We start from the raw sequence: 69,022 nt of genomic DNA, 5'->3' as shown, positions 1-69,022 counted from the left end.
CAACACAAATGGAACCCAATAAATAACCCTCTCTAACCTCAAGTCTAGGCGATTACTGTCTGATTCCAAGGAGGTCATTTACCCTCTTGCTACGTGGCTTAAAATGTGGTCATCATTTTTTCTTTCCTCAAATCTCACGTGACCATGCTTTTTGTTTTTACCTTTCCAGATGTTTTGTTATAACTAATGTTTTCAGTGAATGTTTATTCTACACTTCTGTCATTAAAGATATCATCAAAATAATCTTGAATCACTGTTTAAACTTAATCTGATATTCAAACACGGTAGCTCATACAGTAATATACCAAACACATGTGGGCTAGAAGTTGTGTCACAAAGAAAAACTTTTTTTTTCTTAATTCACTTTGACAGTCTCCACCGGTGAATGCCAAAATGTTACATAATATTCAGTCTGCTAAAGTTGTGTGAGCCACTGAGATGATACTGTAATGAACAGTGGGTTCAATCAGACAACTTCTTGTAATAGCATTGTGGCAGTCAAGCACACAAATACCAAACTAGTTCACACTTAACAACACATTGGGGGGGGGGCATTGTTTCTCCTGTCAGCCATTGTTTTTCCCCACACACATAAATGATTAAATGAACATACTTCAATGACATGAAGCACAATAACACACGATAAACCCCCCCCCCCCCCCTCCCTGCTCCCTCATGTGTCCTTATGTGGATTATGCGGTCGACACGCACTGACATTTTGCACCTTAATCCCATGTACAATGCACTTACTTTTGTCTTTTTTATTGTGTCTTTCTAGCACCTTAACTAACGTCCATAAGTATATCATGCACAGTATACATCTGCTGCTATGCTATATGATGGGAATTATGCACGAAAGCGAATGTCACCCACTTTTTTACTTCTGTAAACCTGTGATGTGACAATAAAGCTGATTCTGATTCTGATTCATTCCTCATGGCAAATAACATGAGGAATAACATATAACAGAACAATAGCATGCCCATGCATGCTGGGAAGTCTCTCCTTAGTCACGAAGCACCTAATAAATCATGGATGGATTATGGACTGGGTCAGTGGGGCCAGTACCCAGGGGCCCTTCCTTGACTTGCCATGAGGCAGATCGACAATTTGATAATCTAAAATGTATGTACCTCAAATATGTGGACCCTCAGCCTACAGTACGACCCCTAAGCCTATCCTATATTACATTTCGCGCATCTGGGTGGGTAGCTCGATAGCTACACCAACATTGGTGACCTATCGAAGCCTGTTCCTCGACAGTTACACCAACATTGGTGACCAGACGGACACACACACACCATAGATATAGAAACCTAGATACCTCATTGGCCTCTGCAGTTCATTGGAGTGACCTGTATCGCGGCCGCCATTTTGGAGAAGGCAAGCTTCCTGACTACTGGCCAATCACAGCGCGTCTTTTCCGGGACTTGTCAGAATCTAGTTGTATAAAAATATCTGTAATACCGTTATATTTTTACATAACTAGATTCGGCCAAGTCCCGGAAAAGACACGCCTTTTCCAAAATGGCGCCCGAGATACAGACGCCTCAGAGCTGGAGGAGGTGTCTATACTGTATGTTTATGACACACACACACACACAACAGAGGGGGGAGGGACAATTTGTTGCTATGTTATGCCAGAACACCTCTCCAATTTCCACCACATTTTGCCCTAAAAGTCTATCATGCCAAACCACTTTGGCGTAATAATTCGATTTTTCAACAAGATGTTGCATCATTAGTTTCATGGTAAAACATGAGCAATAGTCTAAAAGTCGGGTCTGCGCAAATCATAAGGTTGATTGATAGAGAGAGAGAGATATGGGACAGAGAGAGAGGGACAGAGAGAGAGAGAGAGACTGAGAGAAAGAGAAGCAGCTACAGAGAGGCGAAGAGGATTTGAACTGTCTGATTTGCAGACAGTGATGATAATAAATTACTGTGCGTTTTTTAATCGGTCAGGATGTCCGGAAGGAATTTTTTTTATTTTTCGGTCTTAGCCATAAAAAAAACGTCCAAAACCGGACTAACGCAACCTCTGCTCCATATGTCCATAAAAGGGACAAGGACTAACAGACACACATATCTCCATATATGGCCATATCTGTCACATCAGCAGTGGCACGTAGGTGTCGAACTGTAGAGGTTGAATTTCTAGTAGGCCTACAGTACAAGACCCCTCAGCCTATCTCCATTAATACAAATGCCTAGTGGTTGGACTTCCGGGTTATCTGCAAAGAGGCAGAGTTTGGCTGTTACCATTTCCGTCTTATTCTTTGTGTGATTCTTTGTCTCTGCTATGTTATGTTCTAGCAGAACACGTGTCCAATTTCTTACACATTTAGCCTAAAAATCGAGCATGCCTGTATTCTTTGGATTGTATAATTTTAATAATACTATATATAGCCTATAATGTAGGCTATAGGTCCAGGCTACTAGATGTGAAGGCCGCGTAGTGGCCCGAACCTCTAGTTCAGTACAAGACCCCTCAGTCTATACAGTACAAGACCCCATAGTCTACTCTATACAGTACAAGACCCCTCAGTCTATACAGTACAAGACCCCATAGTCTACTCTATACAGTACAAGACCCCTCAGATACAGTACTGAGTACCTTTTGGTAACCGGATTTCCCAGGTGCCGACTCTCCAGTTTTCACTCTTTTCATTATTAGGGCCCGAGCACTGCACCAGTGCGAAGCCCTATTGAAATTGCAAAGATTGTTAGGCACCGAGCACTGTGCCAGTGCAAAGCCCTATTGAAATTGCAAAGATTATACTTCTTCGCACAAATGAATCGTGTTTTTGAGGGCCTAAACGTACTCAAACAGTTGGGCAAAAATGTTTTTGGGCGGTGTAGCCGCCCCTATAAGTGGGGTTGGGACACCTCATTAGTACACCCTTCGCTGTACTGTGATTGGCTCATACATTAGTACACACCTACATTAGTACACCCTTCGCTGTACTGTGATTGGCTCATACATTAGTACACCCCTACATTAGTACACCCCTAGCTGTACTGTGATTGGCTGACTCTATTGGCTGACTCTATTCAGCACTGTGATTGGCTAGCGAGACACATGATGAAATTAATAACCTATAAATAGGACTATGCACTTAAAAAAAAAAACTTTTTTTTTAAGTGAGCTTCCATCACTGTGATGACCACTGTGATGACCACACCGCCCACTTCACACTGGGTGTGATTTTTTTGTTATGGTCTCAAAAAGGGACGTGGCCTAATGGCCAAATTGCGCCCCCTACAAAACTTCTAAGTTGAAGCCCCACAATACGGTTTCACCTACATGCATGAAAATCTACGGGGTCAAGTTTTCCCCTTTTTTCCATGTAACTTTTGAGCTGATTGCCATACAGTTACTATTTTTGCTATAACTTTTGAACGGTTTGTCATACAGACTTCTACTTGTGAGTCGTGTCACTTGATTCGGTTGAGAGTCCTTGTCCTTCATTGGAGTTACTTAGTCCCGCAACCTATTCTGATTGGTTGATATTTTTTGCAGTGGTGTGTTCTGCCGTGTTACGCTATGTACGTAGTATGACGTGCAGAACTTTTTGGAAAAAAGCGTATGCCCTCTACTAACCAGTTCATCCATTGACCACGCGCGGGTGTATGATCATGACCACGCACATGTCGTGCAGGGAATGATTATCGTATGCCCTCCGAAAAAATCTAGAACACACCACTGACCTTTTGCCTCATACATTAGTACACACCTACATTAGTACACCCTTCGCTGTACTGTGATTGGCTCATACATTAGTACACCCCTACATTAGTACACCCTAGCTGTACTGTGATTGGCTGACTCTATTGGCTGACTCTATTCAGCACTGTGATTGGCTAGCGAGACACATGATGAAATTAATAACCTATAAATAGGACTATGCACTTAAAAAAAAAAAACTTTTTTTTTAAGTGAGCTTCCATCACTGTGATGACCACTGTGATGACCACACCGCCCACTTCACACTGGGTGTGATTTTTTTGTTATGGTCTCAAAAAGGGACGTGGCCTAATGGCCAAATTGCGCCCCCTACAAAACTTCTAAGTTGAAGCCCCACAATACGGTTTCACCTACATGCATGAAAATCTACGGGGTCAAGTTTTCCCCTTTTTTCCATGTAACTTTTGAGCTGATTGCCATACAGTTACTATTTTTGCTATAACTTTTGAACGGTTTGTCATACAGACTTCTACTTGTGAGTCGTGTCACTTGATTCGGTTGAGAGTCCTTGTCCTTCATTGGAGTTACTTAGTCCCGCAACCTATTCTGATTGGTTGATATTTTTTGCAGTGGTGTGTTCTGCCGTGTTACGCTATGTACGTAGTATGACGTGCAGAACTTTTTGGAAAAAAGCGTATGCCCTCTACTAACCAGTTCATCCATTGACCACGCGCGGGTGTATGATCATGACCACGCACATGTCGTGCAGGGAATGATTATCGTATGCCCTCCGAAAAAATCTAGAACACACCACTGACCTTTTGCCATAACTTTTGAACAGTGTCGTACAGAGTCATGAGTCGTCTCACTGGACTCGGTTGAAATATTATTATTGTTATTGTCTCCGCCAGGCCGAAAGGCATGGCGAGAGAGTATGTTTTACCCCCTGTCCGTCCTTCCGTCCGTCCGTGTATGTGTCCTGTCTGTGTGTTACCAGCTAATCTCCGGCACCGTTGCCAATTCAGAACCTCTGCCCTAAAAAAAAAATTATAGCGACACCAGGAGGCCGATTTGTGCAAAACCCATTTTTTTATATTACTCCAACAGATTTTATCCAAACTGGTACACAGTATCTCTATAGTCATGTGATCAACCCCGGATCTGTCCGATTTCCCATATTCCATCCTGATTGGCTAAGGTTGGCTTCCAAAGTTTGCAGGATTGGTCCGTTTTCAACAAAATGGCTCAAATCATGAACGCAGCTTGCAATTTCCGTGAAATTTCACACGCACATACCCACTAGGCAGAGGAAGAAATACCTCCCATTTCACATTGGCCTGTTAAAGCGCCAACAGCAGGTCTAATCTTAGCAAAACACATTTTTGGAACAAAATGCCTCAAATCATGAATGCAGTGTCCGATTGCTGTGAAAGGCCTAAGAAGAAATGGCACCCTTTTCACATTGGCCTATTATAGCGCCACCAGGAGGCCACAAAAATGTACCTGACCTGGCGGAGACCTGTGCTCCGAGGAGTACTTTTTCTAGTTTAGCTCTGCTCCCTGTTCTGATTGGTCGATATTTTCCCCTAAACGTGGACAGAGGTGCGAGGGCCCAGTCATCGTTGCTTGCTGCTTTAATTTAAATGTGTTTTACATTGGACAACATAGTGTAGCATGGCATGTTTTAAATGTTTTTTTACATTGGATGATATAGTGTAGCATGGAGACAGCGAGGTAGTAGGAGCTGCTGTATGCCCCCATATTTCGGACACATCTTTAAGTGTCTACCACCTGTGATACAGCAATCCATTGATGAAAGCGAAAATGGTCAACTGCAATTAGTACACCTTGCTGTCTTCATCCAAAGCTGCTACCGTATGCCTATATAACTCAGCGCTATCCAGCTTCCATACAGCCCTGGACCTGGTTGAGGACCACATCGTTGTCCTGCTCTCGGTGCAGCTTTTGTGGGTCGAGGGGTTCGGGAGCAGCAAGACTGTTGTGACTGTCAGTCACTATAGTGATACTCTGTTACTGCTAGTCTGCTAACCCCTTGACATCTGCTGCATGAGCAATGAGGTCCTTGAAGTAGACCACACAACGGTTCCTATGGACACTGGCCAGGGCCTTCTCCCATAGCCGCTCGAACGTGACGGGTAAGATTCCTTACATGTTACAGCATTTAGCCATCTGTAGTCCAAGCAAACCGTCCAGTTGTTGTCCTTTCTGCACACAAGGATGATGGGGCAGTCAAGGATGGTTTGATTAATCCTGCTGCTGCCATCTCCTGCACTTTCTGCTCTGCAGCTGCCCTTTTGGCTAATGGCAATCGGTGTGGGCAAAGAAGAATGGGGTGAGAAACTGAGAATCTTCAATGTCAATCTCATGCTGGACTAGCTTGGTACAGTACAGTCCTTGTTGTGGGCAACGAAGATGACAAGAGACTCCTCAGATAAGTATAGTTGTTAATACAGCTGTGACAGGAAGACTAATGTTGATCTTATGGGAAGATCATGTCCTTTGCTGCAACACTTCAACATCTACAGTACTGATCTCAGCTTCATCTATGTATTCATTCAGCTGTGGAGTACTGGACACACTCTGGTGGAAGAGCTCTCTCTCTCGCACGCACGCACGCACATACTGTACACACACATACATACATATATTATATATGATAATTATGCATGTAGAGATTTTTTGAAATAAAATAAATCCAGAGGTCCGGGCCTCGGTGGCCATATAGCTGGCTATGGCCATTGAAACAATGAAACATCAACATTAAACAAGGCTTATGTTTATAATTGTGCCTTTTGTATCCCTGGTGATTTTACTGTATAAATAAACTCTGTCAAGGCATCATCATCATCCTCAGGTATTCGAGGTAGAACTGTGTTGGTTTGAAGATACGTTACAAGTTTCTGCAGGACACAGTAGATTTGAGTATAACATTCTCCAGGATGCCTATGCATGCATGGGGCTGATCTTTATCTCTGCCAGGCAGAAGGCCAGGGCCAGAGATTATGGGCCCTATCTTACACCAGGCACTTAGTTGCATTAGGCACAGCACAATTATCAAGTTCACAACCGACAAAGTTGACATTTTCACCCACGTTCTATAATTACCTAATGTACTTGGCTCACCTGTGTTCTGATGGGCGTTGTTGGTCTTAAAATGAGGTGTGGTCTGGTACAATGCGCTGCTGTCTTAGGGACAGTGAGAAAAGTAAAATAGAGATTGCACCTTATCAATAGATAGATAGATAGACCTTTATTGATTCCGCAGGGGAAATTCAGTCGCCAGAGACTGCACAGCAGTTAAGTTACAGTTACAGGGTAAAATAAGTAATGCAAGATGGACGCAGGGTAGAAAAAACATGACACAATAAGAAACACCATCAATAATGAACAAGTATACAACAGTGCACCCTCTAAAATAAATAAAATAAGAATACACACAGCAACCATGTCTGACAGTGTCCTGACTCCTTACAGAATTGTACTGTCTTTCATTTTGGGGTTATTAGTCTATTGACCAATCAGAGCCTTATTGTAGATCTTCATGGCTACCAGCACAAAAGACAGACCAAGTCTATTGTAGTTCCTCTTAGGGTAGATGAATCTATCATTACCCGTCCTGTTCAGGTGCCCCACAATCTCCATGTGGGTGGGATGGGTTGGCAAGGAAGCTTCCAGTCCTCACCTAACCACCTCCTCCACCCCCTCCAGTGAGGCCCCAACAACGGAGCCAGCCGTCCTCGCCAGCCTGTTCAGATTGTTAGTGTCCACAGCGCTGTTGTGACCCCCCCCCCAGCAGGCAATTGCAAAGAAGAGAGCACTAGCTATAACGGACTGGTATAACATCTACAGCATCCTATTGCACACCCCAATGAACCTGAGCCTTCTCAGGAAGAACATGCACCTGCTCCGCCCAGGCCTTACCCAAGCTGGTCTTAAATCCAGCGCAGTCACAGCACAGGTATTTCCTTACTATTTAGAGAACACATTAAGTGGGATGCGCCTGCAGGCATGATGTTTGCAATGCACGCACACTGCTTGAATTCAACACATCACTTACGTTCAACATGGTAGATGATATTTCTGAAAGACAAACATTAAGGTTGAAAGGCATGCCTCCTTCAGAGCATAGCGATATACACGTATTATAGAAGAGGAGTGTGTGTCAAATAGCCAAACTACTCAAAATAATTAATACCAATGTAATTCACGCAAGGTGAATTGCAAGGTGTTTATGCATCAACTGTTTTGAAAATAACCACATCAAAAATTCAGATGATATTTGAAAGATGTTTCTATGATATTTCAATGCTGATGTGTGCACCATAATTCATGAGGACAGAACCGCATGCTGAGACAAGGCTTTTGCATGGATCACAGTCTCATTACTGAAACGATTCCATTTGTCTGTTCATAAATCACACTATCCGTCTATTCAAGCCATTATTTCTTGATAATGTCATCGTGGGATTTCCCCCCCATATTACAGCATGGCTGTATGGCCACTGGCAGCTGCAGCTCTGTGTTTCCCAGATTCCATGGAACAGTCAAAGCTCATGGGAATCAACAAAATGTTACAATGTCCAGAACATCTTGTGTGTTAGAGACAGGTGGATAGCATGCAGAGATTGTGTGAAATTTTAGATTACATACTGTATAGATATTTAAGAGTGCATATACAGTAAATTATACAGTATATCTCAAATTGGTTATAATACTAAGATTTAAGAGAAGGGTGTACACAGTTTACAAACAGTTTAGATATATTTACAACATTACTACTCTAGGCATTTAGCAGACAGAGAGACACTGTTATCCAGACTTCAAGAGCAATTTACAAGAGAGAGTAAAAAAGGCATGAATCCTAGTCAACAAACAACAAGGTAAATGGTCATATACTGTATGTAGTAAGTAGAGTGCAAAGAAAACAATACGGTGCTTCAAAGAAACTAGCATACCAGCCAACATCAACCTAGCATCTGTCTAAACGACATGTTATCTAAATAACATTCTTACAGTAGCATTTGTGGTCAAGGAAAAATAAATCTAAAAAGCAAAAAATATGTCGACATAATAAACACATCGACATATGTTTTGTTGTTTAGATAAATGATATTGTGCGTACAATAATACCTCTGTCCCCATGTGCACACAGTACCTCATGCCATGTACCTACTGAAAATAATAATTCACATACTTTACACCCGTTAACCTATGCTGTTGTCACAATAAATCTGATTCCCACTGAGTGAATGATTGTGAATTCCTGTCTGCCACCTGGCATACAGGGATCCACTGAGGTAGGTCATGATGAAAGGGCATTTGAGGCAAGGCAAGGGTTCAAGTCCATATTATTCTTGCTCATGCAGTCAATCACACTCAAGCTTAGCTGGTTTCAATCGCTGGGCCAATCCAAATACACTGTGAGTTGCATTACTTTTTATGAGCCCTGTCTTGGAAGAAAGTTTCCATGACACAGACAGAGAGGGGTTTTCTTCATGCAAATAGACAGTCCTTGCATGAATATGACACAGATATTCTATGGATGGCCCTAAAGTGACCTTTAGAGTGAAACACTGTAGATTAGAATGGAAAAATGTCTGTCTGGGTACGCAAGACTGGATGCCGGTCTGTAGTGGTATTATATGGTCAGTATATTGATTAATAATCTACTGCCTCATATTCTTACAATAAATGCTCAAAATCTCTGTACGTATGTCTGTGCATCCGTCTGTAGTTTACGTATCTTGAGAACCATCTGACCGACTGACTTCAAACTTGGCAAGTGTGTCGCTGACGACCGGAGGGACTTGAGAAATGTCAGTACAGTACTTCCTAGAAGAATTTGGTCATTTTAGTGTTAGTCAAGAGAGTCAAGTGTGTTCCTTCCTCCAAGTGAGATTCCACTTTTCTCTGGAGTTGTGTTGAACTCTCATATAACATTTAATTCACTGCATAGAGATATATTGGACTATTGAGACATAACACACTAGTTTTATTGCATATGTAGTGCTATTGGCTAATGTGACACATGACCAAATGCACAATCCAAATAGATGAAACGCACACCTTGCAGTGAGGAGGTGCCGGCCAACAAAAACAAGCATAAAGATATATAAAAGTAGCTCCACACTTGTAGCTCCAAAGCAATGGTCTATTAAGACATTAAAAAAACTTTCAGAAAACTTTTCAGCATCTATGCTGCCTTCATTAGGGCTGAACTATACAAAAATGCTTAGCCGCGGGAAGTAGGCCTACTTTTGACTAGAAGGGGCGGTCAAAAGTAGATTTCTTTTTCTTTTACTCCCCAACCCACAGTCCCATTTTTAGCAGCTGCAAAGCTGCTGCTCTACAAACAGGCTGAGACATAGTCCGACACCTAAGTGACACCTAAGTGTCATTGGCTGTCCTGGCTGTCCTTCACTCCTTTAAGCCAATGGCGACACAAATGGGGAGCCGGCCCGCCCCCCGCAGTAACCGTGCTCCGCTGCGCTCCCCCCATTCACAGACAGTGCAAGTTTTACTGCAGCCTCAGGCAGGAGGGTTAGCCTAAATGCTAGCGTGCTTCATTAGACCTAGTTTGGCTATTAAGTTATTATATTTGGCCATGTTCACACTGACTTCAATCTTAGCTATTGTTGGGAAGACCCGTGTGGTGTCAAAAAATGTTGCCACCACTTATATAAAAAACATTAGAGCGTTTAGCGTCGCAGATTCTGTGTCTCACACACACACACACACACACACACACACACACACACACACACACACACACACACACACACACACACACACACACACACACACACACACACACACACACACACACACACACACACACACACACACACACACACACACACACACACACACACTACAGAATGCAGCTGCTAATAATATGACTGTCAAGTCATATTTATTTTCTTGTTTATTTATATGAATAACGTGACAGAGTTTTTTATTTTCTTTATTTTATCATTCGTTCATTCTAACGTCCTCAACCTCCAGCACCCCTAGTTCCCGCGGGTATGCAAAAGTGCAACAATGTTTTGTAGTTCAACCCTGATGAACCCAGATAGATAGATAGATAGATAGATAGATAGATTTACACCTGACAAAATAACATTCTGAGCGAGGGAAATACTTTAACAATAAGCAGTGGACTATGTGAATTAAAATGATTTGTATGCTGTCCTTGGTTTATTCATACCCATCCTCAGGCGGAAAGAATCCAAACATCTGGTGAGTTCATAAGGTGACACAACAAGAGACATATTCTGGCAAAACAAAAGTAAATTTTATGTGATTTAAAAGCAGCACAATAACATTACCTTCTCTGAGTGTTTGGATAAGGAGGTGGTGTGTATAACTAATGCTACCTTATATGGAATGTCTTCTGATTTAAGCTGCTGGTAAGTTTATTGTCACTGCACTTAGTGAGCATAACTTATCCTGGCCACATCTAACCACAGCCATTTACTTAACATGACAGCTGTTAGTTTATTAGAATGAGGTTTTAATTGATAAGAATTTGACACTTTCTTCCTTTAGCTTACTTTTACACCATTTACTTTTCACTCCGCTTCAATGGAACCTGAATGCTTGTCTTTTGTTTAACCACATAAATCCTAGATCAGCTATTTTCTGCAAAGATATTAGTGTAGAGCGAAAACAGAGGGGGGTCTAGTATAGAGCCCTGGGGGACTCCGGTCATCTACCAGTCAACTAAGTGTTTTTTTTAATGGTTAAATGATGCATAAGAAAGGATTAGTAAACACACCATCTTCCCGGGCCTGGGAGAGCACAATGCTATTCAGGAGGTGATATTCTTTATGGAAAAGTAATCCATTGTATGCAAGACTATACAAAATGCTTTGCTCCATTATACCCCTAAAGTATCATTCATAGTCGGACGTAAGGATACGTAACGAGCGCCGGCGCTCCTTGCGTTGTCGTTTTTTACTCCCCCTCCGTCACTTATGGCTCCAGTTTTTCCGTCCGTTCAGTCGACATTCACCGTCAGCCCGACGTACGGTCACTACGTTTTGCCTGTAGTACCACTGGGCTACAATGCTACTTTCATAGCATTGTAGCGTCACACAACCTGTTGCCAGATTTTGTGAGAGAAATAAGTAACCAGGTCTATGAAAACAAGCCCAAAAGAATCGACTAGGCCACATATATGAAAATAGCAGATCTACAATATATATTTGAGAATCACTGGTTTAAATAATAATTGGCCCAAATAAGCAACTACACTTTAGAAACAAGCCCAAATAAAACCGCAACCACCAATAAAAAATTGCTTGTTTGTTTACAAGCAACTATACAGAAGAATAAGCCCAAAGTCGCTTATAATAAGCAGACATGGCAACATTGGGTACGACGCAATCTCTCTCTCCTAAATAACGTGAAGGACCATGCATGTGTCCGTAAAGAACGGACGGAATCCCTCACCCCGTGACGCACGTTTCAGACCCATCTAGGGACTTTGAACGGGCTTTGAGCCTTAGCCTATGTGTTCTAATGGAGAAAGGAATAGAAAGAAGTACTAGTTCTTTTCCATCAAGAACCAACAAAGAACACTCCCACTATTCCCAAAGGTTCTGGAAACCATGAGCCACGTAGATGGGATTCCCTGTACAATCATGAGCCAGCTTTCCATTCCTGCTGCTTCCTGCCTTTCCAACCGATGTAGTAGTATGATGGTCCAAGGCTTGGCACGCTTGTTTCCCTGTCTACACAGGCAGGTTATAGTCGGAACTGCCGGAAACTAGTCTGGCTGTAAAACGCCATGACATAATATTGTTAACCCAAAAAAACATAACACTTTTCCAGTATTGGTGTCCAACAGGCCCTAATAACATAATCTTAGTTTTATTTTCCAAATTGATGCATGCATGCATATTATGACATTTTTAATATGTGAGCTGTTAAACCTGATAATTAGTTATCAAGAGTCAGTTGTTATGGACAACAAAAAAAACTTTAAAGGACCACATCACAGATATTTTACCTGAATCGTACTGCTAAGTATTATGAGGAGACATTTGAAATAACACTCTCCAGACACTCACTGGTAAATCTCCACCGGGAGTTTTGTCAGCCTGTGTAAATCTCACACAAGACATCACGTGTGAGATTCAGAGCAGTATTAAAATATTATGTCATGTTAGTCACAACTTGTCTTGATGTACTGTAAACCTATGACGGAGATAGTTTTTTCACTACTGTGTGTGTGTGTGTGTGTGTGTGTGTGTGTGTGTGTGTGTGTGTGTGTGTGTGTGTGTGTGTGTGTGTGTGTGTGTGTGTGTGTGTGTGTGTGTGTGTGTGTGTGTGTGCGTGCGTGCGTGCGTGCGTGCGTGCGTGCGTGCGTGCGTGCGTGCGTGCGTGCGTGCGTGCGTGCGTGCGTGCGTGCGTGCGTGCGTGCGTGCGTACGTGCGTGCGTGCGTGCGTGCGTGCATGTCTCTCCTGTCTCACAGCCTTTGGTTTCCTGTCTCTCTACACTGACCTATCCGAAAAGAATACAAAATAAAAATCACAACACATTGTCTCTGGAGTCATGTGATAAACATGTATCGTACATATCTTTCATATCCCACACCGCTTGGCTATAATTGGCTTCCAATGTTTGTAGGAGGGGCCTATTTTACAAGAGAACTGCCACAAATCATGAATGCATAATCTGATTGACCCCAAATGTCACTGTTTGCTGCATCTCGGAAGTCATATGACAATGAGCCTGCCCTGTGACAACAAGCCTGTGTTGCCATGGCTCCTAAAATGTGTGGGAGATGCCTATAACATCTTTCTTTCTTTCTATTTTTTACAAGAAACACCTCAGAGCGCTTTCACATCTGTGGAAGGAAAGTATTAAACATCAACCCCACGCTGTTAAGTGGGAGTAGCTAGTCTCACAAGCCAGACAACTATTCCCCAATCCTCGAAAGCTACACAGTCTGTAACTATGCCCCCTATATGCTGCGAACGGAAGCCGTCGTCTGTCTGTCATTTCCATTCTCTGAAATATATTTAAATATATATTTTAAATATATTTTTTTATTTCCATTTCTGCTAAGCAGCATGTTAGATATGCTTCGACTAATTAGATTTACAGTAGTAGAATTATTTATGTGACTGCAATGTGCAACGGGAAAATGGAAGTAGGGTGGAGGCGGGGCATCAGGTTTACTCTCTTAGCATTCAGGCCTTCCGTTGTACAGACTGTATGGCAAGCATTTGAAAGTTTTGTGAGCCAACTAACTTTTGTGTCTACCCAGACACTGGACTATTTATTTACAGTTATGTGAGAATGCATCTGAAACTGACATTCTCCTGTTCTGGCCTACATGTGTGAAAGGCCAACACTCACTGGACAATGTCCCGACCTTATTCCCAAAGGACATTTTCCTCAGCTCATATATGAAAAGGGCTTCACACAGCCCTGGGAAGGCTGGTAACCGTCTTCCATGCCGACATCTCGCCACTCCGACTAGTGGCTTCCGCGTGCGGTTAGGGTTAGGGTGAGGGTTAGGTATAGGGTTCGTTAACGTCGGAAAGGCGACACGTCGGAAAGCCGCCATGTAACCGGGTAGGCTACCCGGCCTGGCGGAGTTATGTGCTCCATTGAGCTTCCCTTTTGAATATACTATGTTAAATGCATGCAACAGTTATATAACCTTTATCTTTTTTTATTTAGTTTTTACAATTATAGTAGAAATGTCCTTACACATCAGCTAGACAATAAAGTCTATAAAGGCTAGAAAATAAATAAAGAGATGAATGAACAGATGGCACAGACAGACGGGGGAAGGGGGGGCACCATTTTTTAAATCCATAATAAAATATTTCCCACTTTAAACATGCTTCTTGGGTACTCCTGATTTCTAACAAATGTCTTAAACAAATGTTGCTCAAGACAACCTTATATCCTTATTGTGTTGATCTGTTAGAACAGAAACCGTTGTCATGTCTGCCTTGAAACGGTTTACAATATGTGTTGGCTTGCTGCCATCCATGTCCCTCTAGTGTCATTTTGCTACCATAGGAAACCTACCCAATGATGTTTACGTACAGTAAGCGTCAACCTTTTTTCCATTACTGTCTTTCTCATTAGAAAGACATTTCTGTGTAATAGTGTCCATCTATGGTCAGTAACTTTGAAGTTCACAGGCAAGATGATCAAACATAAAATAACTGGGTCCTGAGTCAGACTCCTAATCTGTTTGATGATGAGTAATTCAGCTATGTCCATCAACCACGGCCTGATACGGTAGTGGTTTGCTTTTAATACATTAATTAGTGGTACACTACCTTGCATTTTCCACAGGAAATGTTTGGAAACAGAGAATAATTCAGAGTGTAATTCCAGTTGTGGCAGGAAGCCCCCCCTGCAGTAAGTACTTTTTTCCCCTTTTTTATTTGTTTGAGAAACAAGGCTCATCCAGCAGGACACATGTTTCACACAGCCAAAGGACGTTATCTACAACAGTGGTTCTCAAATTGTGCTCCACGTACCAGTGGGCCCCCAACAAAATGAGGAAATGTTTACTCACACTAATGTTTCACCGGCTAGAAGTTAGTCCAATGAGGGAATGTATAGTTCAGTTCGACACTTTCGTCAGGAATAATAATCTTTTGCGATGTTATTGCATTCAGTTGGCGGTGTGACTCTGCTCCTGTGATACTACTGATGTATCTGTGCAAGCGTGACACAGAATATATCACATCACAAGCCCCCCATGAAGCAGAGCCTAATATACAGAGTTGTGCATCAACACAGAACCCTTCAAGGGCATGAATTAATATACAGATTAACATACAATCCACAGAAACAAACATTTAAATATTGAGCCCTTTAAAGACACGTATATCTTAAAGCCCTTTAAGATACACAGATGATATAACATCATACTAGCCGCAGAATCAGACATTTACTTAAATGGCAAAGGAGGAGGCTGGGAGGTGGAGGGAGTTTGAAAACAGACAGCTGCAGGAACAGAGCTAAAACCAATAATGAGCATGAAAAGTGAACAGTGTTCTGCTTAAATATACTGCATAAATGTGCGTGGCAGCTACACTGTGCCTACCCTCCTGCCCGCCGTGGCTACCTGAACTAACGCTGCGCTCGATGAATGACTATAAGGTCATAGGTTTCACTCTCTGACTCTGGCACAAACTCTTTTCAAATCGGGTCTGCAGCTTAATACAGTATACATACAGTACTGTATTAATTAGGGCACTGTTTCACAAACAGTGGGTCGGGACCCAGTGTTTTTTTTGTTTCCTACATAAAACAATATTTATTTCAAAAGATTAAAAAAAAGTTTAAACAAAAAAAGGCACAACTTTTCATCGATTAAAATCAATTCCAAAAATGTTCAAAAGTATTTCATAAATAAAATTACAAAAATCGAATACATTTCCATAAATAAATGTAAAAAAAACATTTAAGAATTACTGAAAATAGCAGATCTACAAGCTCACAACGCGGCGTGAGCTGCTATTTTCACTAGATTGGGTCCTGGGCAAATGTCTAATTTCTCTCTTGGGTGTTGAGCTAAAATGTTTGGGAACCACTAAATTAGGGGGTCCTTGACGTGAAAAATGTTTGAGAACCTCTGATCTACAATATCTTCTGACCTAACAACTACAGTACAGCTGTGAGAGGGCAGAAGGTAAGCCGATAAATAATGGCAGATAATGGCTTTAGATCCTGAGGCTCCAGAGTGTTCACTTGACATTGGTGTCATGTGTCAGATATTGAGTAATTACTCTAGCCTAAGGTCAACTTACAACTTTTGTGGTTGATTGATTTATTGGGTTTCATTATGCCTAGACATGTACAGTATACACTGACGCTTATCTCCCCTTTGTTACATGGTTTTATATCTGCAATTCCTCTCTGTATATAAAATCCTCAGTGCTAATTTATCCATTTATAAATCTGAGATTGTACATATGCAACCACATTGACCTGGAAAACACTGATGATTTTACAGTGTACTTTGCTAAATCTAAACCAGGCATGGTTGTTAAAATGGTGACAGGGCATTTTCCCAGAAATTAGGGTTCATCTGAGCATAGTTCAGAGCTTGACAGTTTCTTGGATTTGGCACAGAAGAAGACGCAACATCTCATAACCATTAATCATTGAGCAGAGAGATGGGTTTATGATCCACTGTACTCCCTTGTACCTCAAACGGCATCAGACATACTGTGAATTTTCATCATAGGGAGATACAACAGAGACCAATCACCAGAAGAAAAATAGAATATAATAACCATATTAATCATTATATCTGGTGCCAGCCCCTTAATTTATTAATTTATTGGTAACACTACAAACAAACTATGGAACTGTTTTGTAAAGCCAAAGTGTGTTAACTGTTACTAAAGACTTGAGGTTACTTCATCTAGAACTAAACTGGGATATTGTCTTCACAATTTCATCATGAACCATGAAATGTGACAGAATTCAAGGGTCAAAGGTGTTTTTCCAGTGCAGATACCACATAAACCCAGTTTACGTGGCAAGTAGGTGTGCAATTCGAGAACGAAGCTGCTTGACAGCATCCAATTTGTATTTTATGAGCAGGATTTCACGCTTGAAATAGCATTTATACAGCCTAAAATAATCCTACTCAATCAGCTAGCAATTCCAGCTTGGTCCCTTCATTGATTGATTGATTTGTTTATTTCGGACACTGTTAAAAAAAAAAAAAAAAAAAACATAAAATAAACATAATACACTTAAAATAAGAAATATGAAATATAAGAATATGAAAACAAATACATGTTGTACTCTACGGTGTTCAAAAAGTAAAAAACGTATCTAGTCCTATCCCTTCAGGTTATGGATAAACAGCAGACAGGGCCATCCCTCCTGGGTATGGGAACATACAGTATTTTTGTATTGTGTTTCTAAACCATTACATGGATTAAGTGTGATTGCCATTTGGAATCTCAGTGCTCTGATTTTGGAAAGGGACCATAACAGTAATGCATGAGCAACAGCATGCATGGATCCGGAGAGCATTAAACCCTGGATACATACGATACGATAGGAGGCACTGGATAATCAATTCAGTATTGTGAAACATAATATGTTGATACTCATCTGTGTCTAATTTTTTCCATAGACTTTTGGCAGTTTGTGGACAGTTTGTGTGGGTCCCCTTTGGCCAAATGGAAATAACAATGAATTATTATACCATATAGCTACTGTATATCATACTTCACAAGAACACTGTTGGTATAACGAAGAGATTGTTACATGCATAGATTTTAAACTATGACCCATGGCTTCTATGCTCTTCTTAAGATTTACTTGTACTTCACCCGGTAAGTCAGGCTTTCTGGCTGGAGGCGCTTCTGGTTCATGACATCATGCATGCAGCGACATGAGCCATGATTGAGAACTTTTGAGGACACATGCATACGCGCACGCACGCACGCACGCACGCACACACACACACACACACACACACACACACACACACACACACACACACACACACACACACACACACACACACACACACACACACACACACACACACACACACACACACACACACACACACACACACACACACACACACACACACACACACACACACAGTGACCCTTCCTTCTAAGTGGAGCAACACTATGCCAGGAAAATGCCCCTATGACAGAGGGTTCTCTTTGAGTACACCACAAATGTATTTGCCCACTCTTGGAGAATATGGTGAAGGATGACTCATCTCACCTTTTTCCACATCTCTGTAGGGTGCCTATGGTTTTTGCACCACTGACACTAAAATGTGTGTCTGTCTTTGTAATGAGGGGTTTATGGTTGACGGATTGTTCTTGCTGACAGTCTGATGCTTCACATTCTCAGTCAAATGAGGAAGAGCTGCTCTTCTCTTTTTTACCCTTACATATAGCATCATGGTCATCGAATGTGCACTTTTAAAACCCTTTTTTCCAACCCTTTTTACTGATGTCTTTCCCATATTGTCACTGTTCCTATTGATACACTAGCCTCATGTCTTACTAAATAAAGTACATCAATCAATCAATCAATCAATCAATCAATGAGCAGTCTTTGTGAATCATAGCCATGCCCCTATAATGAACCTTCTTTTTCATAGTCACTTTTTCTTTAGCCTTCTTGATTCAAAATCAAGGTCATTTCGGCCTACTCAGCATTTTTATACATACCACAGAAGAACGGCAGCATGTTAATTGCTTAATTGTATCATGCAGTCCACCTGTATAGAAGCATGTGCATTCATTATGTTTCTCCACTCATTTATTCAGATTTTTCCTTTAATTTGTCACCTGTCTGTATGTTTCAGTGTCAAGCTCACTATACTGTAAAGCCTCACGATGCGAAACAAATCCTTGACCTCACTTTGCATGTGGTAACAAGTACAGAATAGAAAGACAAATCTCTCGTTTCAGCAGGAAAGATATTACTGAAATATACAGCTGAGGACTGAGGAGTACATGGAGTCACTGTTTTCACAGCTTTTTGCTGCCCTCTCTAAACAAAGAATCTCCTCCAATGTCTTTTCTATTTTACATTTCTGTCATAGATACATACAGACACGGTTCATAACACACATTGTTTGTTGAAAAAATATACATTAGAGCTTAATGCTACATGTGAGTTGTGTAACTGGGGGTCACCAGACTCAAAGAAATAAGGTTCAGGCCAATTAGTGATGAAATACCGTGCACTCGAATTTAACATTTGCCTTAAATGTTTGAGTAAACAAACACGGTGGATATGGTGGGGGGGACCACAGGAAAATCTGTTTAGTCAATTTATTCACATTGAATATATATATTATTATTTTGTTACCAATTCTTTTTATATCAGCAAGCAGCCAGCAATGTCCGATCTATGATTAGCCCATAAAAAGGCATGTTATTGATTATTGATTATTATTGAAGAAGGTGGCACAAATGTAGCACTAGCAGAAATATGTATGTTCATGTTGTGTAACGAATGGCTACCACATGTCCTGTATGTGCCTATAGCCTATTCAGTCTGGTTTGTTCATTCAGCAGTGTGTGTGAAGGATGGATGTCTGGAATCTGTGAGACTGGGGATGCAACTAATGTTTAACACATGCCTTTGCCTGGCTTTCTGCTAAAGGTCTAAAATTGTGCAGAAAATAACAGCAAATTGAACCATGAAGAAAACGTGTTCCAGTTATTTTTGTATGTTTTTGTTTTTGCTGACTCTCTAACCATTGCCATCAACAATCTTTGAACTAAAGATTGGCATCCTAAGGTCAAAAACAGTTAATGTAGGACATGCAAACAGCTGAAGTTCTCTAGAGTTATTTCACAAGTCTAAGCACCCTCAACCACCACATTTGTTCCACTTCAATGTGTCATTGATTTTTGTTTTTCCAGTTAGACAGAAGTTGGCGCCCTCTACAGTCTTTACAACATGGTCCTCCTCTCACAGTTTCAATCATTCAGACTCATTTTGAGCATTTTCTGTTAGTTAGGCAGTAGTACGTTAAAAGCAATGCTCCTTCTATTCTACTAGAACATATAGGTTAGTGGTCACAGCTGGAATTGACCAATAATAACCAGTAAAATAAGTAAGCAAAGAGAAAAAGTAAACCTTTATGTGCAGTGTACCTGAAGCTCTTACTCCTATCTCTTACTCAGTCTATATGCTGTTTACTTTACTTTATTTGTTTATTTAGATGGGAAACCACATATAAATGAACAACACATAGGCCTATCAATGTAATGTAAATACACCGGATTTAGCAAAGATGCTAATTTACATCCGCAGTCCCCACAAAATAACATAAAAACAAGCAGACACAATAGGGTACATTACATTACATCATGTAGACTAATGCTTACCTCCTTTTCAACTATTTTCTTCTCTAACCGTTATTGGGTACTTTCTTATGACCTGTTAGTGTTTATAACAGTTTGATTTAATAGAATAATTGCAGCTGAATGAATCCCTTGAGCACATTGTTTCATGCAGTTTGTCATTAATTAATTGGAATTGCAACGCCCCAAATTGTAAGGCTACATAACAGTACAGGCTCACACAGAATGTGTTCACAATTAAAATCTAAAAGAGAGTATTTCTGTATATGAGAGTCACTGTCACTGATGAAAACTACTGCCACTCTGCCAGCATCGAGATTGAAAAACTCAACCAAACTAAGATATATGAATAAAGTACAAATAGGCCTAGATTTGGTCTCATAGCTTGGTTTGTAATCCCACTGAAATGTGTGGTAATTGGCTCCTAACTGGAGTCTGTCTGTATCTTATAGAAAGGTGGTTATTGGCCTAGGCCGTGGCGTCGCGGTCTAGGCACCCTGGTTGAAACTCCTTAATAGCAGCGTGCCGCGGGTTCGCGTCCCGTTCCCGACGGCCTTTGCTGCATGTCTTCCCCCATCTCTCTCCCCATTCTTCCTGTCGTCATACTGTCACTATCCCTCTCCAATAAAGCAATAAAAATGCCAAAAAAAAGAAAGAAAAAAAAAAAGAAAGGTGGTTATTCAGATCTATTCAACTAACTAACGCATGTTGGAATATATAAGAAATAAAAATCACACCTGTGTGAAGGTAGCGGCGCCTTTGATACATTTTGTCATCAATAAGTGTTTATAATGTGTTTATAGCCACGTGTCACGTGAAGCTTGACCAATCACTTTGTTGACGTGTCTGACCAATCAGAACGTTGACGCAAAAGCCAGGTATAGAGGGCTAATATCCGCTCGGCTAGCGCCGCTAAAAAGTAAAATGACTTTAAATTCAGATTATCTATATCTATTTTAGCCAAGCAAAATGACCATATCTGGATTGCAAGTGCCAAGCCCTTATCGACACAGGAGCTTCCCTCTCCCTGTTCCACAAAGGAACCCTGCCTGACAGTCATGACAGTGGTCATTACATTACATTACAGTCATTTAGCAGACGCTTTTATCCAAAGCGACTTACAATAAGTGCATTCAACATAGGTAGGGAACGAAACTACTTATCACCAGAGGTCTTAAGTACATTTCCTGTAAAAACAAGCAACCAAGAGTATACCTACAGTAGCGTTAAGGTAAAAGTGCAATATATCAGCTACCTACTTTCTTAAACACATGAGATAAAATAGCCAAATCAAATGAGCACGAGCTAATAGATCCAATACAGCAATACAACAATAGTTCCTACAACTAGTTAACAACAAGTAGGCCAGGCAAAGAGGAAGGGTGGTCATCACAATGATGCAGGTTCAGGCTGAAACAGGAGAGCAAGCACAGATGCAAGGAACAAGGGCTGCTCTAGATAACAGTGGCCAATATAAATCTGGCTGGCTGACATCCAGGACGAATGCATTATTGGATTGGATCTAGTCAAACAATGGGGAGCTGTGGCGGACATTCCGCAGGCCCGCCTCCATATGGGCTCAGTAACAACTATGTCTTCAGTGTTGCCAATGAAAAAGAGACAGTAATGCCAGCATTCCACCTTGGGCACAGCAAGCGTGCCCACCAACGACAACACATGCTCACCCAGAGTGTGACGATAACGATAGGTGGTTGAACAGCCGAGGTCGACGGCACAGAAGATCAGTGAATCACCAGCACCGACACTGACAGGGCCCATCAGAGAAGACCTTTGCAGCCATGGGGTAGACTCTGCTATGAAAACTGTAGTTAGAGGATTGCCTCGACTACCGGCAGTCTGCGGGCAGATAAATGCCATAACAAGTCTCTTACCTGCTGCCCCACATCGACGACACCCTTGACCACATTGTGAGCTCCAGCTGGTTCAGCCCATTGGACCATCCTGGCTCGGGTCCCTCAGATTCGCTGTTTGGTCTGCCACCATCCAATGCAGCTCTGCATCCTCAGTATATCCCACTTTGATGAAGCCTTTCTCGTCACATCCTGAGTAAAGGCGAAAGGCAGAGAAATCGATTATATCAGTCCAATCAGTACAGTAAGACATGTGCATTTTATTTGTAATTTAGATAGATGCCAGGTTCATCTGTTGACCTGACATCCTATAGTTTGTATAGTTCCAAGCACATATTATTTATGTTTTGATATTATAATGTTAAGAATGATGATAGGTTCTTGGTTTACCTATGATCCTAGATTACTGAGGCACTTTACACTGTCTCTATGCATTTGTATTACCTTGCTTACTGTAAATCGTTCTGGATTAAGAGCGTCTGCTAAATGCCTAAATTGTCATTTTGTTTCCCTTAAAGAATAGTAGTCTCATTAGATGCTAACTTTGTCATCTTCAGATCTTATTGTGCATTGCAAATGTGTGTTGCATTTTAGGGATTTCAGTGGACAAAGGAATCCTGCCTGTCTACATGGACAAGTATAATTCAAAAATGCCTCTAGCTGCCACGAGAGGGCGACACATCCTTACGTTTGGGACTTTCTGGTCCTGGGCCCAGTCGACCAGACACGTCAGTTACAGTTTTGAGTACAGTTTTGAGGTATTTGTACTTTCCTTGACTATTTCCAATTTCCAATACTTTTACTTCTACTCCACTACATCATCGCAGGCAAATATTGTACTTTCACTCCACTACTATTATTTGAAAACTTTAGTTACCAGTAACCAGTTACTTTGTAGATTTGTATTAACTGGGGTGTTCATGTTCCCCGACATGATGGCTCCGTCTCCAGGGTCCTACGTGGGGGTGGTACAGAGGTATAATATAACGCGTGGGGGTGGTACTGTCCTCTGAGTTGCCCAGTGCAGACAGAGGGCTGTTAAGGACCTGCTCTCCCAGACACCTATATTTTGTTATACATGTTATGTTTGTTTTTACTTTAAGTACATTTTAATGCCAATACTTTTGAACGTTTACTTAGTACATTACGTTTACTTGTAACAGAGTATTTCTACTACTTACTTGTACTTTTACTTAAATAAAACATGTGAGTACTTCTTCCATAACTGGGTAAAGCTGGTGGTTTATGCTTATACCTCCAAGGGCTTATGCGGCAAACCATAAGGAAAGGCTGCACATGTGGTTCCCTGGTCACCACGCGGTTATAACTGTATATGGAAACACGTGACCCATGGAATGCCACTTCCTGATTGCTCACGATTCGTTTAGGAACTGAATGATAGACAGCTCCCTCGACCAGTAAAACACTGTGTTAGAACGGAAGAATGATAGACAGCTCCCTCGACCAATAAAAACACTGTTTAAAATCTAGTTAAGTTTAATCATGGGTTCAATAATTCAATTTAGTGAAGTCTGATCACGGGTTTATCTAATACAATTATTGACTTACGGCTAAACAGCAAGTAAACACTGCTAAGGTTATTATTTGGTTAGCCTAGGCTGCGATCAATATCATTTTCGGGTTTCTGATCCGGTCAGAGCGGAAATAGCTTTACGTCACCAGGTGGCCGGAACATTTGGTGCCGTGCACATCCAAAACGATTCCCCTAGTTTACAGTGTGTTTAGTTTGGTGACATCGTTTCGTTTCTTTTGGTATAATAATCGTTTGGTATGTCCATCTTTTATTCTAACTCGTGGCACGACTAGCCAGACTAAACGAATTGATTCGCATCGTGTGGGGAACCAAAACAACGCGACGCTGACCGGAACCCACCACCGGAACACGATAGTTTCCCCCCTTTTTTCTAAACCGGATCACATCATAGAGGTATAATATAACGGATCACATGGGCCAGTTTAGCGGTGGAAACGTCTGTGTGACGCGAGGTTATTATTTGGTTGGTGCGCTGATGTTTAGGGTAAGGATGTAGGCGGGGTGATCCTTGTCTACACTTCCTGACCAACATCATCCAGAGAGAATAGCAGATCTACAAGCCCACAACGCGTCGCATCGCAAGGCGCTGTAGAGCTTGTAGATCGGCTGTTTTCCGTGCGCTACACGGCGCACAGAGAAGTATAAATGATGGATAAGAGGTTGTTGTCAACTGAAGTTACAGTTGTTGTTTAGCTAGTAGTGAGCTCACAGGATCAACCAGCTAGCATCTCATTTAGTCTTGAAAGCGTTTCGTTTCGTTCTCTGGGGAACGGTAAGTTATACACATAAATATAACAAACAGATGAACTCTTCTGTCGATGTAATGTTAGTGTTAATGTGGAGTTTGTGTACCTGCTGAAACCGTTATTATGCGTAGAATAACCTGCTACAAGACATGTCAGCACCAGCCTAGACAACCTTGGCCACGAATTATATATTTAGTTAGTATAACTAATGTAAACAGCACATTCTGCTCAGTCTGTGACAACATTGGGGTTGTGGTCTATAGGATTCGACTCGGTGGCTAACTTAATTGTTTACTTAACGCCTTTTATGTGTATGTATCCCAAGGAGATGCCATATTAGGGCTAGGCTGACGTTATAATGGAATAGCAACGCCAACCTGTTGCAAATGCAACTGAGTGTGATACTGGCTGAGCCTGTGATCAGATCATGGGGGCCTGTGAATGCCTGCATGATTGGTGATTGATTGAATGAATACGTTATTAGACAGTAATGCAAACAGAAAGTACAGTCATACACTTGGTCTAAAAGGATAACACAAAAACATCCTGTGGACTTGTTTCCATTGAGGTCCTCAATTCAATTCATCAACATAGCATACGAAAATAACGCCAAGATACAATATCATCACAAATATACTATAGACTATATGTGTCGATGATACATTTAGTGAACGAGATCATATCGATGGTTTTGTAGTATTTATAGTCTCGAGTAGAGTTGGTTTCCAGCAGCATCTTACGAGTGTGCTGTGACTTCTGTGTATATGGATGGTTGAACATGTGAGAGACTAGAGTGCTGTTTTAATCTAGATTTGTCTTCTTTGGATCTACAGCTGTAAATCCAAATTGGACAATGTCCTTCAAAACTGTCTGACAGTAATCTGTCAGACAATTGTCTGAAATCTGTGAAAAGATAAAATATCTTGGACGTGTTATTACAGAACAACAAATGACTGAGGATGATGCTTACAGGCAATGTCACAGGATCTATGTCAGAATCGAACAGTAACGCAAATTATACATGTGTACACATTAAAGAATGCAGAAAGATCTAATACATCCATGGTACAGGTGGAGTTAAAGTATCTTTTCAGAGCATACACCAATTTATACTGCATGCTTTTGGTCAGGATACAAAAAGAAAGCTTGCGGATAAGTAGCTTACAATGATACCATGAGAATATTATTTAAAAGACGTAGATCAGGGGTGGGCAACTTAGATCAGGCATGTGATCAGGCATGTGATCTACTTTGCCTTTTCCAAGGCTGGAGTGTTGCCATTTGCCAGTAAAGCTGACAGTGAAATATCCACCGCTTAGCTGCTAATCAGACTAATGCAAATAAAGAATAAGTCAATTATTCAATATTAATAATGAATATCTGTGGAGAAAAATGTATGGAAATCAAGAAATGAATGGTGTCTTTCTCTCTCTATTTTTTAATGTCTACTTGATATATTTAGAGGTCCAACCTGTCCTGATCTACCAGTAAATCAAAAATACATGTCTGCCTACCCTTTTCTTTTTCTTTGCTACCATAGTGTAACTTCAAGTAATTGCAACCACATTGTTTTTTTGTTTGTTTTTTAGGAATGGAGAAAGCCAAACAAGATGCATTTGACAATGCAAGACTTCAAGTAATTAAAGATGGCTATGAAAGGGCCTTTGAGTGCATCAATAAAGGGCTGACCGCAGATGAAGCTGTACAGAAGGCACAGGCCTTGGAGCATTACAAACAAGGGCGACAGCACCTTCTCAGGGCCATCAGTGTGCCTTCACAGGGTGACGAGTGTGTTGGCAGCTCCTGGGAGTCAGCCCGACAGATGCAGGAGAAAATGCAAGAGACCCTGAACAACATAACCACTCGTCTTGCTATGTTGGAGACCAGCTCAGACCTGGGATCTCCGCTTACCTCCGCTGAGGTATCTGGGGCTAGTAGTGCTGCAGACACACCTTCTGAAAGCTTGTACCCCAAGCTCCCTACCAAACAGAAACCAGAGAGGCCTTCACCACCATTGCTTGTCAATAACAGCCAACTGGCTGGTGCCGTAGGAGGTCTGCCTGCGCACAACGGCGTTGGCATGCCGCTGTCGCCTACGAGACAGTCTGTGGTTCCAGGCGAACAGCCACCGGCGTATTCTCCTCAGGCAGCTGATGGCCATCTATCCATCTCCTATGGGACTGATTCAGGAGAGATGTCACTGGTAGGGGAAGACTTCTACAGCCATACGTCCAACTCGTCACCATCACCCCAGAGCATGGGTGATGAGGGAGAGGAGGTGTTCTTTCTACCTCAAGGGGTGCAGATATTCTTTGTCACACCTGAGGGTCAAGTGAGTGCTCCCTCTTACCCCGGCTTTCTGCGTGTGGTGAAGTTTACCACTGAGCGGTCCGAGGCGATGCCAAACCGACCACCAGCATTTCTACAGGTGAGACAACAAGGGGAGTTGCTGTGGTATAAATACACTGAATGTATTTAACTAGATAGTTCAGCACACTAATGCAGTTTATGAGCCAATTTGAATAATCCAGATAAGCAAGTCTTCCTGTGCTCTTTTACCTGATTTCATAATGTTTACCTTGCTTGTCAGGACTCAGTCCTCTCTGTATCCAGAGGGAGAAGATAGGCTTGTTAATGATCTCTCTATCCCCTGCCCTGTGCACTGTCATGTGAGCGTTGACTCAGTGCTCCTAATCCCGACAGATTTGTGGCAGTGATGTCATCCTTGTGATGTCTTAATCTTGTTCAGGTGACAGCTAGAGTTGTGTGACACATCATTGCATCAGCAGTATTGAAACCCTGGGGGACCAAATCTGTTTGGATGTACTTTGTATTGTCATTATAGACCAACTTAATGAATATTACACAAGCACTACTCTGTGAACAGTGTTGTAGATAACATACCACTGTCTTTTCCACTCAGGAAGGGTTAGGGATATCGGATGACTCTGTTACTCCCAACTATTGATGTGTTTTCTTTAGCCTATAAACAGCACATGCTCTAATGTGTCTGAAACAATCACCTAGACATATTCTAAAAATATGTGGAGCAGCTGACAGCTGCTAACACGGACTATACTGTGTATATTAGTTCTGGCCTTGTTATTTTACTTCTCGCTAGGTTGTTTTTGAAGACATTTGAGTTATCTCTTTTGGTCAGGAGAGCTGTTGCAACTGTTGCAGATAACTATTATCATATTCCTTTTATTGGACTCGCCACCCACCCCCGAACAACAACAAACAAAACAAAACACACACACACACACACACACACACACACACACACACACACACACACACACACACACACACACACACACACACACACACACACACACACACACACACAATCTAGGTCATGTCATGTGTTTTGAAATGCTGCTCCTCAGTGGGGAATTTCGCAAATAGACTATGCTTACCCTATTGGATGACATCAGTGGTTCCACATCCACAGTGCCAAGTATGACCATTTTCACTGTCTCATTTGTCCCATTTGGCATGCATGTCCTCATTGATAGAGAAAGTGGACTCTGTCATTCAGTGCTCTTGCACATCGTTTCTCTTTTTTTTTTATGCTGTGACATTTTGGCACAGGCAATGTTCATAGAAAAGAATACCAGCACTCAAGTCCTTTTAGGCTCTTATTTATTTAGGTAATAGCTCCCCAGCAGCAGCGTCAAAACCGGACGTTTCGGCCCAGAGGCCTTCTTCAGCGTATAATGACAACATCCTGTTTTAGTGTCATTTATAAAGGGGACCTTGGTGCCACGCACAGAGCGGTCCGGGTAACAACACAATAGGACCGTCATTTTTTAAAAACTTTTAAACACTTTTTAACAAGCTAGGTCACCATTAAATGCATATACACAAAAAAAAAGAAAAAGAAGAAAATTACATAGAACATCATTTTTTTTAGCAGTAAGGCACCAGTTTTAAACCTTTGTCTGTGCGAGTCCCTCAGTACTCCTTCATAAAGACAGACTCAGATTTCAGTCAAGATTTACATTTGTAAAAAACTGCATAACACATTTTTATTTTTAAATACCGTAGTATACACTGTGTCACTCGAGAAAGAGGCATTAAACTCATTCGTACCATTAATTCATTACTCAAAAATATAATAATAGCTCATTTCACTCTAAAGTGGTCTGCTCTGTCTATTTCTCAACACAATAAATCCTATAAGAAACAACCTAGTAAGAGTTCTTCATTTAAACCTTTAGGGTGTTCTGTTTGGAGAGAGTGTATCCACCATGCCTCTCGTTGCAGTAAAAGTTTTTCACGATCCCCACCTCTTTTTAATGGCAGTACTGCCTCAATACCCTGAAACCTTAAAGCACAGAGTTCATGTCCCACCGCATTAAAATGTCTAGCTACAGGTGATTTTTCATCTTTATTTCTAATATTACTTTGAAATTCTTTTGGCACAGGCAACCATGTTCATGTTTGACACAAATATCAACACTCTAAGCCAGGGGTCTTCAACAGGGGGTCCACGCTGCGAGGCGTTATGAGCTTGTAGATGGGCTATTTTCGAGAAAGCGGTTTGGTGTAGGGGTAAGAAGAGTAGATCAAGTACACGTTTTCTAAGTATTGAGGGTTTAAGTGGTAAACGGTCTGAAAATGCACATTAACATGAATCCAACACTGATGATGGCTCTGTCAAACAAGTCTGAGGCCATTTATGAAATCTATTAAAAAGTTTAATCTGCAACATAATTTCATGCAATATGTAGTGGGGGTCCCTGCTTCATCTCTGTCCCAGCTAAGGGGTCCTTGGCCTGATAAACATTGAAGACCCCTGCTCTAAGCTAAGGCAAGCAAATGTTTTGCAATTGGTTTGTATTCCATGTTAACTGTGTCAAGAGTAAGCCTGCTTAACGCTCATCACTCACTACACTGTTGTGGTTGTCTTTATTTTATTTTTGACTCGTGACAGGTTTGTGACTGGCTGTATCCTCTCATGGCCATGGGCTCCCCAGTATTGCTGTGTAATACTGGGGTGTTCATGTTCCCCGACATGATGGCTCCGGCTCCAGGGTCCTACGTGGGGGTGGTACTGTCCTCTGAGTTGCCCAGTGCAGACAGAGGGCTGTTCAAGGACCTGCTCTCCCAGATGACGGACCTCAGGGTTCAGGTGAACATTGCAGCCATGTTTTGACATACGTGGAGAGGGGGAAAAAGTTTTTAGCGTCATAGTATAATGGATAATAGAGTCCTCCAAAGGTCAGAGAAGAGGCTTGTCTTTAGGAAACGTAATGTCAGTATTGATGAAGTGGTGAGTCTGAAGATAACAAAAAAGTATTTAAGAGGATCTCTGAATTAGTTCTTAACCATTTCAACATGAGAACACCATTGACAAAGCACAAACCTTTGACATACTGTAGTGGCCTCATCATGGTTTTAAACTAATATGCACCCAAAAAGGTTACTATATTAACAGTTATTTAAGGTAACGTTGGCTACAAGCTATCCCTAAAAACAGCATGGATTTCAGTGTAACTTTCAACCATTTGTTATATATTGTGGTAAAAGACCTATTATTGTCAGCTGAGTGAGTTGGGTTTCTAGGTCATTGCTATGGCTTCTCACACTTTCTAGAGTGTAAAGTAACGTTTATTCCAAGGTTAACAAATATGGTGCCAACAAAGTTTCTTTTTGTGTATTGACCCAAAATATGAATAAACACAACTTATATTAAACTAGTTTGTAAGTGGCCATGGTGTAAGCGGGCTACTCAGCTCTGAGCAATGCGGTCATCAAGGAATAATGCATTATTGTTGCATAACCGCACTGCTTGTCGTTGATTATCTAACCCCCACCTCAGCACTGTAGGGATTTGAAATAGGTAGGTGAAGGGAATTAATGAGTGCTAATGCTCTTATATCTCCAGCAGTTAGAATAGCATCTGAGCTCAAACACAAGTTCTGATACCAACCGTGATGGACACTGACGGAGAGCGCAACCAAACACGGTCCTCTCTGATGTATACAATATAGTCTTATTACCAGACTAGTCTTCTTTTTTCATGGACGGCGTCCTTATACCCAGCCATCAAGTAAGCAATTTTATATTGCCTTTGATGTGGCCTAACAAATGGGATTTGTGAGCTGGAGATTAATCAGTGCTTCAGCACAAAGCAAGACTGTTTACTGACAGAAAGCGGGCATTTTAAATTGTCTTGTGGCCTTCCCTTTTGTTTTGAGGAAAATGGCACATTGTATTGAGCAGCACACAATAATGAGAGGCTGTATTGTGATACCAGGGAGGTTACTTGGAGGCGAGTTGCAGAATAGGTCTGTGTTGCCTGTGTAGCATAGCTTACAAAGAATTTGACCAGTATTTTACTTTCCGAGTGTGCCTACGCCTGACTTAAGGCTTAACAATGTGCATCTTTGATCAGCCCCCAGATGAATCTGCAGAGACCATCAATCTTAGCCAGAAGGTACCCATCGCTCCGCCTGAGGAAACCGCTGAAGCTACAGCCCACTCGGGAGCTACAGCCCACTCGGGCATTGTGGAGCTACACTCAACACTGCCTGAGTGGAGTGAGAAGGTGTCTAGTGGCATCCTCACAGGTGAGCCACTCCTTTTGTTCAGCTCATGCTGTTGTAGGTGTTATTGTGTTGTTGTCCATCAGCCACAGAGGACTCAAGGATTAAAAAAATAGCTTGCATGAGTTTGCAAGCAAGATAGTCTTCAAAATAAAACAGGCCTCTTGAATGATCTCTGGTTACTTGCCAAAGTGGTTGGTAGACAAACTTACCTTGAAAATTTGCCAGCATTTTAGCTGCTGGCTATTGTTACTTTTAGTTTTATAGTTTGTCTCTACCGGAATTAAAAATAAAATAATTTGGTCCCCACTCCTTGGGTTGTTTTTTGTCACTGTATATTTGCACATAATGTGAAATTTGTCTTCTGCCTAATAAGGATTCAAGATTGTATTTGTTACATTTCATACACTTGGCTTCTCAACAATTTGTAGCAACAATTCAAAATTTAAAGAAAATTGTGATGTGACCTGACCTCATGTAATTCTGTTGTCCCCCCCAGGTGCATCGTGGCTGAGCTGGGGTCTGGTGAAAGGAGCAGAGTTCACAGGCAAGGCCATTCATAAGGGGGCATCTAAACTCAGGGAACACATCACTCCAGAAGATACACCCGCCAATGTCAGCCCCACTGTGACGAAAAGCCTTCATGTCGCCAAGCAAGCCACTGGAGGTGCAGTCAAAGTCAGCCAGTTTCTAGGTGAGGAGTTCATCTTTATCTAGCTCCTTCTCTATTCCTTTTATTCTTCTTTATTTGTAAACATACTTCTTAAGGCAAATTTTAACTTCTTTGCACAACTGTCCACTCGACAAAAATGACGACTCTTCAGCCGCGCGTGTGCAGCTAGTGCTGGTCTGCTGGAGTCCAAAATTTGAAGCGCAAACTGCTGTGGTCGCAGCTTATCATGGATCATCATACGCACGTGTTTCAGTTGAAAATATGTCATCTTCACAGAGTGACGTCATGTGATGAAGTTGAAGTGAAGCCTTAAAATCTGATCAATACTTACTTGCACGCACCCAAAACAGCCGGCATACGTGCCCACAATGTGTCACTCTGCATTGTGAGCTTGTAAATTGGTTATTTTCGGTGGGCGGCAGGAGGGGCAACAAAGTTTAAATCAGGCCTTACTTTCTCCTCGTAGTGGATGGAGTGTGTGTTGTCGCTAACTGTGTGGGTCGAGAGCTAGCCCCACACGTGAAAAAGCATGGAAGCAAGCTGCTCCCAGAATCTATGAAGAAAGATAAGGATGGGCGCTCCAACATCGATGGAGCCATGGTGGTGGCTGCCAGTGGAGTTCAAGGTATAGCTGCTCATTCCATTTACTTGGAGACAATTTGCTGAAGGAGGGCTACTGTATACTAGAAATGCATATTTTCCTTAACCACTTTAGCCGTGGCGTCCCAAGTTTGGCCTTGCCATTACGGGCAAAACTGTATTATTGTAATACTGCAATATTTCAGTATGTATTTAATTAAATTGTTCGCATGCAGGTTTTGCAACTATGTGGACTGGCTTGGAAGTAGCAGCAAAGAACATCACCACGAGTGTAGCATCAGAAACAGTCACCACTGTAAAGCACAAGTAAGTCCTTTGAAACCACTTGCTTTAGTGTGTGCAATTTTTGGCTCAACTGCTTGCTAGACAGGTTTTTCTTGTGTATCTTGCAAATAAGTGCTTGCATTTTACAAGCAAATACAAATATGCACTTACATATTTGTACCTTTTCCTCTTCCACTTACTTTGCAGATTTAGGGGTCTACAAAACATCTTAGACCCACCTAATGAGAAGACATGTACTTTAGACCCACCTAATGAGAAGACATGTACTTTTTCTTAATTCAGCATTTAATTTTCTCTTGACACTACTGATCACAGGCATGGCCTCATCTGAATGTCACTCTTACTATAGAGCACTGTGGAATTGCTATCTGGCTGGACACACATAATTCATGGTGTTGCTTGAAATAATTTCCCCCAATGTTTACAAGAAAGGTCCTACAATTAACAACCGTGCTCTGCATCCGTGACCTTATACAGTAGATTCCCTGTTTCCTACATGTTTGGAACATGTAGAATAAAATTGCAACTATAACAATTTAATTGATTGTATATTAATTTGGGAAAGTGGTTCAAGCTATCGAAATTCTGCACTGCATGGGTGTGCACCTCAAATGCATGTTCAGCATGTCATCTTTGAAATCTTTACACTCCATTAAAATTGTCAGAACTTGCTCTTGCTCTGTCCTTTCACCCTATCTTGATTCATTCTGATTAAGGTATGGGCCAGCAGCAGGCCAAGCCACAGACAACGCTGTCAACTCTGCCATTAATATGGGCGTCACTGCTTTCAATATTGATAACCTGGGAATCAAAGCTGTGGTGAAAAGAACTGGCAAGGAGACAGCAAAGACCCTTCTGGAGGAGTACAACCTTCAGGAAAGACCAGAGAATGAGAAGAAAGTGCAGAAAAGGGACAAATAATCTTCATCAGTTCTCTGTGGCGCCTTAAATCATAATCTACAGTATATTCTCATATGAAATAAATCTATATTTAAAATATATTTATGATTAACGTTTTATATTTTATTCAAGTTGACTTATTTGCATACATTACTGTTTGATACAGTTGTATAGCACCTACATCTTAACAGCAGTAGATGTGGTGTTGTGTAATTTTTGTGCAAAATATAATTTTGAGAATATATCTTGATAAATGATAAAATGGTTGTGTATATATTGATTGTTTGACTTAACTGCAACATGAGTATTGATATATTTTTTCATAATATAAAGTTTAATTCCCTAAAAATGAGGGAAAGAAAGCGTTGAATGGTTTTAACTATGCTCACTGTAAACCTTCATAATAATTGTATTTAGGTTGAAGCTTTTTTTTTATGATTTAGAGAAAATGCACTTTATCTGCTGCTTTGAAGAAATGTAGGAAATGCATATCGATACATAAAAATGTGTCCCATTAATGATTTAATTAACAAACATAATTGTAGTGACACACACAGCAGAGTCTCTCTGTTTGTTTGCAATGGGGTTGGGGGGGGGGTGATAACTGTGCCTGGAACTGTAAAATGACTAGCAATTTTAAGTCTGTTTTGGCTTTTCTTGTTGAAACTGAAGTTGAAAAACCCATATACTATGCTGTAGATGAGTCCCTAACAGTGTGGAAATAACTATGCATTACTTACTGTTAGCAGCTTCTATCAATGATGATGTATAACATATAAACCCATCTGGACAGCAAGTCTGAAGTGTTTAATAATGTGTTCTTTTCTAACTTTTAACATTTTCCTATTATAGGAATTCATATTTCTACCTAATATGAACTGTGGTGCTGCTCGGTTGCTCATTTTATTATGTCTTAATTCCAATGTATCTGTTACTTTTCATGACATTTGAATTTGTCCTGCTTTATCAATGTTTCTAATAACTCAATATAAAGTCGTTTTTAACATTGCAATGTATGGACAACCATTTTAACGAGTAATAGTTTTTGGGTGAAGTGGTTCTATGTGTTTTTGAACTCAAGCTTTAAACCTACAGCAGGTGATTGTGAATTTGATGGTGGCTTTCCATGTGCTTTTATAGCTGTATGTAAGCAGTTATATTAACAAGAATTGTGACTAAATAAACCTTTCAAAAACGTTTAACTGTCTGGGGGTTGAATGCATATATTCTTAACTGTTCTTAACTGTTATCAGCCTGAAAGCACCACCTAATGGTCATAGTGTATAACTGTGGTCTATTCCACTCATTTTCTTGTCCACTCATTTACTTGACTGTTTTGAGATACCTTGTTGTTTACTTGCTTCAGTAATGACTATATGTCCTGTGAGTATGTAAAAAAACAGAATTCAATAAACGGAACGTTTAAAATAAATAAATAACTGTGGTCATCATAACCACTCAAGTTGGCCTGTAATTTGAAGTGTTAAAAAAAGAGTTTTGATGAGTAGATATGTTCTATTAATAATTGTCATCCTCAGGGATGATCTCGTTATCTCATATTAAAAGTGCTTTTGTTCATGAAAATGTAGTCATGCTGTTAATACATGTGGAGAAGAATCAGAATAATAGCTGTTAGTTTACATTTAGTGCTTAATTGTCCTCTAAAACCTTATATCTAGATTTCACTAACCATTGAACTATTAATATTACTATTAATATGAATAGTAATGAATACTATTAATATTAGCTACATTTTAATTTAGTTCAACTGTGAAAGATTTTAGGTTGATCCCACCATTAAAGTCACTTTACAGAGATGTCCTTATTTTAGTCTATATGGGACATATTTTAAGCTTTTTCTTTTACACTTTTCACAAAAAAAAAGCATTTCAGCCTAATACAAAATGAAAACCACTGACAGCATCTCTGTTATGCAATGCTTAGCTAATTATGGATTAGTCATTTGTAACACAGACATGGAAAATACAATAAAACATGACCTAATTAGAATATTGAGCCTAGGAAATTATGCAGAGTGCAGAACTAATTCACTTTCCTCATGTTAGTGTCTAGAAACTAAAGGAGTCACATGTCTCTTACCACAGTCAAATGAGAAAGTCAAAAACAAGCCATGATTTTGGGATTACTTAAGGCTGCTTTTTGTTTGAGAAATATATATGAAATGTGAAAATATGCATTCGGAGCAATGGTTTACCAGCTAAACCTGCCATTTGATTTATCTTGTGTTATGATTTCGTATATGGAAGTTTTTAATTGCTCTAAGTACCTAAAAGCTACATCATCATGTGACCACATTATATTATGTATGCCCCAGCACATCAATCAGTATGGCTCCACTTTATTTTTCCTATCAGTACTGCACAATATGTGCATTACAATATACTTTGTGATTGCAGATGTATCTGTGCATAGAGTTGGACACTATTAAGGGGATAAATGAATGTTTTCAAGAAAAGGGTCAGACAAGCATATGTTATCATTGGTATCCGTCAGCAAATGCAGCCTGAAGGAACTGCCTGTGACGCCTGATTATGGATCCCACCAACGCTCCAGGATTTAGACCCGCCTTACCTGTCTGATTGGCTCCCTGGCAGGCATAGTTTTACTGAGGTTAGGGTTAGGTTTAGGCATAGTCTTACTGAGGTTAGGGTTAGGGTTAGGTTTAGGCATAGTTTTACTGAGGTTAGGGTTAAGGTTAGGTATAGGCATAGTTGCAAAAACGAGAACAGTCAATCACAGCGACTACTGACCAATCACAGCGGGTTTGCCAAGACCTGGCGTAGGATCCATAATAACGCGCCTGTGACCTGTACAATATTAGTCATAAGGTTACTGCTAGTACTCTCCAGGGGTGGTCTTAAAGGGATAGTTCACCCAAAAATAACTTTTTTTCTATCTATTAGTCATCCCATGGAGTCTTGAATTTTAATATGTTTTGTTTTGTTGCATGTTTTTGTTGAAATGAGGCAGCAGGGAATTGGTCCTGGCACACTGGCAGCATTTGTTCCCAAGGAACGGATGATTTGTCCAATAGTATTGGCGGGCCATGGACAGGGATCACACTTGCCAATGGAGAAACCAGTTGATCCGTCAACACAGGGGGTGTCATTATAAAGGACGGCAGGCTCTCATGCATTGAAGGAGGCATGAGCTCGGCCCTGGCCTCCCTAGGTTGGCAGAGGGAGTGTAGTGCCCAGGATTACATAGAGATTGGCACTGGGTGTAAAAAATAGGGTTACAAAATCGTGGGATAAAAAATAAAAATAACTAGAAAAAGTGCTCCTCGGAGCACAAGTCTCCGCCAGCAGACTTGTGTTGGGAATGTTGGGAATGTTCTAATTCTTATGTTCTAATTCTTACAAAAAATAGAACATGTTACTGTGTCATAGTAACATGACACAAGTGTCCTATCCGTCTGTATAACTGTCCTATCCGTCCTATAAGTGTCCTATCCGTCCTGTCTGTATCCGTCCTGTCTATGTAAGTGTCCTATCCGTCCTGTCTGTGTAAGTGTCCTATCTGTCCTGTCTGTGTAAGTGTCCTTCCTATCCATTTGTTACAGTATCCGCCATTTCTCAGCCATTTTGTGATTATTCCTGTCTTACCTCACTTTGAAAGAGGCTCTTTCAAAGTGACACATGTATTTATAGGCCGCTATACGTCACTAGCCAATCAGATCACACTATTTCACCGTATTGTCACGTGTCACGTGAGGCTTGACCAATGTTAGCTTGACATGTGGAAAGTGAAAACAATGTCTCCTGGCGGAGACAATAAAAAGGACAGCAGACTCACTTGTTCAGAAACAATGGGCTGAACATGACTTCCCAAAACACAAGTTGAAATGTAATATGATTTTTTACAAACATTGATTTACAGTACTTTGTTTAGGAGTTATACAGTAGTGGTATAGTAATTTCTACTTTCTGCAACATCAGTACCAGTAGTACACACTATAGTATGTAGAGTACACACAGTAAAATCTTTGCTGTGTCAACCTTGAGAGCGTAAAGTCTGACCAGTTGGGTCACAATGTAAAATAAGTTGGTGAAAGAAGTCATACCATCAGTTGAGTTCTTTGCATCCGGCTTCGCTCTCTGTGAGGAGTGTCCTCTTGGGATACAAATAACCTTGCTATAGATTATAGAGAAAAAGAAAATAGATACACACATTTTCGAGTAACCACTAAAAACATTATTTTCTGTAACTTTATTAAAATATTACTTTATCTGACTAATTCTGTAGATACAATACCCGTTTCTGAGAAAACAAATTGTGTATTAAATCTTTATAAAATATGGTGAGGTACAATATGAATTGAGTATTTAACAAAACAACATTCATTTCAAGAGATCATTGGTTTCCACTTGCTTTGATAATGCCCTGACCTCCGTTTCTTTTCCTTGTCAGAAGGAGGCAATGCCTGAACCTCATTGTCGCTTTGAGGAAAAGAACCACACGCAGGGTTGCTACATGTCTTCAGGATGCTGCTCAGACCTGTAGAAAAACAAACAACACAGTGTTGTCATCTTTCTAATCATACTGATTCAAGAAGTAATGAATGTAGCTTTTCTCTTACTGATCCTGTGCTGAGGACCCAGATGATCTGATAGGAGGAGATTGAGTCAGATTTATCTGGTTTCCTGGTGTATCTGAAATAGAAAATGTGGTTACACATTGTAACAATTCACTCCTGGGTCTTAAATGACATCATGCATGTGTTACTATTATTACACAAGGTTAGTGTTATAAACTGAAGCTTATTTGCACAATAACATTTCTTGAGTCTCTCATCAGTCAGATGAATTTTCACTGAAGCAGTTTACAATCTTGGTTCTCTATTTGGAATGTTGATCATGTTCACTTTTATGAATAGGTAATATCAAAGAAATAACATACAAATTGAGCTTATGGGTGGATGTTGGCTTCAAGTCCTGTACCATCTTCCCCATTTACTGTAGGTGAGTCATGTGACTGTAGTACAGATTACAATCTGTATTATTGTAATAAAGCTAGTTCTATCAAATATATCCACAAGTCAGACATTGGAAACATACAATAAAAAGCTAAAAGATTACACACTAAATAGTCACAGTATAACACCAAGCCAATCAATTTCACCTGCTTTGTTACAACAATTAAAGTCCAAAACAGGTCCAATGGAGAGGCAAAAGCAAAACAACCCCCCAAAAAAGAGAACACCAGAATTGGCAGGTCCACCATTGGCACCCTGTTCTCTTCACAGATGAGAGCAGGTTCACACTGAGCACATGAAAGAGTCTGAAGACGCAGATGGTGAACATGAACATTATGCTGCCTGTAACATCATCCAGTATAATAGATAGTTGGTAGTAGGTCAGTGGTGGTCTGGGGAAGCATATCTTTGGAGGGTTGAACAGAACTCCATGACATGGTCAACGGTACCCTGACTGCCTTTAGGTAGCCTACTGGGAAGACGTTCTCAAAGCAATTGTCAGAGCTTAGGCTGGTGTAGTGGGCCCTGGGTTCCTTCCTCCTGGTGCAGGACAATGCTTGGCCCCATGTGGCCAGAGTTTGGAGTCAGACAGTTCCTGGATGACGAATTGATGCTATTATTGACTGACCCGCTCTTTCCCCTGACCTAAATCCATACGAATACGACATTATGTACAGTGCATCTGACGCTGCCAAGTAGGCTACCACCACAGACTGTCCAGGGACTCACTGATGCCCTGAACCAGGTCTGGGAGGAGATCCCCCAGGACACCCTACTTTGACCCACGAGGAGCATGTTGTTGGGAGTGCATACAGACATGTGGGAGCCATACACAGTAAACTCAGTCACAGTCTCCGTTGTCATGATCAAATTCACACAAGTTGGATTAGCCTGTGATTTAAAAACATTTTCAACTTGAACCATTCATCAAAATCTGACGTGTGATTTAGGGTTCCCTTAATTTGTATTTTTTAAATGTTTTTGCAGTTGCCTATATTTTAAAGGACAGGGTAAACCAATTACTTGCTAGTGGTTAAATATTTTTTGAAGTTATAATCCAACTATAACATAAGAGCAGGTTCACTGTATATTCTTTTGGGACGCTTACTGAACTAGATTAGGCCTATACAGAGCAAAGACAATTATACTGTAGTTCAGTAAAGTAGGCTATAATGTTATACTGCCTGGATCTGGATCTTATATTGTCAGTACATGATTCTAATAGCCTATATTTTTCCCATTGATTGATTTTTCCCTTTATGACCCAGGCCTGCTTTGGCTTGTGTGCTTATGTTTGCATGAATATACAGAATGTATAGGCATGCATAATACCAACTGATAAACTAAAAGCATGATCATTTTATATTTAATTACATTTTTAATTTAATTTAATTGTAGCTAAAACGGGGAGATGCAGAATGGTAGTAGGTCTGCTAGACCGCTATGAATAAAATTATAGTTAAGGTTGATTTAGACTTTTTAGTATACTAATCCTGATATGTACAGAATACAGGTTACTCTACTGAAAACAAGGTCTGTGAAGATTACATTAAATATTTCGGGTTGGGGTGTAAAGTAACTAAGTACATCTACTCAAGTACTGTAGTTAAGTACAATTGAGGTAATATTTTACTTTACTGTAGTATTTAAAATGTTCAGTACTTTTACTTCTACTCCACATGCAGAGGCAAATATTATTTTACAACAATTACTCCACAACAATTATTTGAAAACTTGAGTTAGTTACTTTGTAGATTTTGTTTATTATTACAAAACACACATTACCCACTTCAGCCCATTTGAAAATAGCAGATCTACAAGCTCACAATGCATCGCAATGCAACACGTTGTGAGCTTGTAGATCTGCTATTTTCAAAAGATGTTTAGACATTTTGTGAAATGGGACACTGCATAATGAGTACTTTTACTTTTGTACTTTAACTATATTTTTATTCCAAAACTTTTGTTTTACTCAAGGCCTACATTTTGAATTCCAGAGTATTTCTACATTGCAGTATTGATACTTTTACTGAAGTAAAACATGTTAGTAGTCTACTTTTCCCGCCACTGGATATAACCTTATTTCTAATTAACCTAAACCAGGAATCCAATTCTTCAATGAAGGATTAATAAAACGTGCATGGTTACCCCCATTACGTGGTGTTCTAATAATTTGTCCCAGTGAGCGTCAATGCACTATTCTGCACTCCCCCGCCCCTACGCATCCGTCTCATTATAAAGTCTAATTGATGATCTAGTTCACCTGTGGTTTAAAATGCAAAAGAGCCAGAAAGCTATCTGCAGGTAAGTTATTACAGAGTTCTTTCATCAAATGTGTGATTTAAGTCTTCCCTTAAAAAACATTTCAGCATATTTGAGAGGATGTCCAGCTGTGTAATTAGCCTACTTGTAGGTCTAAGTGGTTAAATTATTGTTGAAGTTAACTTAATTATGACCGTCACCCAACTATAACAAAACACAAGATTCACTGGAATTATTTGTATCTTATCACAACTTGCCCAGACAGCAATGTTTATTAAATACATTGTAATTAATTAGCCTACCCTAGCCTAAGTAGCCTTGGATCAAGACTATCATCATCGATGTATATAGGCTATTTCGATTAATTGAGTAGGCTACAAAGGATCGATCGACCCCAATGGAAATAAGCCGTGCTTTCTTGGGTTTAAATCCTCCAACAGACCTTGTATTGAACTGTACTTCCCTGTGCTTGTCTTTGCAAACTGTTAATAAAGTATTCAATCAATCAATATTTTATCGAGTCTGACTTTTACTTTCGTATCTACGATATTCTTGGCCTTCACCCCACAGTGCGTCCTGCACTTTCACCAGTAAAGCCCGTACTTCTCCGTAGGCCTACATGTACAAAACAAATATATAAGGTGCTTATCCAGTTGCCCCAAATGTTAACTCGCGCTTCGGAGTCCTTGTGCAATGTAGTAGTCCGTATTCTTCTATATTTATGTATTTTAATCCATTCTGTGTTGGATTCTGTCGGAAGTTTCCTGTATTACTCAATGGGTGGTAGTTACGGGGCGCATCTGGTGAAAGCCGGAATTACACTCAATGTAAACAGGAAGTAAACGAGGGGGAAAATAGCGTTCGGCCACAGACGGGATAAAAGCACTTTAATTATCTATTGAAAACTAACACTAAACTAATACATTGCACAAAGATTCCGAAGCACGAGTTAACATTTGGGGCAGCCGGGGCACTATATTGCATTTGTACATGTACGGAGAAGTACGGTCTTTACTAGTGAAAGTGCAGGACGCACTTGGGGGTTCTAGCCAAGACTATCGTAGATATGAAAATGTAAAAATCGATACAATACATCTATGAATGATAGTCTTGATCCAAAGCTATACTTAGCCTACAATTTATGGCAGCTATATACATTTAAACGTTTATCTATAGTTTTTATTTTAATTTTATTTATAAAAAAAAAGAAAGAGAAAAACGGACAGTGGGTGGAATTGGCGAGCTGTTACATGACCGCGCAACGGCGCGCATTGAAAGAACACGCGCACCGATGAAACGGTGGGGGCGCGCGAGGTAGAAACGTGCTCGAGAGGGTTGCCACCCTTCCCTGCAAAAAAGAAACGGTCCAATGTAAATCACTGCAAAGGGGGGAGACACCAGCTCAGCCCTGCCTCCTCTCCTCTCTGTCTCACACGCAGCGCAGACTGGAGACACACAGGCCGACGGGCAGCACTATCACGGGGCAACAAAGGGACGCATGGTTCATGTGAGGCATCAAATACATGAATGAAAAATTGACACACTGGACGTTTGAATTGCATCTGCTTTCTCTTAAAAGGTAAGAATGCAGAGGGAACAAGATGCTGCATGGAATGTTTCATGCCAGATTGTGTTTAGTTCCATTTTATTAGCCAATTATTGTTGTTATTCATTTCAAATTGTGTCTGATATTCAAAGGTTCTGGTTTATATGATTGTAAGCATAATGTGTGATCTGTAAGCTTGGGTGAAATGCATGGCCTCTATAAGGATGGAATGAAGAAGTCACAGTGGGGAGCATGAAATGGGTGTGACATGTTACTTCATAATGTGTGCAAGTACAGCACCAGCAGCAGCATCAGAGCCTGCATCATCATTAGTGCATGTATGAGATGTGTCAGCATCTAGACCAGTGGTTCTATCTCAACCTTTTTAGGCTGTGACCCCCCCCCCCCCCCCCCCCCCATTTGAACTGGGGACCCCCCAGATGAATATTGTGAAAATAGCAGATCTACAAGCTACGAGCTTGTAGATCTGCTATTTTCACAAGTGTTGCCTCTTTCTTATATTATTTGGCAAATGTTTGACCAGTTTTTATAGTATAGTTTTGTTGATTACTTTTGATACAGTAATGGTCTTTTTTCTTTACTAAATTGTCACTTCACTGTCACTTCACTGTCATCTGGGGACCCCCCCTGGGGGTCCCCACCCACAGGTTGAGAACCCCTGGCCTACAGTACCAGCAGCAGCATCAAAGCCTGCATCATCATCAGTGCCTGTATGAGATGTGTCAGCATCTAGAAGACTGACACAAGACAGTTTGAATGTGAATGTGAGCGTTTATTCCAAATGTAGTGACTCTCCTTTATTCTCTATAGGTGTTACATCACTCAGCAGTAATGGAACTGGAGCACTTTGATGAGCGAGACAAAGCTCAGAGAAACACCCGAAGGGGCTCAAGAGGTAATGGACTGCCGAGTCCCACTCACAGTGCTCACTGTAGCCTGTACAGAACCAGAACACTTCAAACTCTGAGCTTGGAGAAAAAGGCCAAGAAGGTTCGTTTCTACCGCAACGGAGACCGCTACTTCAAAGGGATTGTATATGCCATTTCTCAGGAGAGGTTCCGATCCATAGATGCCCTCCTGGTTGACCTCACCAGGGCTCTTTCTGACAACGTCAACTTGCCCCAGGGAGTGCGGACCATTTACTCTGTTGATGGGACAACTAAGATTACCAGCATGGATCAGCTGGTGGAAGGTCAGCAGTGCTCCTGAAGGGGCTTTCCTTGGATTTTGTTAATTATATTATTAAAAGTCAGTCATTTCACAAAACCTCCTGTTCCTATGATCAAATAGTTCAAATAGAAAGCAGTGTGGCCTTTTTTTGGTCTGTGTACAGGCCAGGGTACAGAAACTTGGATATTCTATAACTGTTTGATCTGTGCGATCTTGAATGACATGGTTTACTGTACTTTTGTGAAACCTGATCGGTGTGATCTTGAATGGCATGGTCTACTGTACTTTTGTGAAACCTGATAATGTTTTCCTATTATCTGCAGGTGAGAGTTATGTTTGTGGATCCATAGAGCTCTACAAGAAACTTGACTACACAAAGAATGTAAATCCCAACTGGGCAGTCGGAGCCCGGACAGCAGTAACCGGCCGTTCCCCTTCTTCCCTGGGCAGTGCCAAGGCTGGATCCCCTGAAGTAAGGGAGACCAAGGACTTCATTAGGCCCAAGCTGGTGACCATTATCCGCAGCGGGGTTAAGCCCCGCAAGGCTGTGCGGATCCTGCTCAACAAGAAGACGGCCCACTCTTTTGATCAAGTCCTGACTGACATCACTGAAGCCATAAAACTGGACTCTGGAACGGTCAAAAGGCTGTACACCGTGGACGGCAAGATGGTAAGTACTATTTAAATGGTTACGGGTATTGCATTTTGAACCTCTCCACTGCTGTCCCATTAGTTCAGAGCACTTCTATTATCTTCTGAATACTGTATGTATTGTACCATGACAACAATAACAGATATAGTGGCTATTACAGTATGTGCAACCCATATGCCTTGATGCATGCACATGCAGCTATAGGGTTGATAAATGGACATGACTATTGAAAAGATCCCCGTTTACCACCTACTACTGTACAAGGGAATAGATACTGTAGTACTAGTACTAGTCCCCATGACTTTCCATGCTCCATACCTTCAACATACTGTCAGTGAGAACTGAGAAGGTTATAAACGTAAATGTAAATGCATCATTCCAGTTGCTCAGCAGGGTCACCTTATTGAAGACAAGGCAATCTGCAAAAGGAGTCAAATAAATAGATGTTATGTTTTATATCCCTTACATTTAGTTATTTTTGTTTGGGGAATCTGCTGCTTTTTTTTAAGGTGAAGCTACTGTAGTTGGCAGTTGCACAACAGCAGGCAGAAAGTTCTGTCCTTTTTTTCAGAGGAAAAAATCATTCTGTTGCACATACTGTAGTCACAATGTTTACAGTCCCTCCCCTGCTCAGCTATAATGTATCTTCTGTATGTAATCAAACCCCAAAACACAGCAGCATATTCTTCTTATAACTTTTTGGGCGGTGCAACCGCCCCTATATGTGAGGTTTGGACATCGACATTCGCTGCACTGTGATTGGCCACCATTGTACCCCCCCCCCCCATTGTACACCACTAACCCCTACACATTCAATGCAAATCTATACTATCCACCATTGTACCCCCCTAACCCTGCACCGTGATTGGCCACCATTGTACACCCCTAACCCCTACACATTCAATGCAAGTCTATACTTTTCTTTAAGTGAGCTTCCATCACTGTGATGACCACTAGCTGTAATATGATTGGCTGACCTTATTGGCTGACTCTATTCAGGACTGTGATTGGCTAGTGAAACACATGACACATGTGCATAGCCCTATAAATAGGACTATGCACTTGAAAAAAAACACATTTATGTTTTTTTTAAGTGAATCACCCATTGTGGACCAACCATTGTACACCTCTGTTCACACCCTTAACCCAGTACTGTGATTAGCTAGCAAGATGCATGATGAAATTAAAAACTATAGATATCACCACACACTTCAGAAATATTACTTTTCTTTAAGTGAACTTCCATCACTGTGATGACCACTGTGACCACACCGCCCACTTCACTCTGGGTGTGATTTTTATTTAATAGTAGCCAAACGAAAATATAATTTTGAGGACTAATAAGCTATTTTGCACTGGTGATAATTTGACTGTGGAGCTGGGAAGGACAGCACAGAAGTACTTTGTTGCACTAAACATCTAGCATTTTAATGCCTAATTTAAAATCTGTTATTTTCATTGAAGTCTTGTGACAAAGTATACATTTCTCTTTTACACAAAGATTTGCCTCTGAACTGTCTTTGAAGGGACCTGTTCCCTTTTCCCTTTGTGTCTGTGAGGATTTCTTCATCGTCCAGTGAGACTTGCAGTGTCTGAATAGGTTGGAATGCAATTGGGAACGTTTGCAAGGATAAATGGGTTTCTGGGACTCGCTCTCATAGCAAACAGTAGCACAGTATTAAATGGCTATTCGCTCCTAGGGTTGCACACATTAGTGAGCTGCAGCCCACAGTAGTTCCAGGCCCAGCCAAGCAATTTGATCTGACAAACAGGATATACAGTCTTGCTTTATGAGGTTGCTGCTTGCTGCTTTACTCTGTTGTATCTTTTCTATATTGGATTTTTTCCCTTCATTATAGCGTCATGACTGATGGCTCATGTTCATTAAGAATGAGAAAATTAATTACATCAATTCTCTAGAGATATTAAACCCATTTATAAACTTTCACCTCCTCTCCATATCGGTATAGTTACCAAACAATAGTGAGTTTACTCTCTCTTTTTCTCCCTCCCTCTGACGGTTTCTATGGTGACATGCTTGCCCAGGCTGGTTGCTAAGGAACGGCCTCTGCGGCAGAGCGGTGCAGTAGTGATGTCAGGACTGTATGTGTAGTGTGTAGTGTGAGAGAGCTCATGGATGCAGTGGTTTGTATGTCACTATCATCATACTGTACATATGGCGGCAAGATCCCATGATTCTGTACAAGGGGACATGGCTCAGATTGAGTCCCTAGATACTGTAGTACACAACACTTCTCTGTGTAGAGGAAACAGTGCTTTCACCTTAAAATCTGCCTTTTCCATCTGTCTTTCTTCATATTGGCTGAATAATTTCGGTTTTGTCTCATTTTATCGACCCTGTGCATTAGGTAGTTCACATTCACACAGTAGCTCCAAAAGCTCTAAATTTAACTGGTCTTGACGCTGCCAAGAATCTGCCTGTCACAAACTATTTGCTGTTGTAAATTGTCTTTGCTTCTTCAGCTAGACGATTTTAGTGCCCAACATAATTTCCTAATAAGCTGTGGCCAGACCACGAGATTCTTTGCTCTACTTTTCATCCTCTTGTGGTCATGGGGTGATTCCATCTGGCTAGATAATCACCTTCCTTTGGCAACCAAGGCCCTGTTTTCATGGGTCTTTACCCTTTGCTAAGTGACCTCCTCGCACTTTTGGTCTCAAGACAAAAGCACAAACAAACCCAGAAACAATTACTATAAATAAATGACATTGGTATTTAACAGTGATTGATTATGCCTGACAGTAACTTTGCCAGTGATTTTGTTGTTGAGAACATTATAGATGTTGTTGCAGTCATTTTCGCATTGACTTAGATTATTTCATTCAGTGTATTTGTATTTATTCAAATTTTTTCACAAGCATCTCTCTGGTTGTGCTATTGTATCACAACAGTGACTGACATCTTTAATCTTTCTTAATTGCATAAGAACTCTTAGCTGAATTGTACCCTGATTCTGTAAGATGGCTGGCACTGAGTGCAAGCTGTTCTGTAGCAATGGCTCTCATGATGACAGTACAGCTCCTCTATATTGCTGAGTCACCGTGTCATGGTGCTCCCTGCTCAGCCATGAGATAGTGACAGGTGAACAGGCTGCAAGCTGCACACACAATTAAACACAATTTATGCTTTGATGTGTGACTGTGTTGCTTGCCGATTTTCAAGTGAAAATCCCTCAGGGTATAGAATTTTCGGCAACACTTTCTATAAGTCCTATCTTCCTCACAGCGCAAGATGGCGCAAACGGGCAGCTCAATTATCATTGCTATCTTCTTACTGACACATTTGTCATTTCAATGCCTGGTGCCCATGTTGTTTAACAAAATTATCTTGTGCCTATTCAGCTTAAAACGAGGCGTGGTCTTATGCAATCAGGTCGCACTGCTATTTTACGAACAGACTTAGCGCTTTGTGCTAAGACCAGCTCCAAGGTGGTCCTATCAGCCGACGCAGTGATGCCGCAGATATTTCGTTTCTATTTTGACAGCGCAACACTCACAACGCACTAACAACGCAATAACGCGTCAGAGGTCACCACCACATTTGGCCGTCCATCATCCTTTTGATAAGTGGTTTAAAAACAATCTAACTGATTGTGAGCAATGAGCATATGAACATTACGTTGATATGTGAAGATAACAGATGTCTCTTGGACATGAGCAGATATTAGGCATGAATTTAGACCAGCAGCATGGCACCTAGTCCACCCGTTTCAATGAAAATGCATCCAAATTTAACACAATAACTCATGTTCAACGTGGTAGATGACAGTTGCATTCAGGTGTAAAATAAAGCCCAATATTACACCTTGTGTCATCTGTAGTGATTTAATTATGTAGATTATAAGAAACTGCTATTCCACTGAGGTTATTTACGCCTTTTGTTGTTATATTGTATATAGAAAATGTGTGGTTTGTAAGGCCTCAATGGAACAAATTGAAGGAGACAGGAATGTCTGGTTCTCCCTACCTGCACTGTTGTTGAGCTCAGTGTACCTCTAGCTTAGGGTTTAAGATGAAATTATCTTCAGTATACAAAGTTTCAGAGGAGGACTGTTCCTCATGATAAAATGACAGCATGCATTGCTGCTAATATTGGTTACATGCGGTAATTAATTGTAATTCCTTTGTTAGTGTAGTGTACCTCATAAGTTAATTTCAAGTTTCAGCTGCAGCATGTTTGCTGGAAGGTGAATCTTTAGTATTTTCAGTTAAATATTTCAAGACGGCTCTTTAGCAAAACTTATTTTCTAAACTGAGACGGCATAGAAGGTAAGCAATCATTGTCATGAATTCTGGAGGCTTAATTATAGCAATAGCAATGGATTCAGATGACTGCTTGAAAATGCATGGCTTTTAAAGGCTATTGTGCCTTCTTTATTTCCTAAAGTGTTTGAGTCCACAGGGAATGCAGGCTGTTGATCTGTAGGTGTGTCCTGAATGGAGCTGTAAGTACGTCAATTCATAACGCTGACTCGCACTCATGAAGCCAGCCATTATTCATGTCTGGCAATGCTGCAGCTGCAGTTATGTAACAAATAAAGTGTAATATAGCTACTTTGCCTCTTGCTGGCTCATTTTGATTCAAGCAAACTCACTGTGAGCAGTAAACCGTTCCATGACACTGATTGTCCATTTATTATCGTCTGTTCACAGCAGTGTTGCTTCAACCTGTCATGGCAAAGATATTCATTCTTTGTCACACAGAAGTGTCATTAAGCTGTCTTTCTTAATTCCCCTGCCATTCTTCTGAGTACTCAAATGTAGAGGTCCACATCATTACCTCTTAAGAGTACAGCTTCTAAGTATATACAGTACAGTAGCTTTGCCCTGTATTATCAGTTTGTGTGTATATCTGTATAACTAACTCTGAATGACTCATCTATAGTGTGTGTGTGCCTACTGTACCTCCTCAGGTGGAATACAGGTCAGATATAGTTAACTGTATGACAATCAAGGGATATGAATGTGAGCATTGAATGTTGTGGATATGACCCTGAAGGTGATCACTGAATGAATGTTTTGGCAATCTAGAGTGAACAGGAGTGGCTCTGATTGAGACCAACAATTTTGCTCCTGTCAATAGGCATACTTTTGGTCAATAATCCTCGTTTTGTCATAGTTTATACATTGAACTTACTGCTGTGTGGAGCTATGCCTGTTATTAGGGGTTGGGTCAGAGACATTCTATGAATGGCCTGCTCCCTCCAATAGCCACTGTCTGACCATTAAGCCTGTGACCATAATCAATTTATAGTATATTATTTACAGAACAGGGCAGATGCAATATTTGTATCCAAAGTCTTAACTAGATTGCTTCTGAAGACTTCATACCCCCTACAGTGCTGTATGTTGTCCAAAACAGACCTGCAAATGGATCTTTAACATAGCTCTGTCATGTTCATTGTCTCAAATCCAGCTGGGATCTTGTCAGGTCGCCTTGGTGATGGTTGTGCGGCTCAGGTCCCTATGGGACTGACTGAGACGGGTGGAGGGGGCAGGGACAGTTAGCCAAGGGAGGTTGCAGAGAAAATGGCCATATGTGTTGACGTTAAAATGTTATGGTTGAAATTACATAATGGACCTCTGCTGCTAACCACCCACTGTCACCTTTTTGCTTTTTGAAACAATACATATACATTTTTAGATTTGTAGATCAAAATCTAGACAAAGCAAATCAGGTGTGCAAATATTATATCCTTATTTACTGTATCTAAATATTACTAGTGACAGCTCCCTGCTGTTTTTTTTCCCTTTTTATCATACATTAGTAGGAAAAAGAAGGATGGTGGTTTAATTACGTAGAGGAAGAGGAACAAAATGAATCCCTACCATCTAGTATAAGTATTTATTCAAGACAAAATGCACAATCAATAATGAAACGCATCATCATGGTTAGAGGATGGTCCTTCAATCACCCTACTTAAGGTTATATGATTATGTAGAGGAAATTAATGCATATCTCTGCTGACACACTGCTATAGTTAAAGCACATCAATTAAGCTTTCTGAGTAGAAGGTCAGGGCTAAATCTGTGTCTTCATTTATTTATGATGATGCTGCCTCTGTGGAGATTAAGTTAGTTCCAATTGTAGCAGGCCAACACTGCCACCTCCTGGAAGTATCTTTCAAGTATTATTCAAGTCATCATGTACAACATGTCTTTTACCCTATCACATAATGCCTTTTGATTATGGGATGTATTGGATCCCCAAAACACAAATCTTCCTCTTCGATCTCCCCTTTCAATCTATTCTGATCATTAATTGTGTAATACACTTTTCCATTGTTAAAGGACCACTTCACCCGTCTATCTCAGAGGAGAGCTATGGGCAGTTTAGAAACCTGCTTACCAACTGTACTGTCCACAGCCCTCCTCTGAGACACAACTGAGTAGACAAAAAATTGTGAGGACCAATTACATGAAGATAGGTTGGAAATGGATGAAGTGGTCCTATAAGCTTCAAAAGGAGGATTAGGGTTAACTAAACAAAGTGGGCCTTTAATGACCTAGTGGTATTTGTGACATAAGGTTGATACTTGGCAAAGTATTCTTTACACAAGCTCCATTTTGTTTATATTGTGCAGAATTATTAAGAAAGCTTAGTGTGACTGACAGGTGTTTCCCTCCATCTTTTCCAGGTGGCATGCCTTCAGGACTTCTTTGGAGAGGATGATATATTCATTGCATGTGGCCCTGAGAAGTTCCGCTACCAGGACGACTTCCTCTTGGATGACAGCGGTAAGTGTTCTCACAGTGGCGTTAACCACTTAAGCCCTATATACACTATTCGGCGTACAACAAATTTATTTTCTTTTTTTTTTCTTTTTTAAGTTTTGGCCTTTTAACTCTTTCACTGCCAGTGTATACATCAATTAATGACATGCCCAAAATAGGTTCACCAGGTTCAAAGTGGTTAAACCCTATTAAAGACTTAAAGACGTAATCCAAACTTAATTGTCACTTGTTTTTTTTATGGGCTACATTAGCTTAGTACTCTCTGTTCTTGTTAGTCAGTTGACAGAAACATTGCAATGTACTAGTTTGCCTAGTTCTCCTATTTTCATTGGACATATTGAATAAAAATAATGACCTAATATGGCTAAATTACAATCTTCCCACAACGATTGACAACAGGTTATAGCCAACAAATGACCTGTACTGTACCTGAGTTGAGTTGCTTTCTCCTCCTGTCACTGCTGCCTGCTTTTGACAGAGGAGCAAACTGTCCCTCTGGCTATGAACTGTACAAATAATCAAATCATTGTTGGTATCATTTAGATTTTCTTTCCTTATTACTTTCTCTACAGAGTGCAGGGTGGTCAAATCCACATCATATGGGCGAATCTCATCAATGCAGGGTCGCTGCTCCCCTAGAAGTGGTGGAATATCACGCAGGAGCAAGTCTCCTTCATCTATGGGTTCAGGTAATGTGTGTGTGTGTGTGTGTGTGTGTGTGTGTGTGTGTGTGTGTGTGTGTGTGTGTGTGTGTGTGTGTGTGTGTGTGTGTGTGTGTGTGTGTGTGTGTGTGTGTGTGTGTGTGTGTGTGTTATGAAAGCTTTTCATCGTTATAATTGCAAATTATTTTCTATACCACTACATCACCATTTTGGTTATTTGTAGAATTTGTGCTGTCTCTCTAGCTAATGGGACTGCAGGCAGTCAACTGTCCACCCCTCGATCAGGAAAATCACCCAGCCCCTCTCCAACCAGTCCAGCTAGCCTCAGACGCCGCCGGGTAAGGAAAATAAATAAAATATACAAAACAATTTACTAAGTTGTACTTCATATTATTCATGTTGTATTACAGAGGCATGGGTGAGATGTTTTTAAACAGCCAAACGTCATTGTTATACATACAGGTATACACTTCCTGTCCGTGTGAGTGTCACTTTCTGCAAAAAGCACATACATCCAAGTGATAAAATACCAGGTGCTATAATTACCTATGCACACGCAAACCTAACTAAAAATACATATTTTGGAATGCTGGTCAAGGGGTGTCTGTGCGCATCCGCGCACGTGCATATGTGACGTCATCAAAATAGCATCCCCCAGTTACAAAAATCACTATTACACCACTGGCTAGCACCTTAAAATAAAATAGGCTTAAATGACCAAGCTGCTCCAGTGTCCTCTCCTTTTTCGCTGCTGTATGTTCCTGTGACCCACCGGACCTGCCTTGTCCTGGCTAAGGCGCGTGATATTCCTCCTCTTCTCAACTGATTATAAGCTGTCACAATTTATTATTTCTATTCACTCTGTGTCTCATTGGTGGGCTACAGACAGTTTAGAAACCTGCCTACCAATGACATCATAAGTGGGTATTCCAAGCTAATAGAAAATACAGTCTTTCTCTTCCTGGAAAGTTGGCATGTTGAAATAGAAGCCATTGTACTTGCATTAATAAAAAAAACGTATAAAAGTTTGAAATCTTTGATTTGTTTCAAAATGACCAAACCTGCCTCCCGAGATGTTACTGATAGGCATGGTTCTGAACTGTCCACAGCTCTCCTCTGAGACAGTGAGTATAGGCAGAAAGGTTATAATGCACATTATTGAGCAATTGACCAATCGTATTGTTGAAAATGGCTGAAGTGTTTTTTTAAGTCAGATTTATACTGTTGTGGTGAAAATAGCCGATCTACAAGCTCACACTGTGTCGCAACACGTTGTGAGCTTGTAAAACATGCAGTATTCAGAACAATTTTTTAGATGTTTGAAAATCTTCGACCATAATGACATGCCTAAAATGGGGGCCCCAGACCAGTTAACTGAAAACAATTCATTGATTTCTTATTTTATGTAAGGTGGCCTAAGAAATCAGATCTATTCACTTTGTGTTTCCCCTCAGGGATCTCAGCACAGTGGCTCATCTCTGTCTCTAGCATCTACAAAAGTATGCAGCTCAATGGATGAGGGCGATGGAGCTGGCAGTGAAGGTATGTGTTTGTGTGAATTCTTATCCAGAGTTTTTTGAAACCTCAGAGAAAAGAAAACCGATTCCACTCAAACATGAAGTCTAGACATGATAAACCATAAGTTGATGGACTTACTGTAATTGAGACAAGACATAGAATCCTATGGGTCTAGAGATGATCTGTGTTTAAATAACATTTATGAATGTCTTAAAATAAGAATTCCACTCATTAATTGCAATCCTTGCTGAATGATGTGTAGTCAATTCTCATTGTCTATGTTTTCACTCCCCCCCCCCCCCCCCCCCTCGGCCAAGCTAACATTGGTCAAGCCTCACGTGACACGTGACAATACGTTGAAAGAGTGTGCTCTGATTGGCTAGTGAGACGCATGACGTATAGCGGCCTATAAATAGATGTGTCACTTCGGAGCGCTGCGGTGCGCGTTCCGAAGTGACATCAGTGCCATCAGCCAAGCTAACATTTAGTGGTTACATGTCGCCTTTCCGACAGACGGATAGGACACTTACACAGACAGGACGGATAGGACACTTACACAGACAGGACGGATAGGACACTTACACAGACAGGACGGATAGGACACTTACACAGACAGGACGGATAGGACACTTACACAGACAGGACGGATAGGACACTTACACAGACAGGACGGATAGGACACTTACACAGACAGGACGGATAGGACACTTACACAGACAGGACGGATAGGACACTTACACAGACAGGACGGATAGGACACTTACACAGACAGGACGGATAGGACACTTACACAGACAGGACGGATAGGACGCTTATACAGACAGTGTGTCATGTTACTATGACACAGTAACATGTTCTATTTTTTGTAAGAATTAGAACATAAGAATTAGAACATAAGAATTAGAACATTCCCAACATTCCCAACACAAGTCTGCTGGCGGAGACTTGTGCTCCGAGGAGCACATTTTCTAGTTTGGCTTAATATTACAATATTACTCATGCTATGTAGTCATAAACTAATCAAGTATCTAATTACGACATGGCTTCCTTATGAATCTCTGATTGTCACACACCGTCATCAATACATCAGAAAAATGTCTATACAATAAATTAGTATTTTTTTACATAATAGTATAGTAGTATTTTTGGGCGGTGTAACCGCCCCTATATATGAGGTTTGGACATCGACATTCGCTGCACCGTGATTGGCCACCATTGTACCCCCCTAACCCTGCACCGTGATTGGCCACCATTGTACACCCCTAACCCCTACACATTCAATGCAAATCTATACTTCTCTTTAAGTGAGCTTCCATCACTGTGATGACCACTAGCTACAATGTGATTGGCTGACTCACATGACACATGTGCATAGCCCTATAAATAGGACTATGCACTTAAAAAAAACACATTTCTGTTTTTTAAGTAGTATGAGGTAGTATTTTTTGTAATACTACTATACTATTATGTCATTGTCACAGCTGGCTCTAGGCCATGACAAACATTGGGGGAGGGGAGACCAGGGTGAAGGTATAAAGCAAATACATATTTATTAAACAAAGCCTAATAACAGAACTAAGGAAGGGTGAACAGAACATGGTAAGGATCCTACGGGGTGTGGAGTCAGTGAATCAGTAGTGTAGATGTGGATGTGTGGAGCATGGTGTGGTGCGAGGTGTGTGGATGGAAAGTAAGAGCATAATCATAATAATAAGGGCATGGAGAATGGAGGTTGGAGCTGGTGGAGACAGGTCTGCTCTTCTCAAGCTTCTACCAGAGATTGGCCAGGTCGGGGCTTTTATAGCCTCCTGGAGGCACCGGGCCCAGGTGCTCTCCAATGAGCAATCAGCCCCACCTGCGCCCCTATAGGGCAAGAGTTAATGCAAGGCATTCACACCCACAACCACCCAGACTATAATATGGGGCATCACACTCCTCCCCCCTCAACAGCTGGATCCTGGTGTTTCAGCTAGCAATAGGGCTGTCAAGGAGCAGGACAGGCCAGGGACCACAACCCCAGGCTCTAGATAAACAAAAGACATCCAGGATTAGACAGACATTTTGACTGGTGCATGTCTCTGGCTCAAGTTTACTCTAGACACCAAACGTTGGGTAGCTGACCCAACTGTCCTCTACCTCAGTCACTGCCACTGACTGAGAAGAAGGACCGAAGGTGGCTGACTCAGGACCATAGCTAGGTCATAACAGGTTTACATGACTTTCAACATCACTGTTGAACCATACTGTGGTTCAACAGTGGTGGTGGCGACACATTTGCCCACACGCGGCCCCCAGCATGCATGTTACCCAGGAGAACATCGACCCCAGCCTTCGGCAACACTGTGCGCAACGCCACTTCCACCTCGCCCTGAACCAGACCACACTCAAGATTGAGTTTGTGTATAGGAGAAGGGATTATGGACATGCCCATACCACGGCTCAATATGTCACCCCCAGTAGCAGACTGTGCAGAGAATGGCAGGAGAGAGTCAAGCACGTATGTGCCCAACACAGCTGTGTCCCGCAGAATTGTCACGGGTACTTTTTCACTGGACCCAGCAAGGGAGACAAACCCCCTCTCCACGAATGGACGGTACGCCTCGTTTACATTGCCGAGACTTCTCTCGCTCCCATGTAGAGAACTTACCGACCTTGACACCACTGACACCGGCGCAACAGCCGCTGCTGACTTCACCTCCATTTTTCTCTCTGTTTCAGTGAATAACAGTCTGCTTTAATGTGACCCATTTTTAAACTGCTCTAGCAGCATCAAGTCGCACAACCCCTCACATGTGCTCCCACCTGCAGCCATACGCCAACGGTTAAAGTTGATCACTAATTCCCGTGAAAATTCTAAATGTGACTGTTTGTCGTCTTTTCTGTTATTCCTAAAGCGCTGACAGTAACTCTCAGGGACCATTAAGAACATACACCTTAAGAACAGCAGACTTCACCATGGCATAATTTAAACTGTCTGTTACTGATAATGCAGAATAAGCCTCCTCTGCCTTCCCAGTAAGCACGCACTGCAGCATCACAGTACGGTCCGCATCAGGCCAACCTCTCGAATTAGCCAATCTTTCAAACAATGAAATAAAGTTTCAGGCTCCTTCTCACTGAACTTTGGCATCAAACGCAAGCTCTTCACCAAATCAAAAGGTTGCTTTTCTGAAGCTATACTTCCCCCTCCTTCCAACATCGTCTGGTCCATCTTACCTTCCTTTACAAGTTCTACCTTCTCCCTCTGCAGATTAATTCTCAATTTTTCCATTTCAATTCTCTCTCCCTCTACTTCCACTCTTTCTTTTTCAATCTTAAGCTGTTGTTTGATCCTCTCCATCTCTAGCTGAATAAGCATCAGTTCTTTTTGTTCTGAAAATGACAGATTTTGGATCGGTGGCGGCACCGCCGCACCGTCTCCCTCCCCTGTTTCATTACCTGGCAAGACACCCATATCTTCCAAGCCAGCAATTAATACTACCTTAATTGTCTGTACCTTCCGTCTCCTGTCCCCAATGTCAATCGTATAATGGTCAGCAATTTCTAGGAGCTGCTCCTTTGTACAGCCTTCCAAAAAATCTTCTGACGGCGACGCAACAAATTCATCAATTTGAGCCATTTCAATTATCACTTGAATGTATACTGGACACAAGTTAAATAAAACCTGATACAAACTGTAACTGAGTAATCAGGAGCGTCCCCTAGCTGCCTAATCAAATCTTATCTAACTCACCCCTAGCTATTCATGATCCTATGGGATATAGGCCCCCCTGGTGGCGCTATAACAGGCCGATGTGAAAAAAATCTGCTCTGGCCTCCAGGGAGTGTGAGTGTGACTGCACAGTTTCACGCCGATCGATCCAACATTGCTGGAGATTAGCCGCTCACAGACAGACGGACAGACAGACACAGGCGAAAACATACGTCTCCGGCCACGGCCTTCGGCCGGGTGGAGACTATGATATACATTTTTGGGGATCATTCTTGCCATATACTTTCAAAGAGCTAGTACTGTGATGTCTGGATCATAAATGTGGGTTTTTGTCCATATAGTATAATAAGGCTTTGTGATTGTACCCTTGACTTCCACTTTAAAATCTTCAACCCTGCCCCCCCCCCCCCCCCTCTTTTTTTCTTTTCCACCATACCATACAATATTGTCAGTAAAACCAAGACCTACTGTATGTATACAATTGTATGTGTTTCACAACAAGTAATACAATGTAAATGGTACATTTTTAAAGCAATATCCTGATCTCTTCATTAGGTCACAACTATGTATGCCACTGTGGAGATGTTTACAGGGGTGTCATGACCATGGAATGTTTTGGAACCACTGATTTAATGTACCACATACGTTAGTCTACAAAGCCTACCCTTCAACCTTGTTTCTATTTTGTTTGGGATCTGCAGCTGAGTTTATGGATGAGTACCCCTCAGTTCCTGCCACCATTGCAGAGAGATACAAAGTTGGGAGGACATTAGGGGATGGGAACTTTGCTGTTGTCCGAGAATGTATGGAGAGGTCCACTGGGCGAGAGTATGCTCTGAAAATCATCAACAAAGGCAAATGCAGGGGAAAGGTGCATAAGATCTCTTAACCATTAATTTCACAAAGTTTGAGTGACTGCATTTTCAATTTAAGTTAATTTAAGTTGATATAAAATAAACAATACAAAATAGTCACAATAAAGCGTTAGACAATTTTATATTTGAAATTGCTTCCCTTAATTGAGATAAAAACTCAATATTATACTGTACCACAGCTATGTATGTATGCAGTAGCTTAAACTCTTTTATTTTTGTAATGCTGACTATTGCTTATTGTTTCTCATCCAGGAGCACATGATCCAGAATGAAGTATCACTCCTTCGGCGAGTGAAACATCCTAACATTGTGTTATTGATTGAGGAGATGGACACTCAGAGTGAGATTTATCACATCATGGAGTTGGTTAAGGTATTTCCCAACATAAGTAATCCTTTCAAATAAATCTCAAGTCCGAAAACATGTCCAGAACACTTTTCAAAACCGGGAAAGCATCGGTGTCATTTTTTATTTCAGCGTTGGCTATTCAAAATAGCAGATATACAAGCTCACAGCGCGTCACTTTGTGCTGCGCTATGAGCTTGTAGATCTGCTATTTTAGAAAAATCATGAAAATTCAAAATCAAATGCAAATCTTTGATATTTATTTAAAAAAAATCACACCCTGTGTGAAGGTAGCGGCGCCTTTGATACATTTTGTCATCGATATGTGTTTATAATGTGTTTATAGCCATCTGTCTCGTGAAGCTTGACCAATCACTTTGTTGACGCACCTGACCAATCAGAACGTTGACGTACGCACACGGACAAAGTCAGATATTGAGCAGGATCCGCTCTATACCTAAAGGTATAGAGCGGCTAGCGCCGCTAAAAATCACACCCTGTGTGAAGAGAGTGGTGCCTTTGATGAGCCCCGTATTGACCCCCGTATTGATGTTGTCATCAATGTTTGTTTATTGGACAGACAGACATGCATACAGACGGACACACGGACAAAGTCAGATATAGGAGTGGTTGGCACCACTCAAAAATTGGGGGCTTTTATACTTTTATAGATAGGACAGTAGGCTGACAGGAAATGAAGAAAGAGATGGGGAGTGACATGCAGCAAAGGCCGTTGGGATCGGGAGTCGAACCCGCGACGTGCTGTCAGAATACATTGAGCCTAGGTGCCACTGATATATAGCAACATAAGCTTTTCAGAAAACTATTAGGATTTGTAAGAAATGTTTTAAATCGGCCTCAGGTCTTAATGGGTTAAACTACCATGTTTTTTCTCTTTCTCTCTTTTTTAAATGTGAATTGTTCTATCCTCAGGGGGGAGACTTATTTGATGCTATCACCTCCTCTAGCAAATACACAGAGCGGGATGCCAGTTCTATGATGTTCAATCTGGCCAGTGCCATCAAGTATCTGCACAGCCTCAACATTGTCCACAGAGACATCAAGCCAGAAAACCTTCTGGTATGTCTGGATCTTCAAGAGTTTTGTGATGCAGCCAAAAGTATGGTTTTGTGGCACTCACACAATCAACAACACACAATGCCCTCCATAACCTGAGCATAATTTCACATACACTATAGTTCTACTAGCGTGGTACAGAAAGAAATTTGAATGGGAACGATAATAACGATATTTGATGTCAGTCAAACATTATTCCTCAAATGTTGGTGGGTACAGCAACTACACTACAGTATAGTTTTTGTATTATCGACCCCATTATTTCCCAGTTTTCTATTTAGAGTAAAATATGGAATACAGCTGTATTTTACCTATTTGTCTCAGACTAAATGACAATTACTCCAGGAGAAGGTTCCCAGGTGAATATTGGTCTGTTTTCAATACACTGAAGATATTGCAAAATCCTTCAGTAGAGAGACCTCTGCAGATTTTGAGCACTGCAAGTTCCTGCATTTATAGGGTCATGAATGTCTTTTTACCCTGTGTGTACTGTATTTAACTCAGGTATATGAGCACCAAGATGGCAGTAAATCTCTAAAGCTGGGGGACTTCGGCTTGGCTGCGCTGGTTGATGGGCCCCTCTACGCTGTGTGTGGGACCCCAACTTATGTAGCACCAGAGATCATTGCTGAGACGGGGTGAGTCAGAGGAGTGTGCTCCAGTCTGAACCAGTGGTGACACAATATTATTATTATTGGGACATTTACAGTGGGGGACAAGTCAATCATAATCACAATTGAAAAGAAAATAAGACCTGCTTCAGACACCCACATTGCCTGATGCTATTAAGTGATGTTATTTTTCTATATTGTTTTGCCATCTAATGTGTTCCCCTTCAATAACAGATATGGCATGAAGGTTGACATCTGGGCAGCTGGTATCATCACTTACATTTTGCTGTGTGGCTTCCCTCCTTTCCGTGGGTAAGTGTGTCTGGCTATATTTTAGAACAGTGATTCCCAACCTGTGGGCCAAGGCGATATTGCAAGTGGACCCCAAATAATTGGCAAGACACTAAGATTTTATTGATAATATAACATTAATATAAATGAATGTAAAAAACTGTCATATTACTGTGTTTTCTTTAAAACCTTGAAAATGTTGTTTTCATTGTGATACCGATAAATAGGAACTTAAAGTGAATAAATGTTAGGTTCATTGATCAAGCCGGAACGCAATCGATTGATGGATGATTAAAATATAAAAATATGATTGAAAATGCACGTGGCCCACCCATAACTGGTCAGATGGGTGGGTCACGAATACCTTTGAGATTTTCAAGTGGGCTCTGATCCAGAAAAGGTTGGGAACCACTGTTTTAGAATCATTGTTTTGCCTACTGGTTCTTTGAAGTTGTCTACTTTTCTGATTAATCAATTAGGCTACTGCTAAATTGATTATACAACACAAAGAAGCGTTACTTGCTTATACTGTATTTTGTCCTATGACTGTTTCAAACATGTTTGGCCTCCTCCAGCATGTTTGCTTTGCATGTCTGTCAGCCTGTTTGGGTGCAGTCTGTTGTTGTTGTTGTGTTGACCTGCCTGTATTACATATTTCTCTCGTCTTCTAGAGATAATGGCTTGTTAATTAATGGTAGTCTATTCAAGACAACCATTGAAAACGACTTTGTAGTTAATTCATATTGTAATAGTGTATTGTCCCTGAGGAATAAAATAAGAATACAGTATGTATTTTTTAAATAAGTTGTACCCTTTGAGTCAAAGGGAATTTGCCTCCCTCTTGTGGCCACAAATGAAATGGCATTGCTTGTAATCAGTTCATGTTGTTACCTTGCAGACGAGAATTATGTTGATCATAATCAAAGACCTTTGGTTCTTCATTTCCTTAGCACCAGTGAAGACCAGGATGTTCTCTTTGACCAGATAATGAAGGGCCAACTAGAATTCCCTTCACCATACTGGGAGAATGTGTCAGAAAAAGCCAAGGTGAGTGGCTGGGAGTGCTTTTTCCATTTTTCTATTTTAAACCATCTCATGTCTGTGTAGGCTGATCGCAGGTTATTTGACTGTCTACTCATGGCTCATGTGTCTTTAGGCGCTTATCACTGGGATGCTGCAGGTACAGGTTGACCAGAGGTACACAGCTGTACAATTTCTGGACCACCCCTGGGTCAAGGTAAGTTCAAACACCAGAATACCTTTAAAAGTGACATATTGAAATAAGGAGAGGTTAGCCGTACAGCAAAAAAAAGACATCACTCACAGTGTTAAATTAACACTAAGACTTTTTGCTGTGTTGTGCTTGTTTTCTAGGATGAAGGGCTGACAGAAAATGAGCACCAGCTACCTATAGCTGGGAAGATCAGGAAGCACTTCAATACTGGACCCAAACTTAGTAGCACTTCAGCAGGAGTGTCAGTTATTACAGTAAGGAGAACACGCACGCACACACACACACACACACACACACACACACACACACACACACAACTCACGTGTACCGTATTTTTGTGAGATTTGAAAAAAATCTGTAGGAAAAGGTGCAAAAAGTGTGTTTTGAAGAAAATTCAAAATGGCGGAAAATCTATCCAGACGCAAATGGGCGTGGCCTATATAGGGAGATGCGTCGTGACCCAAGAATCCATGGAAAAATAAATGTTGATTTTAAGACCTACGGTTCTAGAGTTATAGGCCAAAACGTAAAGGGGGCTGTTATAGACCAATTATTTGTTTACTAACATTGAGACTGGACGCACAGGTGATTGTTTCACGCAATCAATTCCCAACCTGTTGTTTCGGGGTGCGCTGGTTTCAGCACACCCCAACCCCTCTTGTGTGTTGGCTAGTGAGGCGTGTCCTAGCGAGACCTGACAGAATGGGTTTCATTGCACGCATACTGGTTGCACGCATACTGGTTCTTATCAGTGTGACGTCGTCTGTTAAGGGGTCTATAGCGCCACCATGAGGCCGACTGGTGTAATTATTTTTACAATAATTCCGAACAATATTATGAACCTCCCCTCCAAGTCTTGTAACTCTAGCTCTTATGGTTTCTGAGAAAAAAATACTTGAAATCTATTTTTTTTATTTTCCCATTTTACATTTAAGTGGATGGGGAAATGTAATTCACTAATAAATCAATATCAATTAAACTATGTAACCAATCTCTTAGCAAAATACACGCACACGATTCCCGGTGAAGCCGGTCATTTTGACATATAGCACTAAATTGGGAAAAAATAAACTGTGGGAGGAGTAGCGGGACAAAGTTTTTTTTAACTAAAACAATAGTCTGGTTGCCCTGTTAGGGCAACCACACTAATTAATATGTATGTACCATTTGAGTACATACCATTACCTGCATTCCATATTCCATCTGTATGTACTCAAATGTTAAACTTCTGCCATGGGTCCATATGAGTATTTACGCTATTTTAAAAAGTTCTTCAAAAATAAAAAATGCCTAATAAGATTAGTCATGATAAGATGCCACGCAAAATGGGGAATATGTTTGATAATGTGAGTGTTACAGCACATCTATCAAATTCATGAAGTTTTGACATAATTCAGCACTAAGTTTCAATTCAATTGTCCAATGTGTGGCCCTTCACTCACTTTATCTAAGTCAGTATGGCCCCCCAAATGCTGCCCACCCCTGCAATAGAGGTTGTATGATACATAGTGAGAAGATTTTACTCCTCCGATTCTTTATAATCAGGGTGGTTAATTGCAGCCGAAAATAGCAGACCTACAAGGTTGTTGTGAGCTTGTACAGTAGGTCTGTTACTTCCGACGCGCGACACCATCGTGCTACAAAGTATTAAATCGGAATTAACTGTTTCCATTTTGTTGTCTCTCACTTTTTGCCATGGCTCTACAGTAAATATATCTGGTTTGACTGTGTGCTGCTCCAGTTTACTGTGTCAGATGCAAGGGGTGAACCTCCTCCAGGGGAGGAATAATGGGGGGGACACAGCCCCGGCAGATGGCTGTCACCACAACCACTTGCTTTCACAAGTTCATCTTCATACTCAGGGTTTGATTTGCTGGGGGGATGGGGGGAATCCATGCCTCTGCTTTTGATATCCCCCTGGTCATTCATTTTTATCGCCGGCGGGGATATGTTTTATCCTTGCTTCTAGTCAGACTGAATTAAATACATGCATTTCATTAATACATGAAATGTAGACTGTCTGGTATTTTTGATATACTGTATGAGTTTTAACCCTGGTATTCCTATTCCCATTTTAAAACTTGTTTTTCAATAATAGAATAATTGAAGATCTACAACTGAGGCACATTGTGAGCTTGTAGATCGGCTATTTTTTACTGTTGTACAACAAAGTTTAGGGCTTAACATTTTTCACCCCACACTGTTATTTCACAAATCGACCACACACACACACACACACACACACACACACACACACACACACACACACACACACACACACACACACACACACACACACACACACACACACACACACACACACACACACACACACACACACACACACACACACACACACACACACACACACACACACACACAGCTCCTGGTTCTGTAGTGGAAACTCAACCCTTGGCTTTGTGTTCCTGTGGAGAATGTAATGGCTGTTAACTCTACCCTGTTGTTGCACTCTCTCAGACCACCCCACTCGATAAAGAGAAACAGGGGTTCCATAAGAGACGGCATCAGGACGTGAAGCCCAAGCCCCACACCACTCCGCAAAGCGGCTTGGCCGTCGGCTCCGGCGCCACCCACAGTGCCAACACTAGTGGTGTCTCACCCGCCGAGTCCGAGGACTACTCCCCAAGCTCGGCTGACACCGTCCGCTCGCCCACTTCCCCATTCTAGAAGCCCCAATGCAGCACACACTTACAGGAAGGTATTAGAACCGACAGTGACCATGTTCCCACAGTGGCCATTTTTCTCTTACATCATACCCGTTTGGTCAGCGTATATGTAAAGGCAAAATGGACTGTGTGAATATGGTCAATTGGGTTTTCATTTTGATTGTTTTAATCTGTCTTTGTGACAAAGCAGGTCTGTGCTCTGTGCTGACCTGAGAGTATACCCTATTAAAAGCATGTTGATAAGAAATACAAATAAAAATCTGGGTTTTACAGGGTCTTTTTTTCAAGCTGTTACAGAACTGTTTTTAAGCATTATTTCTTTATATGAAGCATTGGTCCACTGTATTATGTAAGACACCTCTAGGTGGTGGTGTATTATTGTATTTTGCAGAGGTGCTACATGAGTCACTTAACATAACACTGACGGAGAATGTGAATGTATCAATTGAACTGCAAATGTTATGAAACCTTGGCTTTTGACAAACACATGTACCTGTACTTGTTTCGGTCAAAATCTTCCAAATCAGTCTTCGGTTGTGCAATTATCATAAGAAGGCATTTAATGGACTTCAATGGACTTAAATGGATTATTGGTCCAGTTATATAGTTTGGGGTGGTTTTAATTCATCCATTGCATATTGTATTGATAGTATAACTAATTGGTAACTCCCAGTCAAAAATCTTTATCGACAATAATATAGGTACAGTTTGTACTCTGTGCAGTAAACACTACACACTGTGTAGGAGGACTGAAACAACTAAGTGTCAAGATGTGCTGCTATATTTCATAAGCAATGACATGACAAGTATTGTGTTGCCAATATTTGTTGTCGTGCAAGACTGTTGTTCATATACCTCGTCAATTGCGTGCTGAGGTGCTCATACAGTACATGGCTAGTGTATGTGAGTGCTGTGATGATGAGATTTATATCAGTGGTTCTCAAACTTTGTTATGCCAAGAACATGTATTTGGCCATGGAACCCATCCGAAAATATTTGGTGCCAGGGATTCCAATACAAGTTGTGTTGTTAAAATGTTTCAAAAATATTCAAGGATATTTTGGTTATTTCTTAATAAATCTGCAAATCTGCTATTTTCAAATAGCCGATGTTATATAGGGTAAAACTGATTTGGATGCTATATGAACACATTCAGCTGAGGACCCCCTGGGTTCCCTGGACCCCACTTTGAGAACCATTGACTTACATAACATGTCTTATCTGCTCTGACAGAATGTCTGAAACTTTAGTTTTGTCTGCAGTATGGGAATTAATTAGCAGTGATACAGATGAATGTCTGTTCTAGTTGATTGTATGCACTTGCATAAAGCCTTGGCACACTTGGATTAAGTGCAATTAGTTTTAATGCCATGAGCACAGAGTCAAATTCATCCTTACAATGGTTATTAGTGAGGATGTCAGCATGCCAGCATTGTCGGCAGCCCATGGACACACATTTTGGATTTTATACTAGAATTCAATATACCCTAAAGAAAGACAGCAGTGAAATTATGCTAAAAGTTGCAAAGTGCTTCCAGTTCAATCACATTAATCACATCACACATGCTATTTTGTTCTTGGTCAGTTTCATTCAGTGACTCAAAACTAACTAATGAGTGTATATATGGTCTCCGGAAAATTAATATATTGGTCATACACTGAAAACGTCCACTATAGTCCAAATATTCATGGCTACGAATGTAATTTTTCCTACATAAGATGTTGTAATCTGCATGTGTCCTACAGTATACTGTATGCTTTCTAAATGAAATGTTCTAGTCTCCTGCTGTTCGATACACTCGTCAGTTTCGTATGTACAATATTTCTGTTACTGCATCTGTCTAGTAAAGTTGAATGTAATTCAGTGAGAGCAGGTTTAGTCGTCGTGCCACGACTGAGTCAAGCAATGTAAATATGTATTGTAAAAGGTTACTTAACAATCCTATTGACAGTTGCCTGGATTGGGGTCTCCTAATGACTAGTAACTGTAATTAGAAAGAAGGAACCAAAAAGCACAAGTAGAGAGCATGTTCTGATGTTGCTGTGTAGAGAATGTTTTAGCTGCCTTCAGGTTAATTGTCATCTCCTTTCAGGGATAAGAAGAGAAATAATCTGATGTGACTTAGGTTCCGTTTTGATATTTGGGTTCCTCTGCTGACTGTTTTGGCTGCGAAAGATGATTGGAGATCTCATTTGAAGTATGTGAATGTTGTATATTCATCCATATCCATTAGGAAATGATCTAAATAAGGGCAAGCACCAGTAGTGCACACTACCTTCTAGGCCATAGGAAAAATATGAACCACTATTGTCTTGAAAACTTGAAAACTTCCAACAATAATATACCTGACAGAAAGCGAAACCCTTGAATAAATGATTTGATCAATTTCTGAGTCATTTACTTATTGTATATTCTCAAGAACAGAGGTCGCTGTTTGTCCTTTTTCAGTTGAATCTGGGTTCCGAGATTGCTTATTGTATAACTTTTATAAAACTGCTGATTTTGCCCACACAACAAATAACACTAGATGGCAGTATAACCCAACTGCAAAGCTTCTGAACAAATGAGTAGCAGGCTAGCAGCTATAATTTTCTATTCATCCTATAGTGTTTCCATAGAATGTTCCACATGGTGAAAGTTGTTTTTTATAGTAGGCTATTAGAAAAGTTTTGAAAGTAGACAAACAATACACAAATATATTAAAAGTATACAATACACAAATGAGTAGAAATACCCCTGACAAGGGTAGATTTCTTTAATTTCATTATATATACAACAAAAAACTGAAAGCCATTTTCTTTTACTGTCTTTTTACTTTATATATTGGCAAAATTTAATGTCACAACTCCTACTGTTTCTTCAGTAACTTAAGATAATGCAGTTTAAATGAAGAAATCATATGAAAATATCTCTTAAAATATAAGAAATGAAAATGCAACGCAAAGTATTTAATTGACAAAAAAATCTCAAATATTTGTGATGAGTCTAAAATGTCAATGGATTTGAGCTAACATTAAAGGGAAGGACCCCCTTCAGCATCTCCTTGCATGCACAACTTAGGCTTTGCGTAGGGCGATGTCTAGTTGCACTAAAAGAAAATCGAATCGCAAAACTCACAATTGTATTTGCATATTTCTGCTCAGGCAATTTGTCAACTTGCAGTGAGCAACATTTTTACAGTTGCTCAACAATGTGGATACAATTATTTTCTATATAACCAAAAAATTGTCTGACGCTTTTTACAATTTTGTTTTGTCACACAAGAGTGGAAAGCCTTTCGGAGACATAATGGGCTACAGAGTCATCATATTGCTTACCATTGCATGATGGTAGAACAATGCACTTGTGTTTACGCTTTCACAGACTTAAGAGGTCTTAATATGGACAAGCAAAACATCTGTGAAAAAATTGGGTAATTGAATTACAATTAATAGTTTGTTATACAAATAACAGTAGTAAGAATGTTTCAGCAACCAACTGAAATATTGAGAAAAATATGTCTGTGAATATAAATGACAGTATATTAATAGCCGTCGTCTTTCTTTTTTTTTTACTCAAAAAAAATAAGCGAATAAAACGTTTCACAGTCCCACAACATACACAAATGCAACCATCAGATATTATTAAGTCTGCCATTTGAACCTCTGGATATGTTTCATTTACTTTTACATAATACAAACAAAAGGAATATGAATTCCTTGCCTTCATTCATAAACAAAATAGTTATCTATTTTAAATAAATATGGTATGGAAATATCACAATTTAATATTATTTGTGTTGATGTGATTAAAAACAAATATCTTACAAAGGACATAGATCACGCATAATATGAAATTGTCCATACAGAGCACATTAGCAACTAAACATTAAATCTTTGTCTTTTTTGTCACATACTTCAGACCACCTTTAATAAAAATAAGCAATCCATGGTCATGATAATAAACTAAGACTTGTAAGTGCATAAGACCTTTTTGAATATGTATACATGGTTCAGATTATGGTAATGATTTAAATGTCAAAAATGGTGGCTAATCTTACAGCATTTGTCATTTTCAGCATTATTTCAACCTTTACAGGAAGAAATTATATTGATATGTACTGTACAGGTTTTCAACTTTATTTTCCCCTAGAAAAGAGTCCCAGGTAAGATATGCATCTGCCATATAAATGTATAAATGTTTCTACCAGACGATTTGCTTTGTTTTAGTTTGAATAGGAACAAACATTTTTGTTTGAAATAGGAACAAACATTGAGTAACAGTTTACATTAAGTATGCTTTATTGACTTACCATGTAGTTAGAATGATAACTCCACAAATGAAATGGCTTCTTCTTTCTAGGCCTTCTGATTAGGTTGATGTCAGTCTCTCCTCAATCAGAACAAGACCTGCTCAACTGATCCTCATGGGCAAAAGCTTCAGCTGGTGCTCAGGCAACACATTACAACCAAAGTTAGAAAATGGCTCCAAATTACAGCACAATGTTCAGCAGATTTGAAGGACAGCAACAAGGTCTCACAAAAAGGCCAGATGAATGAGTCTAAGCACACCTCTTAACCACATGAACCCTGGTATCCCTATTGTGCATGTCATATTAGGCAAACATTAGGCAAAAATAACATCTACAAGTTCACAACAGGTCACGTTGTGAGCTCGTAGATTGGCTATTTTCTCTATTGACCAACAATGAAGTATATAGGGTTTAAGTGGTTAAAATAAAAAGTGTTCTCCACTCTGTTGGATCTCCACCTGCTTCTGCGGAGCTTCTTCAAGGCAGCTCTGTCGCTGGTGGGGTAGGTGTCCCCTTGTAACAGTTCAGCCATCCATGAGCTGCCTCTCGCTCTTCTCAATACCTGTTA

At 40.7% G+C, this 69,022-nt stretch overlaps 3 protein-coding genes across 8 annotated transcripts in view; 2 read left to right on the top strand and 1 right to left on the bottom strand.

Moving 5' to 3' along the window:
* Window positions 1–24,599: 24,599 nt before the first annotated feature.
* On the top strand, window positions 24,600–34,944 carry spartb (spartin b). 2 transcript variants are annotated; one of them, XM_084065482.1, is made up of 8 exons: window positions 24,600–24,761; window positions 26,325–27,163; window positions 29,675–29,872; window positions 31,139–31,313; window positions 31,789–31,983; window positions 32,429–32,587; window positions 32,778–32,868; window positions 33,034–33,618. In XM_084065482.1, exons 2-8 carry the CDS (start codon window positions 26,327–26,329, stop codon window positions 33,122–33,124), a joined length of 1,746 nt encoding a protein of 581 aa, XP_083921608.1. In that variant the 5' UTR covers window positions 24,600–24,761; window positions 26,325–26,326; the 3' UTR covers window positions 33,125–33,618. The 2 variants fall into 2 exon arrangements, with proteins under 2 accessions (XP_083921608.1, XP_083921607.1); XM_084065481.1 differs by having other exon boundaries at window positions 24,601–24,761; window positions 33,564–34,944.
* A 7,541-nt stretch (window positions 34,945–42,485) lies between these two features.
* On the top strand, window positions 42,486–64,163 carry dclk1b (doublecortin-like kinase 1b; the record flags this gene model as incomplete). Its single annotated transcript, XM_084064369.1, has 16 exons — window positions 42,486–42,584; window positions 43,383–43,764; window positions 44,066–44,412; window positions 51,054–51,153; window positions 51,723–51,839; window positions 52,056–52,150; window positions 53,267–53,354; window positions 57,744–57,913; window positions 58,170–58,289; window positions 59,196–59,342; window positions 59,844–59,977; window positions 60,185–60,262; window positions 61,192–61,288; window positions 61,398–61,478; window positions 61,616–61,729; window positions 63,954–64,163. The coding sequence occupies exons 2-16, from the start codon at window positions 43,404–43,406 to the stop codon at window positions 64,161–64,163; spliced, it is 2,259 nt and encodes a 752-aa protein (XP_083920495.1). The 5' UTR covers window positions 42,486–42,584; window positions 43,383–43,403.
* Window positions 64,164–67,012: 2,849 nt separating this feature from the next.
* Window positions 67,013–69,022, bottom strand: part of LOC311049825 (neurobeachin-like) — a 302,517-nt gene continuing 300,507 nt past the window's right edge. For all 5 annotated transcript variants that reach the window (XM_084063694.1, XM_084063693.1, XM_084063690.1 and 2 more), the window contains one exon: window positions 67,013–69,022. This exon is cut by the window's right edge and continues 78 nt beyond it. In XM_084063694.1, coding sequence (XP_083919820.1) covers window positions 69,010–69,022 — 13 coding nt within the window. In that variant the 3' untranslated portion in view covers window positions 67,013–69,009.

The sequence above is a fragment of the Gymnoscopelus microlampas genome, assembly GCF_963454915.1.
Source record: "Gymnoscopelus microlampas genome assembly, chromosome: 8".
Classification (NCBI taxonomy): domain Eukaryota; kingdom Metazoa; phylum Chordata; class Actinopteri; order Myctophiformes; family Myctophidae; genus Gymnoscopelus; species Gymnoscopelus microlampas.
The sequence above is the reverse complement of the archived record's forward strand: the minus strand, read 5'-3'. Positions and strand labels throughout refer to the sequence as shown.

Excerpts from the sequence above, each read along its gene's own strand:
- spartb (XM_084065481.1), top strand. The coding sequence starts at position 26,327 with ATGGAGAAAGCCAAACAAGATGCATTTGACAATGCAAGACTTCAAGTA. Across the intron at positions 31,314-31,788 it reads GTCTAGTGGCATCCTCACAG|GTGCATCGTGGCTGAGCTGG; the intron begins GTGAGCCACTCC and ends TGTCCCCCCCAG. Across the intron at positions 32,588-32,777 it reads GGCTGCCAGTGGAGTTCAAG|GTTTTGCAACTATGTGGACT; the intron begins GTATAGCTGCTC and ends GTTCGCATGCAG.